Genomic DNA, 67495 nt, shown 5'->3' on the forward strand with positions numbered 1-67495 from the left:
TCCATCATTGTTACTATTATGTGCCTAGAAGTGTTTCTCCTGGGATCTTGCTTGTTGGGTGTTCGATAAGCTTTTGTGATGTAGTTAAGATGGTCGTTTTTGAGGTGGGGAAAATTTTCATTGACTATCTTGTTAAATAGGTGTTGCATTCCCTTGCTCTGGAATTCCTCACCTTCGTCCACTCCGATTATGCGAAGGTTAAATTTTTTAGCATTATCTGCTTGCTCTTGAATTTCCCTTTGGTTTAATTTGAGTGATTTTTCCATATCTGTCACTTTTTGGTCCAGTTGGTGTATTCTGTCTTCTGTATCTGACACTCTACCTTCCATTTCATTCACTCTGTTGACCGTGGCTTCTATTGTGGTTTGCATGGTGGAAATGGATCCCTTTATGGATTCAATGTTGGTTCTCAGAGTACTGATCTCACCTCTCAATGAGGTGATATCAGTATGCATTACCTCTAATTTGGCGTTTATCTCACTTCTTACTGAGGTTTGTGCAGCTTCTATTTTTGCATCCAATTTTTGTTTGATATCCTGTATATCTTTTGATAGTTCATCCTTGTGCTCTTTCAATTTCTGATCCATTTCTCGCTTTATTTCTTGAGTCATTGCCTCCAGCAACCCTTGGATGTAGTTTTTGTCTTCCATTCCTGCTTTGCTCCCACTGGGGCTCTCCCCTGCGTGGCTGCTGGCTTTTGAGGTGAGCTTGCTGTCCTGGGTAGTGGTAAACCTTGTGATTTTTCTCTGTGATTTTCGCATGGGGGTTCAGGAGACTGCTCTTCAATCTTGTTTTGGTGTGTCTGTCTTTGCTTGGTTGCTGATTCTCTATTGGTAGAGAGAGTCTGTGTCTGATCTGGATTCTGTTGGGAGCCAGCTGCTATTCACTTAGGATTCTCAGCTCTCTGCTGTAGCAATTCCCGCCTTTGGAAGGGTTGAGCAGCCTAGACTGCTTGTGTTTGCTCCTGCGGGTGCTCTTGGGAAGATCAGATGCTCTGGATGCACTCTCCCAAATACTGGAGTCTGCTATGGGCTCCTGATGTGTTTTTGTTTGTTTGTTTTGGGCTGGTTGTGGGCTTGAACTCTAGGTTTGGGTGCTGTCCCTCAGCTCTTCAGCTCAGGGCTGGCACCCTACCATTTGAGCCACAGCCCCACTTCTGACCCTTTTTGCTTTGTTCAGGCGCCGGTCCCCTGGCCTGGTTCCGGCCCCAGCCTGGAGCGCGCTCGTTAGGCCTGTGCTAATGTGTATACCACCTTGGTTATGCAGCCTGGAGGACACAGTTCAAATTTCTTCTACTGTTGGTAGTCTTGACCCAGGGGCACTGTTCCTGGCTTGAGCATTTAAGCTCCCTTCCCGGGGCGCTCTTGCTCTGGCCTGGCCAGCAGAGTGTGCTCCACCGGCTGGTGGGGCTCTCGAACAGTTCCCAGTTTTAGTGGGTCCTGTGGTCCGGGTGTTGGGGTAGGGAGTCTAGGTCAGGGTCTGGGGATTCCCTCCAGCTCTGGTCTCCCTTGATGGATTCCCTGTCCCCTGATGGGTACTCACCCTGTAGGTCGTCAGTTGTTGTTGCAGTCCGTCAGTTGTTGTTGCAGTCCGAGTTCAGTTGGGGTGGTTGCGGGCTGGGTTGGGCGGCCCCCCGCCGGGTTGTTGCGATCGCGATTGGGCGGGTGGTCTGCGGACAGGTCCCTTTGTGGCGCTGCTGGTGCCGGGCGGCTTTGGCGGGATGGAGCCTCTCCGCTCCGGTGGAGAGTGAGGGATGGGGTGGGATCCTCCTGGAGACTCCCGGCTGGTAGGTTTCTCTGTTCCTGGCGATCCGCTGTTCTGCAATCCGGTACCTGGTGATCTGCAAGCAGCCCCCTGTGTCTCTGTGGCTCCGGCAGCCCCTGCCGGGCCGGCTGGCCGGCGGCTTGGCGCACTGCCGCGCGGCCAGTAAAGGTTGGGGGAGGGGTCTTCGCTCTTCTCTGTTCTGAAATTCTTCTTTTCCTCTCTTTCTTTTTTTGTTATTTTCCACCTCTGGTTTTTCTCTGAGTGTTCGTCTTTTTGTTGTTGTCGGTCTCTTGGGGAGATTAAAGGTTGGAACTCGAACTCTCTTTTTGGTTGGAGAGAGCTGCGGCGTTTCCCTACTGCCCCGTCGCCATCTTGAGCTACTATCCCCTTCTCTTAATTCTTAAGATAACATTTGCTATAATGCTAATGTTATTACTATTTTAGTGTTGGGAAAAATTGTAATTAAAGGCACTAAGTGCATGGCCCAAAGACACACAGTGAGGAAGGAAATGAGTCAAAGTTTCCAAAAGTCTTTCAGCAATACACAAAAGGTAGGTAAATTCTTTCCATTCTCTTACACTCTCAATTCAATATTCATATTGTCCAAGAAATTATAGCATAGCAAATATTGCCCATGGTGATTGTTTTCTATCACATTTTGTCTTCAACACAGACTGTGTTGGTGACATTGGGTTATCATGCACAGAGCTGAGCTTCTAAATTGAGGTCCAAAGAGAGACAAATTTCTTCTGTCCCACAGTTCCAGTTTCCTTTTTTAAAAAGTACCAAAACTTTTAAATATCATCACTTACTATCTTTTAAGAATCCAAAAATGAAATAAATTCACATTTAATCAATCCAAAATGTTTTAAAAGTAGGAGATAATTAAACAGGCCCCCATGAAGTAAATTTTCTTCTACTTTTAAAATTATGCTGAAAGCCTTGTATTGGCTAGTCACACCTGTAATCCTATCTACTCGGGATAGCTACTCAGGAGACTGGGATCTGTGGATAACCATTGGAAGTCAATCAGGGCCAAAAAAAAAATTCATGAAATTATTTTTCAAAATTTTTATGAACTAGCAAAGACCCAGGAAAGAAAATGTAGCTCATATAGTACCTCACCAACCTAGAGAAGAAAGGCCTAGCAAGACCTTTAAGCCCTGATTTCAAACTCTGAGCATGCCAACACACATGCATGCACATGCGTTCACGCGCACACATTTTTTCCCTTCCCCTCCCCAAATTAGAGAAGTGTACATACAAGAGGCAGATGCACCAACTTCAAATACAGAGAAAACAAGGGTTATAGCATGGGGGAGGAATATACAAAGAAACCAAAATTCACATCACACATTATAAGTATGTTAGTAACAATAGCAAGAAACAAAAAACTACTTGTTTCCCTATCGTGGGGTTCAATTCCCTTAACATTATCATTTCTGTTCATATGCACATAGCTTTTGACCTTGTCTGCTTACCCCAGACATATATTCGTTATTGAAAATAAGGGAAACCATGGGACCTGTTTCTTTGGGCTTGGCTTACTTCACTTAATAAATTTTTTTCCAAGTCTTTCCATTTCCTAACAAATGGGGCAATGTCATTCTTTCTGATGGAGGCATAGAATTCCCTTGTGTATATACATCACATTTTCTTGATCCATTCATGTAGTGGGGACAGCTGGTTGGTTCCATATCTTAGCTATGGTAAATAATGCTGCAATAAACATAGTTGTGCTGGTAGTTTTAGTATGGTCTTGTTTGTGATCATTTAGTAAATCCCCAAAAGTGGGACTGCTGGGTCAAAGGGGAGCTTTATGTGGAATCTTTTGAGGAACCTCCATAATGCTTTCCAAAGTGGTTGAACAAGTTTACACTCCCACCAAGAATGTTGCATGGTTCCCTTGTGGCCACATCCCCTCCAGCATCTGTTGTTGTAAAAATATGGAACACACCACGAATTTGCATATCGTCCTTGCGCAAGTGCCATGGTACTCTTCTCTGTATTGTTCCAATGTTAGTGTACGTGTGGCTGAATTGAGCACAGAATATTTTTTATATCAAAAGTGCAATTGTGGGGACTGAGAAGGTGGCTCAGTGGTAGAGCGCTTGCCTTACATGCATGAGGCCCTGGGTTCGATTCCTCAGCACCACATAAGCAAAAAGAAAAAAGCTGCAAGTGGCGCTGTGGCTCAAGTGGTAGAATGCTAGCCTTGAGCTGAAGAGCTGAGGGACAGCGCCCAGGCCCAGAGTTCAGGCCCCACGAATGGACCCCCCCAAAAAAAGTGCAGTTGGATTTTATTAAACTAGACAATTCAACAAAAAGTAAGTTCAAAAGAATTGTCATGAAATTTTAGAACCATATATTTCTTACATAAGCACAAATTTAAGAATAAAGTCAAGATTGACATATCAAAAACAAAATAATTCCAGATATCTGTTGCTCAAGAAATGTGTAGGAGGGGGATTCAATTATTCTATACAAGGCACCTGTCATAATGAACACTGCACCAAGTGTTAAGGTTTGTTAAAAGTTTTAATGTTTTAAATATATTTAATTTTGGGAATTTGTTTACATATGCCAAAATTAGGACTGTTTGGCAGGTATAAAACTTTTCCATAAAGTATTTAAGATTTATGGTGGCAGACATATACTACTAAGTATGTACATTTCAGAGTTTCGAGAAACTTTATTAATGAGAAGTTGCAAAGTTTTTGTGTAAAGAAGCAGAATGAAGTGTTAACACTTTGTTAACTACACAGGCTGTTAAAACTTTAGGGCTTCCTCAGTTTATAAGTTAACGAGGAAAAATGATGATATAAGCCATAAACAAATAATGAGAAGAGCCATAAATAGTAATCTTAGTGGATAGCTTTAAAGACTACTCATATTCTATAAAACTCTTGTTGAACATCACAACCTCAGTCATTGTTAAATGTACAGGATTATGAGAAAATAGTAAAATCTAATATGTAGTACACTTCAAATAGTGAAAACAGTGATAATATTTTTGTTTTATATTTTATTAATTATTAACATTTAATTATTGTTTTCTTTATTTGTAGCATTGTTTTACTTGTTGAAATATAGTACAACTTTTTTGGGGGGGTCCGGTCGTGGGGCCTGGGCGCTGTCCCTCAGCTCTTCAGCTCAAGGCTAGCGCTCTACCATTTGAGCCACAGCACCACTTCCGGCTTTTTTCTTTTTCCTTATGTGGTGCTGAGGAATCTAACCCAGTCCCTTATGCATGCAAGGCAAGTGCTCTACCGCTGAGCCACCTTCCCAGCCCTAGTACAACTTTTTGTAAATCATCATTAGGAGGTACTTTGAGAAGGTTACTTGGATGGTCAAACCAATTTTTATAGGTGCATGTTAATTTACAAAGACGAAAATTAAGATCAAAATATTTATTTAAAAAATTATCAAATAGAGTCTGAGTCAGAAGTTTTGATAAATGTCCACACCTAAAATTTTATCCCTAGGCTGAAGCAGCGGTATTACAGAGTTAAGGCCAAAACAGTGATAGACTGTGGTTTGTTCTTTATTTTGATTTTGTTGGTCATGGGGCATGAACTCTGGGGCCTGGGTGTTGTCCCTCAGCTCAAGGCTAGCGCTACCACTTAAACCACTGCACCACTTCCATCTTTTTTTGCTTATGTGGTGCTGAGGAATCAAACCCTGGGGCTGATGCATGCAAGACAAGCACTCTACCACTGAGCCACCTTCCCAGAAACCGTGTTTTAAAAAATCATCTAAACAACATTTGCTTTCTGCTTTGGGTAATATAATGAGAGATATAAATATATTTTTATATTTTTGTGAATTGTACTTCTAAATTTATACTAACTTCAGCCACTTTATCCTTTTCAAAGTCATAAATATCTCTGAGAGTTTGCTTCAGTGAAGATTGTTTTTGCATTTATAATTTCTTCTGAGTTATTTTTATTTTTATCAAAATAACTTTATATTTCATGTTGATTTGTTATCATATATCAAATACCTTCAAATGTACACATAGAGTCTAAAGATAGCAGTATGAATATTCTCATACAGCTCTTGTTTGTCTGTTATGCACTTCTAGTATTGTGATATTTCTCTCTCTCTTTCACTCTCTCCCATTTCCTCTCTTTCTCTTTCATGCTCCATGTCTGGTACTTAGAATTTCGGCTGGTCTACTATTATCCTTCAGGATCCACTAGTTTTGTGGGAACATGATAGCGACCATCAGTTACCCTTGCATTCTTTAAGAGTTATAAGAGTGACTTGATATTATTCTTTGCCATAATAAATGGCAAAACAGCAGATCTAGGAATTCCTTTTCACTTTTACTATTATAAATTTTATCTCATAGGAATCATTGGGATGGATAAGATACTGTTAACCTGTGACCTAAAAGTTCTTTTTCTTTTACAAACAACCTTTTTCTTTTATTATCAGTTAGTAACTACATATAATGAAAACAAAGCTAGCCTATGGAAAGTGGACCAAAGTTGCTCACAGGGATGAAAAACAAAGGAATGTGGGAAGTGTGTACAAAGGATGCCCATCATAGAACACAGATCCTAGGAGCAATTTATCTTGTACACTTTGTGAGAAAGACAATGTGCTGTGAACTATAGATTAAATCACTGAACAACTGATATATATATGCACATATTTTTGTATATGTATATTTATTTATATATGCACACATATGTGTATATGCCCTTATATATGTACACATGTATGTTACTGTACACACAAATACACACGTACATGTACACATGTATACATGCACACATGGAGAAAGACACATAGATACAGTCAACACAAATTTCACTAGTTGTTGAATATGCCTCAAATGGAATGCTTGGAACAAAGTATGTTCAAGATGTATTTGTCTCTAAGCATTTTTTTTACCACTCTCTTATCTCTTAAAACTTGTTCATTTAGAGAGATTCCACTTGCAAAATGCAGTACAAGTGATAGCAAATCACTCAGAAAACTCAGTAAGTAAAGTTCATATGGTGTTTCCTTGCTCCCCACAGAATGCTTGCTCTTGTAGAAATTCCAACAATCAAAGTAGCAGGAGAATGCCCTGGTAAAGAATAAAGTTATAAGGCTTTAAATGGCATCCTTACTTGAGCTTTTTCCAAGGACTGGATTCTACACATACATTTAACCAACTCATGTGAAAAGTCTTATGTGAGAAATGCTGACTAAGGTCTTGCTGATTTCCTGGCCAAGAAAATAAGAAAAAAAGAAAATATTTTTAATGTTTTAAAGTTTGAGAATAATTTGTAACCTGTCAATAAATGTGTAGAACACAATTATACCAAGTAACAAAAAATGATGGTGTTTCATTTATGTGCTCTTGGCCTTGATGAGTGATTTTAGGTGTGCCTTCACAAGTAGAATCAGCATAAATCAAGCTAGCACTTCTTCATTTAAGATATAAGGAAAGGATGCAGGTTGACCCATTCTAACAATGAGGTGTACAAGTCAGTCTATCAAGGGGTGGGGGGTGAATGGGGAAGTTGGGGAGGAGTGAAGGAATGGTATGGTAGAGGAAAAACAAATGAGGGGGTAACAATGCTCAATAAGAAATATACTCATTACCTTACTTAGGTAACTGTAACTCCTCTGTACAGTATATTTACAATAAAAAATATATATTAAAAAGATACAAGGAAAACTTCTGTACTTATAGGAAGTTGTATTTATCACTCAATATCAGTAAGGTATTCGTTTTAGGACCAAAGGTATATGAAAACTTTGGATACTCAAATTCTCTACATAAACACAGTATATTATTTACTTTAGAATCTGCCCACAAGCTAGTGCAGAGTAATTGCTATGAAAATTTTTACTACATTCTAGGTTTGTAATGAAACATAAAAATATATGCACTATCAACAGATACAAATTTTTTCAGATAAATGTTGTTTGCAGTTTGTGGATGGAATTAGGAGAGCAATTTTGAAAAGCACAAATTTCATCACCAAGACCGGTCTGCAAATTTTAACAAGGAGCTAATACAGCATCATTGAATAGTATGGAACTCCAAGGAGAAATACTTGAATTGAGACATTATCAGAAAAGGTAACCACAGGGGCTGGGAAGGTGGCTCAGTGCTAGAGTGCTTGCCTTGCAATGCATGAGGCCCTGGGTTTGATTCCTCAGCACCACATAAGCAAAAAAAAAAAGCCAGAAGTGCCACTGTGGCTCAAGTGGTAAAGTGCTAGCCATGAGCTGCAGAGCTGAGGTACAGCGCCCAGGCCCAGAGTTCAGGCTCCACAACCGGACTCAAAAAAAAAAAGAAAGAAAGAAAGAAAGAGAGAGAGAGAGAGAGAGAGAGAGAGAAAGAAAGAAAGAAAGAAAGAAAGAAAGAAAGAAAGAAAGAAAGAAAGAAAGAAAGAAAGAAAGAAAGAAAGAAAGAAAGAAAGAAAGAAAGAAAGAAAGAAAGAAAGAAAGAAAGAAAATGTTACTACACAAGGACTTTTTAGAAATGCAGCTGCTAGATTTTCATGGAGAGCTTTCATAACACTTTGTGAAGCACAAATCAGAACCTCACTGAAGTGTAGATGGATTTCCCTCTCCTTCCTGTCATGGTTAGTCATTATCAATCAACATATAGCTAATCTTGAATTATCCTCTAATAACAAAATGTTGATGGAGTGTTTATATGCAGAAAACCTGGGAAGGCTAACTTTTTCCAATTAGGACATTCTGTATTCTATGACCCAGCAGAGAGTAAACTAGGTAAGCATCCATTTACAGCCTTCTGAATAATTCTGATTCTGCCCACATCAGTTATCTATCCATACCTGTGCCTGAGCGAGAGGATTTTAAAAGAATTTAGTGATTTACAATTTAAACTTAAATATGGAATGAAATTAGTTCCAATGCATTACATTAAGATATTTAGAAACAACTGGAAAACCTAAAGGTCTATTGTTGGGTCTTCGTGCGTCTTTGGATGGATGGGGTCTGAGGAGAGGTAAATGCGAAGTGAAGTGGGGCTGCTCGCCCCATTCCCCAGCACCCCATAGCCCAGTAGCCCAGGAGACAATCAGACTCAGCCGGGAGTCAAACCAAGCAGGAACTCGTTTATTAACAGGGAGCAACCCCTTTTTAAAGCAAAAGACTGCATGGGAGGAGAGGAAATGGAACCAACCAATTGCTGAAAGGCCACACCTTATCATGCACCTAAGCTTCCATGAGATGTTTACACACTGAACCTAAACAAATCCAGCTCTGCCCACTCAACTTCCTCTCAGGGCCATCTTTGCTATCCCCCACAGTCTATAAGATTTATTTTTATTGAAAGTGAAGGAATATTGGAATTTGGTTCTCTACAGTTTAAGAAATTTGCAGCAGATTTGATACTTATTTAATTTTGTATATTGAAAGGAACAAAAGCCTCAATAATATGTCAATACTATCCTCTTATTTATCTCTAAAGGTTTATGCTTCTGGTCTCTTAATATTAAAACTTCAAAAAATTATCTTTGGCAAGTTGTGCAAAGGGGTTTCAGTTCATCATGTCAGTGTTGAATAGAGTGTATGTGCATTTCAATGTTCAGTGCATCTGGATCATTGTCAAACTTTCCATTTTTCTTCCTTCCCTTATCCCAACCCCACCTATCCCTTCAAGTTTCCTACTTATATTCTCACATATGTACATTGAGTGTTATAACTGTATTAGTCCACCATTTCCCTCTCCATCCTTCTGCCCTACTTCCTGTAAGCCTAGATCCCCTTTTAAGACTTGTTTCAACTTCATGGTATTTTGTTAAATATCTCTACCTTTGGCATTTGGCTATGGGCTTGCCACATCCTCTCTTCCATGTTTGACCACATAAATGAGTATATTTCTCCACATTTCTAATCTCTGAATGGCTGACATAGGTCTATTTTACTATTCACCTTCTGTCCTAAATTTAGAATTGCACCTTCAAGGCCATCCTAGAGACCTTTACTCTTCTCTACAAACTGAAGATGGAAAGGAAATAATTTCCATGCTCTCAGCATTATGCTATCCATCATGAATTTTCATCACGTATCACTTCAGCAGACTATGTTTAGGGACAATCTTCAATTTCTGATGATAGGAGCACGAGTCAGTTTTAATTATGCAGATTCCACTATGTAGTGAGCCCTGTAGTCTTCTAAATTTTCAATAAATTTCGAGTAACTTTTTATTAATAATTTAAAAAGTTTTATTTCAGTATTTGAAATACTGCCCCAATTATTTTAAAAGTTTCACAATAAGCTAGACTGAACTTCCCCCCATTTTCCCCACTAGTTCAAGTTAAGTCTCCTTTGGCTTTATTGTTTGAGAGGCCAAAGGAAGAGGGTAAACAGAGAGATGATATTACTCAGATATCTTCTTCCTCTTCTGTTTCTGCTATTCTTGTTGAGAGGAAGACTGTAGCAGGGAACAAGAGTGATGCTTGACTTCACCATACAAGGGAGCATTCCTGGCATGTCAATGATTGTTTCTCAGAATAATTTAAACTGCTTACTCTTGCCTTCTCTGTAACAGTAACCTAACTATGGCTTCCTTGGTGTGGGAGGAAGCACACTAACAGGTTACTACCTGTAAACTGGTATTTTATATCTCAGCTTACTACCAAAAATATAAAGCTTTGGCTACATAAATGCAAAGGTACTGATTGTCCAACAATACCTTAGTGAGCAGTAGACAATTCTACCCAGCTACCCTCTCCTCTCATATCCTCCCTTTCACTCCCCTCCACTCATTTACCCATCCCTTCTTTCTTTGTCTCTCTCCTCCATATTAATCTCTATCTTCTCTCTTTTTCTTTTCCAGTAGCAAGTGATTTGGTTTATCAGACAACACATACACAATTGAACAAATATTTATTTCTCCTCTTTTTGTGATTATTTATTCTTAAGAAGTGAGTTCTAGCACAGCACCAGTGGCTTACACCTAGATACTCAGTAGGTTCAAATTTGACAATTGCAATTCCAAGCTATTTTAAGTAGATAAAGCTAAGAGATTCTTTTCTGCACTTCTGGTAAAAGGAAGACGTGAAGTTATAGCTCAGTTGGTATAGAGCAAACATTGAGAATAAAAGCCCAGATAGAGCTCAAGGCCAGGAGTTCAAACCCCAGTGCCAGCACAATATTAAAAAAAAAAAAAAACAAAAACTGAGTCCTTTGTCCTAGAAGGGATATTTCTCCAAAAATTCATACCCAGGGCAATTTTCAAGGCCCAAGACTATTTGTAAGGCTCTTTCACATCTTAAACCGATTCCTCTGCTTGATTCACATTATGGAAAATAGGAGTCACACTTCACATTTAAAGTATGTGCATTGCTGAACAGCTCTTCACATTTTTAATGTAAAGGAAGCATCACAGGAATTCACCTCACTTGGGTGAGTTAGGTTTGACTCACTGACAGACTTTTGCAAGTAAATGAGGGTCTGTTTGCATGTAAAGAAGTCTATACAGATGGTTTTCTAGGAGAGAGAACAAGGTAGCTGTTGTCCAAGTTTGAATCAGAGTAAGTTTATTCCTATGATATGGTAAAGAGAAGCTCATCTCATAGAACATTATGCAGACAGTAATTTCAAAAGGATTAAAAACCCATGTCTATGTTGTAAACAGCCAAGTTTTCACAAACAAAAAACAATTTCCTGAGCCATGAAAATATAAGTTAGAGCAAAGGGAACTATGTTAAATATAGTTAATGGCTAAGTGACATGTGTAAAAGAGTTCTGTAATCACAACTAAACTATAAATTTTTCATCATGTCCCTAACAAGAATCTCTAAGATAGGCCTGCCTAAATCTGTCATAGAGGACTGGGTTCATGCAATTATCAGTTTTGTTTAGGGTCCAATATCTTCTACAGTTGCTTGGGTTGCAAACCGCTCACACCACATGCAGTGTCTGGAAAAACGTGCTGTCTTGCTAGGCACCTAAGGGATTTTTGTGCCACTGTGAATATTTATCGTTTTTTAATTATACCTGTCAGTGTGAAGTCATTGCATGATAAGAATAATAGTACCCTTTGTTCCACTAACAAATCTCAGATATAAATATAGCAGGGAGCCTGTAGCTCATGCATATAATCCTAGCTACTAAGGAAGCTGACATCTGAGGGTCACAGTTCAATGCCAGCCCAGGCAGGAAATTCCAAAGATTCTTATCTCCAGTAAACCACCAGAAAACTGTAAATGGCACTATGTCTCAAGTGGTAGAGCTCTTGCCTTGAGCAGAAGAGCACAGGGACAGCACTCAAGCCCAGAGTTCAAGCCCCAAGACTGACCAAAAAAAAAAAAGTATGCATATATATATATGTATAAATGATGAGATGAATTACATTTAAATATAAGTCAATATTTATGGTACACATTTAAAATATAACTATATGATATATTTATAATATATACATATATTTATGTATAAGATCATATTGGCTTAGGGGTGTTTGTGTGTTTGTATGTGTGTTTGTTTGTGTGTGTGTGTGTGTGTGTGTGTGTGTGTGTGTGTGTGTGTGTGTGTGTGTGTATAAGTGTCCGGGATACCTACCCTCATCTCTGTGTTGCCTCATCCTCCCAGCAGGGAGTGCATCCAGGATCTTGACCCCAAGGAAGGTGGATGGGGGAAGGTACCTAAGGTCACATCCAGGGTGATGATCCAAATTCTGTCCTGCAACCTAAGCCTGGACAGATAAAAGAGAGGAGAGGTTTAGGGGAACATCAAGGGAAGCCCCTTACCTTTGGCTACAAGTACAGCAGAAAACTGTATCCATCTTTCTTAGTAGTCAGATAAAAGGTGTACACTGTTCATTTATTTTATGATTGTGTTAGTCTTAGGACCTGGATTCAGGGTCTGGGTGTTATCCCTGAGCTTCTTTTGTTCAAGGCTGAGGCTCTACCACTTGAGCCACAGCACATCTGGCTTGTGTGTGGATTTGGAGAGGGAGGTGATTTATGGGAGATAAGAATCTCCTGAACTTTCCTGCCCATCCTGGCTCTGAGTCATGACCATCAGACCTCAGCCTCCCAAAGAGCCAGGATGATGGATGGGAGCCATGAGCCTCTGACCACCACCATCCATTTATAATGCCTTAGGCCCAGGGCCAGGCCACCCACACTACACCTCCTTGTTGGGAGTAGGAAGCAGACATGAGTGGGTTTGATACTTCAACAGCTTACTTATCTTTGAGCATTGTTCTGGGTCACTCTGATGTGGCTTCCTTCTTATCCACAGCAATGACTTGGCTCTGTCACAAGAACAAATGTCCTCCGGGAGGTGTCAGGTCTTGGGTCTTTCCTCAGCATCCCACCCCTCTAACCAAAACTACACTCCTCAGCAAAAGGTATTAGACATGGAGTGTTTTCATTGTCTTATAGCCAGGCCCTGACCAGATAGGTGGGGGTATGGGTCAGAGTCCCGGGATTGTGCTGGGCAGAGGGACAAGGCAACATCTCCTCATCCACTTTCTTTCAACGGTGTAGCAGAGGGATGTGAGGAAGGACTCAAGGGATGGACAACGAATAACCATCACAATCTAGCCGGGGCACAGAGGGGCTTACCTCATGAAGCTGGTTCAACAGCCTGAGCGAAACAGCTCCTGACCCTCAGCCCACCTCCAGAATGAGAGGGACACCTTCGGTTCCAGCCACATGGGGATGCTGGGCCACCTCCTCCAGCACCTATTCAACCAGTCCCTGATAGAGAAAGAGAGAGAGAGAGAGAGAGAGAGAGGGAAAGAGGGGGGAGAGAGAAAGAGGGGGAGAGGAGAGGGAGAGAGGGGGGTGAGAGAGAGAGAGAGAAAGAGGAAGAGAGGGCCAGAATTACACTTAAGCCAGGTGCTGGTGGCTCAGGCCTATAATCCTAACTACACAGGAGGCTGAGATGTGAAGATCATGATTCACAGCTAGCCCAGGCAGGAATGTCTGTGAAACTCTTATACTCAAAGAACCAACAGAAAACCGGAAGTGATGCTGTGGCTCATGTGGTAGATCGCTAGCCTTGATCTAAGGAGCTCAGGCACAGCATCCAGGCCTCAAATTCAAGCCTCACACATGACAAAAGTGGAGCTCCCACCACAAGAAGTGGGCTGAATAACACTCACTGTCCTAGGAAGTATGGCAGAGAAGTCAGGCCGAGCTTCCTGTCAGCTGGAGGTCATGAGTAGGTCACCTGGCTTCTCAATGCCTTATTTTCCCCAGCTGCAAGACCGAATACAGTGAAGGATCCCTTCCTCATGGGGATAGGTTAATGATGAAAGACAGCCATGTTTTGTTTCATAATCCTATACCTGTTGCAGGATTAAGAACAGACCCCATCTGAGCCCTTTCTAGGTAACTTCCTGTCATATGCTCACAGAATTTTTGAGAACCATATCTGACAGCTGCTCCCTCTGTGCCTGGCCCAGCTCTAGAGAGCCCTCTGTATTAGTCCCTTCTTTCCTCACAACTGTCCCGTGAGGAGACTGAGGTCCAATGGTCGACATCCAACCCAGAGCTTCACCTGTGGTCAAGAATCGGCTGCCGTGGACTAAGAGATTTGGACAATCCATCTGAAATGATAACTGAGTGGGGCACTAAATGTCTACCACCCCCACCCCACACACACACAAACACACCTCCACCGTCCTTTGCAGGCAAAGATGTTTTACTTTCTTTCTTTTTGTTGGTTGTGGGGCTTGAACTCTGGGCCTGGGTGCTATCCCTGAGCTCTTCAGCTCAAGTCCAGCACTCTACTACTTGTGCCACAGCACCACTTTCAGTTTTCTAGTGCTTTATTGGAGAGAAGAGTCTGAGGGTCTTTCCTGCCCAAGCTGGCTTTGAACCGTGATCCTAAGATTCAGCTCCTGAGTACTTAGGATGACAGCCATGAGCCACTGGCACCCAGCCAAAGATGCTTTTCCATGCCTGTCATCCTATCCCCTCAGGAGACTGAGATCTGAGGACTGCAGTTGGATGCACCCTTGGCAGCAAAGTCATTGAGAACTCTTACCTCCAATTAAACACGCAAAAACGTTGCAAGTGGAGCTGTGGCTCAAATGGTAGAGTGCTAGCTTTGAGCATAAAAAAAGGGATGGGACACAGGCCCTAGTTTTAAGCTTTTTCTAGCATAGACGCACCTAAGAAAAGGAAGCAGGTGAGCACATGGGAGCTCAAAGCTCACACATAATACTCAAGACTCACAGAATAGACCCCATCCTGCTCTGATTCTCTAGATTCTATGTCCTAGATCATGGCACTCTTAGATGAGACTGACCATGCACCAAGTCAGGACATTCAAGTACAATCTCATACTGAGGATCCCATGACCTCATCAAGGACTCAAGATCTCTCACTGTCCTGCCTCGACACTGGGCAGTCAGGTGAGATCTAGTTATACAACTACAGGATACGGGAATGAAAGGATTTCTCAGCCAAGGGATGCAGACTGGAGGGCTCTAGGTCCCTCTCTCTCAGGGAGGAGAAAAGGTCCCATCCATCCCAAGAATGTTCCTGGGTTGTGAGTATTCTCAAAGAAACAACCCTGCTCCGAGCCCACTGCCTCTGGTTTTCCCACTAGCCTCGACCTTCAGTCGGCCCTCTCTGAATCCAAATCTGCCATCTAGATTAATGGCTGAGCAAGGAAAGAGATCCACCTTACCTCTGAGGATGGCAGTCACGGGGCCCTAGAGTCCCATAAAGGAAGTCTGAGGGCAACACGGGTCTGACTCTCGCACTCATTCCCTGGGTGTCCTGTTCCAGTGGCCCGCTTACCTCTGTCTCTGGTTGAGGAATGAACACTGCGGGTGTCATCTTCAGATTTAGCCAGCAAAAGTCCCAGTCCCCAAGGATGTACTGCACAGGCATCCTGCAGCGGATGACAGCCAAATTGTCAACGGTGAACCTAGAGTGCCAGGACTTTTCATAGGCATGTGGCTGGGTCGAAGGCTCTATCACTGATGGTCTAGGTTGTCAGGTGAGGTCATGGCTTCAATGGCCTGACACACTTCATCTGGGATCATCCTCCCTCTTCATCTTCCTGCTGATCCCTTGCCACCCCCCTCTTGACACTCCCTCACCCTATACCTCCTTAGCCCTTGGACAGTTTCTTCTTATCTGACCAGAAAATAAACTTGGTGAGCCAGGGGAGATTGAAACTCTGTGACCCACCCTGAGCCCTAGGGTCTACCCGAGGCTGTTTCTCTCTGCAGTCAGCAACCACTCAGATCTTGGATGTCATGAAGTTGCTGATGTCATGAACGGGTCAGTAGCTTGGTCCTACATACTAGCTTTAGGCTCAGAAACTATCCCCACAGATATTGTGAATGGTTGGCTCCCTTGATCCAGGGACTCCAAACCAAGGCTTGCATGCTCCCTTCTTCCTTCCTTTCCTCCTTTTCTCCCTCCATCCTTCACTCCTCTCTTTCTTTTTCCTTTCTTTGGTCACTCCTGGGCTTGAACTCAGAGCCTGGGTGCTGTCCCTGAGCCTTTGTATTCAAAGCCAACAGTCTACAGCTTGAGCCTACTTCTGGCATTTTCTTTTTGGTAGTTAGTTGGAGATAAGAGTCTTACAGGCTTTTCTGCCTGGGCCTTAAGCTTCAATCCTACTATTTCAGCCTCCTAAGTAGCTAGGATGACAGGTGTGAGGCACCAGCATCCAGCTCAAACCAAGATTTCTTCATGTGCTGTGGAACCAGAACTGGAACCTTTCATCGTGTATGACCCCCTCCCCTTCCCCCCCCCAGGACCTGGCAAACACTGTAACGGTTTGTTGGTGAATGAGCATCTGTCTATGACAATACTACAGAAATGTCCCATCCAATTCAGGTAAGCATCCTGGGTGGGGGTAAAGCCTGATGTAGCTCTCCAACAGTTCTCCCTCCTCCCTCTTCCCACCCTCTTGGTGCCACCGCACTTAACTGTTTTGGTTCTAAGGACGTGAGCCATGATGTACTCACTGTATTCTGGGGCCTCTGGGATGCCTATCTTCTCAAGGATCTCTGTCCAGCGGCTGACCAGCTCTGTGGCACTCAATTCCCCACTCAGCTGTGAACAAGGTTACCCTGAGGTGAAAGCCTGGCTCAAGAGGCCTCCTCTCCACTCCCTGGGGCCAGACAGGACAGTCCACCATATCCGGCCCCCAAGTTTCATGTTCCAGAGATAGGATCCCTGAGGCATCCCAGGTCTCTGAATTTCCCAGAGTCCAGTACAGGTCCTGGGAATTGTCTCTGCTCACAGCTAGTAGGCTGCAGATGGCGAAGTCACAATCTCTGCTCCCCACAACATCCTCAACTGTGGTGGTCACCCTAGAGAGAGCTGGAGAAGAATCAGCAGCTGCCGGAGAAAGGCAGTCAAGGCACGACGTTCATAGCAGGAGACCATCTGGCTTGGGAACTCTGCTTGTGCTGCTTTGAACGTCATTGTTTGGTAGCTGAAATGGTCCATCTAATTTGACCCAGAATCCCAAGCATTAGTTAGAAATTGCCAGCTTCAAGGAAAAACCCTGGAAAAGCTGGCATTTCACATGTCCCAATCAAACTTAAAGGGTTCCATAGTTAGTGGTCCCCTTTTCCTTCCAGACAGCCTACAGCAGGTTATAGAAAATGGCATTCAGAGAGCCCTAGCTAACTGTCATGTCCTGATCCCAAGTAGTCTCCAGCAGAAGGAACATACTTGCCTACCATTGCGCAGCTGGAAACAGCCCAAGAGGGACACAGCTTGGAGTCTGCAGGACTCCAGGGAGGACTGCCCACCAGTGCACTGCCCCTGGAGGGAATCCATGCCACCATTGGGGGCCTGGAGCCGCATGCCAAGATGCCCACGTACACCATCAATACCCTGGGTAAGATTCCCCTCTCATCCTCGGTCGTGGTGAACCATCTGCCATGTCACACTGATCATAACTTCCCAGACCCTCCTAGATTCACAGCCCCTGCCCTACTACCTCTCATCTCGTTCCCTATTTATGTTTGGCAGACTCCTTCCCAACCTTGAATTAGCTCCAACTATACACACCAAAGCAGACTGGCTGGCTGGAAGAGTGCCCCTGTGATCACAGTAGCCTCATGAGCCTTCTGGCTGAAGACAGAAGAGCAGGTGTCCACATTGGTCTGTGGTTCACACAGGCCTCCTAGGAGAGACCCACGCAGGCCCAGCAGTTACTGTGGGCTGCAGGAAAGGGGAAGAAAGAGGTGGAAAGGAACATCTACTGAAATCTTCCCTAAAGGAGCCATGAAATGGTGAAAGAGAAAACAAAAATTGTGGCTGGTCTCCTAGTGGGCATTAATGAAAAAAGAACAACAAATAAAATGCTTTTGCTCTTTTTAGACATGGTGACTTAAATATATTTTCATTGTTCTCATCCTCCTTGCTCTCCTAACAAACACACACACACACACACACACACACACACACACACAAACACAGACTCAGAGCAGTGCCTCTCCGGAGTTTGTTTCTCATCTGGGCAACGTACCAGCTTGAGTACAGGGGTTCCCTTGTCAGAACCAGGGGCAACCACCCAAGGGGAACAATGCTCTAATAATGTAGAACCACCCTGCCTCCCCATTTTTCCAGGGCCAGACTCTTCCCCTTGGGAACAACCAGCCTTGACTCCCCATTCACCAAAACCCTAGGCCAGGACGCTGGGTGAAGGAGTCCTGAGACATGTGGCTCCTCAGAGCCTGGACAGAAAACAAAGCAGGGGGTCATGGTGCCTCCAGAGAGGTGTCTGACCTGGGGTGGGGGCGTTGTTGGGGACTTTGATGGGGTTATAAAGGCCGTATACATAGTTGGACTCCCTACTTCCCTCCTACATACTTCTGGGCAACTTGGCAAATTCTTGGGGAGGACTAGGAGACCAGATGGACTGGGAGCACTAGCAGAAGCTGGCAGAGCTGGGAAATGTGATCACCCAGTCAGAACTGTGGACAGCTGGGGTTGGGGGTACAGGCTGGGTGTATGTCTGTCAGAAGGGGTGTGTATTTCTCCCAAATATCCATCTTCTATCTGACCCCAGCACCCTCACCTCTCTAGTGGGCTCTTCTGGGAATGTCCTCAGGTGAAAGGGTGACTGAGCACAGAAGACAAGGCCTCACACAGCAACGGGGTCTATCTTCTGCATCCAACACCCCCTGCCCAGCAAAAGGGAAAAGAACCGAGAAGGCAGGTGTGGAGGTGCAGCTCCCACCTCTGACTAAAGCCACAGGTTCCCACCAGGGAGAGGAAGGGTGCAGATGCATGGCTGTGTGGCTCCCACTGCTCCAGCCAGGGGCTCTGTGGTGTCCCTGGATGGGTGCTCCTCACCCATCCTTGCAGCTCCCATTTTCATGGGACACTGGATGCTAGGGATGGGGGTGGGATCCTCAGGTCGACACCCAGCTCCAACCCCCACCCCTGGGGTGCTTTTGTGGCAGAGCCAGGGCGGACTGTGGGGTGCTGGGGAGGTGCAGGCAGGACAGGAGAGGGGAGGCGAGAGGCTGATTTCTGGGTCTGCGGGGGTTGGGGGGAAGGGGTAGAGTGGTGGAGTCACAGGGTGCAGGAGTCACGTGAGGTGCTGGCCCGCAGGGCGGCCACTCACGTGTGCTGCTGGAAGAAGCTGTAGGCTGCGACTCTGGGTGCGCACCCTGAGTCTGAGGGCCCGGGGCCGGGACCAAGTCAGGGCCACAAGCCAGACAGGGGTGCGCCATCTCCACCAGGTGACTGCAAGAAGCTCCACCAGTCTGAGCCTGCAGCACGTTTGCAATGCAGCACTGCTGGGAAGGGGCGGGGGCGTCTGCTGGCGCGTGGTGGGGCAGCTCTCAGCCTCTGCTCCTTCTCCTCAGCCGCAGCCCCCTCAGTGGCCTTGTCCCCTGTGGCTGCTGCCTCTGCCTCAGCAGCTGCTGACTCTGCCTTGCTCCCCGAACCGGGACCTCAGACTCAGGGGCGCCATGGCTGCTGCAGGGGCTACGCGCGGCCATGGCCTGCCATGCAGGCTCCACATGCTCTATGCAACCAGCCAGGACCCACGCTATGATCGGAGCAGCCGCCAGCCACTGAAGCCATTTCCACTGGTGCTTGTGCTCATGCTCACTCTTCTCCCAGCTCTCTTTCTGCCCCATACTCATCTCCTGGACCACCCGGCCCCTGCTGTGCACATGCCCCAGCCCCCTTGGGCCCCTGGCCATTGCTGCCACCAAAGTGCGCTCCTGGGCCCTGCCCCCTCCTCCCCTGGGCCCCGCCCCCCAGCCCTGGCCACAATTGCAGCCCTGACTGGGCCCTGAGGCTTCTAGACCATGGCAATTGCAGCCTTACCTCAGCTCAGCACTACCCCCTACCCCCAGTACTTGCCCGGGGGATCGAATCTCCCCTCAGCCCCACTGCTGGAGGAGACTCTACTCCATCCCCCTCTACTCCACACACCAAGCAGGTGCATGGTGAAACTTGTGTGTGTATGTGTGTTTGTGCTTGTGTGTGTGTGAGTATTGGGGATAACTATCTCTCAAGGACTCAGAACATAGCACCCTTTGGGGTGACTCAGCACACAGCACACTTCCAAAAACAGCACAAAGCACCCTGTGTAAAGGACTCAGCACACAGTTCCCTTTGAGGACTCAACATGTAGTATGCTGGGTAGAGTACTCAGCACACAGCACCCTTTGAAGGGCTGTGTAAAGCCCTGTGTAAAACATCTAGTGCACAGCACCCTTTGAAAAACTCAGCACATAGAACAATTTTGAAGGACTCAGCACATACCACACTGTGGAAGCACTCAGCACACAGCACCATTTGAAGGACAGTACAGAGCATCCTGTGTAAAGGACTCGGCACACAGCACTCAAAAAACTCACCTCATCCCTCTCTTTGCAAGGGCTCAGCACATAGCAGGACCCTTTGGGATGCAGTAGCTCACCACACTTTTTGAAGGACTCAGCATACAGTACGTTGTGTAATGGACTCAGCACACAGCACCCTTTGAAAAACCCAGGACAGCCCACTCTTCTCAGGGACTCAGCATATAGAACCCTTTGGGATGACTCACCAAATCTTTTTGAGAACTCAGCACAAAACCCCCATGTGGGAAGGACCCAGCAAATAGTGCCCTGTGAAGGACTCAGCACATAGCTGTAAGTCACAAGTTCAGCTGTCATTAGAATTAGGGTGCTTTCTTCAGTATCCCCATTCTTCAGAAACACTTCACAAATCCTACTAGTTCACAGTTAGACAACCTGTGTTTTATGGGGGAAGGTCAGCTGGGGGTCTTGAACTCAAAGCTTGGGGGCCCTGTCCCTGAGCTCTTTGGTTCAATGCTAGAGCTCTACCACTTGGAGGCACAGCTCCAATTTTGTTTTTTTGGGGCTTGTTCTTTGACAGGTCTTATGGTGATAAGTAAGGCCAAGTTGGGGTATCTGTAGGCAAAGGCTCTTAGCTCAGCCTGGAGCTGACCTCTCCCTTTTTGTGTCCCGGGTAAGCCGGGCCTCCTGGAGCTCTCTTGGCCTAGGGTGGAACAGACCTGCTCTGGCATCAGCAATCAGGGTGAGCAAAAGTCAGCTTGGCCCTGGTCACTTCCTCAAATTGAACTCTAGAGAATGATGGCACGGGGCCACATGTTTCACATCTGGCCCCCAGGGTGCAGGAGTAGCCCACCATAGGGATAATATTTGAGAGTTGTGTTTACTCTTGCTTCCTTGGGGGCCCCCATCATGATTCAAAGCCACCCTGGACAGGAAAGTCCTTGAGACTCTTACCTACAATTAACCATCGAAAAGCAAGTGAAGCTGTGGCTCAAGTGGCACAGCACTAGCTTTGAGCAAGAAAACTCAGGGATAGAGCCTAGGCCCTGAGTTCACACACACACACACACACACACACAACACACACACACACACACACCATGTGCATGCAAAATCAGAGATTTCTACACTACAATCTTTTCCCCACTAAGCCTGGTGGCTGCTGGCCTAGGTGTTTGATGCATACACCACCACCTACTTCCTATTTATCTGAGGAATGGTCATATGGGTTTGGGAGGGGGGAGAATCATCCTAGCTGAGAATGTGGCTCAGTGGTAGAGTGGTCACTTAGCATGCCTGAAGCCCTTGGTTCTATTCCACACAGAAAAAGCTGGAAAGGGAGGTGGGGCTCAACTGGTAGAGTGCCAGTCTTGATCAAAAAGAGCTCAGGACAATGGCCAGGCCCTGAGTTCAAGCCCCAGGGCTGGAAGAACAAATCTTTGTTGAAGGCTTTTTATTTTGCTTTGAAAACAATTTATTCTTTGTGATAAGCATAACATGGGCCTCTTTCCTGGCCATTAGATATCTCTTGAGTTTGGGTCACCTCCTGGCAGCCTCTGCCTTACCCAACCCCCAGTTTAACCTTCCCATCACCCGGCTGATGGAGGCCTGAGAGAAACCCACCTGGCCACCTATTTCTGGTGGCTGCCAAGGCTTTTGAGAGTCAGTATGTCACATAGAGAGTCATCATCCGCATCAGTCTACAGGAGAAAGTGAGGGAACACTCCTCCCCTGAGCCTGGGAGCTGTGGGCGGATCTGGTTGTGCGGCATCTGGCACAGGACGTACTCCTTGAGGGAGTCCACTATGGGGTCAGGACGCTGACCTCTCCTCTGGCAGTTTACATGCTGTCTTCAAGTTGCAATTCTTCAAAACCTTTCTGCTCCTCCCTCATTTCACCCACCACAGGCCCTGAGGCGTCTGAAGCAGTGCTGGTGGTGGGGGGCTCAGCCTGTGCTGGCATCTGGAGACTGCTGTCTGTGCCTTCCCTTGGGAGGAGTGACAGCAGCTCCCACAGCACTCTCCTCTTCTCCAGCATCTCCTGGGACAGCAAGTGCATGCACTGGGCTTTCTCCCAACACAGCTCATTCAGGACCAACATCTGCTCTTTACACACCATGAGGGACTCCTCGATGATTTGGATGTGTGCCAACAGCTGGCTGCATCAATGGTGGAGCTCACCTGCTGGACTCTGGAAGTCCACCTCATCAGGCAGGTCATGGACGAAGCAGATTTTCTTCTCAGATGCCCATGTGTCCCACTTCCCATCCCCATGCATGCTGTGGTGGCAGCTCATGGGGCTGAGGGCCTGTGGCTCCAGCTCAGTCTGGCACTGAGCTGCTGGGTTGGCCAGGGGGTGCCTGCAGCTGGCACACACTCCTGTGGCAGGATTTTCCCTCTGTGGATCTCAGCCTCCGAGTGTTCTAACAGAGCCTAGTCCATCTACCAGGCAACATGGAATGTGGGCATGGCCACCATTCTTGTATCCCTTTGGTCAGAAAGAACCATGAACTAATGGTGTGGCCAGAATCCTGTGATGCAGGCAGAATGGGCAGAGCCAAGATGACAGTGGCTCCCCCAGCCCCTTTCCCAGGGAACTCTGTCCAATTTAGTTGGGGACAAGAGGGTGACATGCTTTAGCTGGATGGCTGCACAGATTGTTGTGTATGTCTGTTTGTTGCCAGTCCCAGACCTTGAACTCAGGATCTGGGCACAGTCCATGAGCTGCTTTTGCTCAAGGCTAGCCCTCTACCACTGGAGTCACACGGCTCTACTTCTGGCTTTGTTGGCACTGAAGTTGGACAGGGGTTTCAAGGACTTTCCTGCTTAGGGTGACTTTGACCATAGCCTTGTAGGTTTCAAGGAGGACCTGCTCTGCTGCTGCTGCTGCTGGCTGCCCTGCTCTGCGGCCTGGGCCCAGGAGGCTGGGGTGAGGCCTTGGTGGTTTCTAGTTCCCCCACCCTCTTTGGTGGTTTGTAGTTCTCCCCCCTTGGTGATTTCTAGTTCTCCCCCCTTGGTGATTTCTAGTTCTCCCCTTGGTGGTTTCTAGTTCTCTCCTCTTTGGTGGCTTCTAGTTCTCCCACCTTGGTGGTTTCTAGTTCCCCCCAGTTTGGTGGTTTCTAGTTGTCCCTCTTTGGTGGTTTCTAGTCCCACCCCCTTGGTGGTTTCTAGTTCCCTCTCTTTGGTGGTTTCTAGTTGCCCCTCCTTGGTGGTTTCTAGTTCTCTCCCCCTGGTTGGTGGTTTCTAGTTCTCTCCCCCAGTTTAGTGGTTTCTAGTTCTCTCCCCGTGGCTGGTGGTTTCTAGTTCCCCCCCCAGTTTGGTGGTTTCTAGTTCTCTCCCCCTGGTTGGTGGTTTCTAGTTCCCCCTCCTTGGTGGTTTCTAGTTCCCCCTCCTTGGTGGTTTCTAGTTCTCCCCCCTTGGTGGTTTCTAGTTCCCCCTCCTTGGTGGTTTCTAGTTCTCCTCCAGTTTGGTGGTTTCTAGTTCTCTCCCCGTGGCTGGTGGTTTCTAGTTCCCCCCCCAGTTTGGTGGTTTCTAGTTCTCTCCCCCTGGTTGGTGGTTTCTAGTTCCCCCTCCTTGGTGGTTTCTAGTTCCCCCTCCTTGGTGGTTTCTAGTTCTCCCCCCTTGGTGGTTTCTAGTTCCCCCTCCTTGGTGGTTTCTAGTTCTCCTCCAGTTTGGTGGTTTCTAGTTCTCTCCCCCTCGGTGGTTTCTAGTTTTCTCACCTTGGTGGTTTCTAGTTCCCTCCCAGTTTGGTCATTACTAGTTCTCTCCCCCTGTTTAGTGGTTTCTAGTTCTCCCCCAGTTTGGTGGTTTCTAGTTCCCCCCTCCTTGGTGGTTTTTCTCCCCCTTGGTGGTTTCTAGTTCCCCCACCTTGGTGGTTCTACTTCCCCCCCAGTTTGGTGGTTTCTAGTTCTCCCTCTTTGGTGGTTTCTAGTTCTCCCCCCCTTTTTGGTGGTTTCTAGTTCTCCCCTGTTTGGTGGTTTCTAGTTCTCTCCCCAGTTTGGTGGTTTGTAGTTCTCCCCTCTTTGGTGGTTTCTAGTGTCCCCCCCTCCTCTCCTGGTGGTTTCAGGTTCCCCCCCATCAGGGCCCGGGGCTGGGCTGGGGTTGTGGGGTGGGGAGGTGGCAGTGGATTTTCAGGTTGGGCCGGGTTGTTGGAGGCCGGAGCCTTGTCCTGTTGGCCTGTGTGTCTCTGTGTCTGTCTTTCTGTCTGTCTTCCGTCTCCTCTCGGTCTGTCTGTCTGTCTGTCTGTCCATCTGTCCATCTGTCAGTCTGCCTGTGTCCCTGTCTATCTGTTTGTCTCTGGGTCTGTCTGTCCATCTGTCCATCTGTCTGTCAGTCAGTCAGTCTGTCTGTGTCGGTCTGTCTCTCTCTGGGTTTGTCTGTCTGTCCATCTCCTCTTGGTCTGTCTATGTCTGTCTGCCTGCCTCTCGGTCTGTCTGTCTCCTCTCTGTCCATCTGTCTTCCTTTTTGTCTGTCTGTCCGTCTGCATCTCAGTCTGTCTGTCTGTGTCTCTGTCCATCTGCTTCTGTCGGTCTGTCCATCTCCTTTCAGTCTGTCTGTCTGTCTGTCTCCTCACAGTCTGTCTGTCTTCCTCTTGGTCTGTCTGTCCACCTAGATGTCCATCTGCTTCTCCTGTCTGTCTGTCCATCCGGTCTTGGTCATCCGTCCATCCCTTGTTTGTCTGTCTGTCCCTCAGTCTCTGCATCTGTCTGTCTCTGTCTGTCTGCAGGTCAGTCTGTGTCTGGGCCCCTGTCTGTCCATGTGTGTGTGTCCATGTTTCTGTCTGTCCATCTCCTCTCTGTCTGTCTCATTGTCTGTCTATCTGTCCATCTGTCTCTGGCTCTGTCTGTCTGTCTATCTGTCCATGTGTCATCCTCTTGGTCTGTCTGTCTGTCTGTCCATCTGCCTCTCAGTCTCTCTGTCTGGGTCTGTCTGTCCTGTGTCTGTCTGTCTGTCTCCTCTCTGTCCATCTGTCTTCCTCTCTGTCTGTCTGCCTCTTGGTCTGTCTGTCCACCTGGCTGTCCATCTGCTTCTTCTGTCTGTCCATCTGTCTGTCCTGTCTTGATCATCTGTCCATCCCTTGCCTGTCTGTCTGTCCGTGTGTCATCCTCTCGGTCTGTCTGTTCGTTTCTGTGTCTATCTGTCTCCCCATCCATACGTCTGTCCCCAACAACTGTCCTCTTTCCCCCTCAGGCCAGGCCGACTTTGACCTCGCCGACGCCCTGGATGACCCCGGTGAGTCCTGACCTCTCACCTTTCCCCCCCCATGGCTTCACCCTGGCCACTAGGCCTCACATGGGGCCTTGATCCAGCTGTGGGCCTGAATCCCATGTGACCCTTTGCCACCCCCTGAGGCCTTGGGATCAGGGGTTGGGGGGGGTCAGGGGAGGTCAGGGGTCACCACCCTCTCTCTCTTCGCCCACAGATCCCACCCCGAAGCCCATCTCGGATGAGTGGGGTCCTCCCACACACACACCAGGCCCACCCAGGGTGGGGAAACTGAGGCACGGCCCACTCCTGGCACATAGGGCTGTACCCGCAGCTGCCTGACCCGCCCAGGCCGTGACCTCCGGGTCGGGAAGGAGGTGAGCGGGGTCAGGGGGGGTCAGGGGGAGCCAGGGGTCAGGGGAAGGAGGGGGGTAAGGGGAGGGGAGAGGCCGGCCTCCATCCTCCCTCGCTCTCTTCCCGCAGACATCTACCTCCCGACGCCAGCCTCCACCCCAGCCCCAACCCCCGCCAGGCACAGGAGGTGAGGACATGGAAGGGGGGAGGCCCGGATGTGGAGGCTGGGGATGGAGAGGCCTGGATGTAGAGGCCCGGATGTAGGGAACCCAGTGTGGAGGCCCGGATTTATGGACCCGGATGTGGAGACCCCAGTGTGGAGATCTGGATGTAGAGACCCAGATGTGGAGACCCCAGTGTGGAGACCTGGATGTAGAGACCCGGATGTGGAGACCCCAGTGTGGAGACCTGGATGTAGAGACCGGATGTGGAGACCCCAGTGTGGATTCCTGGATGTAGAGACCCGGATGTAGGGACCCAGACATGGGATCACAGATGTAGGGACCTGGATGTGGGTACCCTGATGTAGGGACCCGGATGTAAGGACCCGGATGTGGAGGCTGAGCTCCCAGGGCTGCGTCTCTCCTCCCCCTCCACCCCAGGTGCTGGTGACGAACACGTGATCCACGGATACCCTCCAGGGTAAGTCCCGCCCCCTCAGCCGCCCCACTTCCGGTCCCCTCCTGATCTGGGCCCAGGCGTGTATTGGGACTTCCGGTCTGCATGAGAACTTCCGCTCCTGACAGTATGTGAACTTCTGGTCCAGAGTATCGGAACTTCCGGTCCTGATTGGGAACTTCCGGTCCCTAGTATATAACAACTTCCGGTCCCGACTGGGGACTTCCAGTCCCTAGTGTATAGGAACTTCCAGTCCTGACTATGGGGACTTCCGGTCCCTAGTGTGTAAGAACTTCCGGTCTTCACTGTGGAGACTTCCAGTCCCTAGTATATAACTTCTGGTCTTGACTATGGGGACTTCCGGTCCAAGTGTACAGGAACTTCTGGTCCTGATTGGAAGGACACTTCCGGTCCCTAGTGTATAGGAACTTCCCATCCTGATTGGAAGGGCACTTCCAGTCCCTAGTGTAGAGGAACTTCCCGTATCTAGTGTATAAGAACTTCTGGTATTGACTATGGGGACTTCCGGTTTTGACTGTGGAGATTTCCAGTCCCTAGTATATAGGAACTTCTGGTCCTGACTGGGGACTTCCGGTCCCTAGTATATAGAAACTTCCGGTCCTGATGGGAAGGGCATTTCCGGTCCCTAGTGTGTAGGAACTTCTGGTCTTGACTGTGGAGACTTCCAGTCCCTAGTATATAACAACTTCTGGTCTTGACTATGGGGACTTCCGGTCCCTAGTATACAAGAACTTCTGGTCTTGACTAGGGGCACTTCCTGTCCCTGTTCATGGACACTTATGTCACGCCATCTAATTGCAAGGGGCGTGGCCTGAAGTTGACAGGACACTTGATAATACAAGGGGCGTGGCCTGAAGATGACAGATAGGACACATGATTATACAACAAGGGGGCGTGGTCTGAAGGTGACAGACAGGACAAATGTCCACACAACAGCCAGGGGGCGGGACCTGGAGGAGACAGACAGCCCCTGTGGCCTTTCAACAGCCATTGGGCGGGGCCTGGAGGTGACAGAGAGCCTCTATGGCCTTCCAACAGCCAGAGGGCGGGACCTGGAAGAGACAGACAGCCCCTGTGGCCTTCCAACAGCCAGGAGGCGGGACCTGGAAGTGAAGGACAGCCCCTGAGCCCATACATTCACTAGTGGGCGGGACTTCTGGGTGATGGGCACCCACAGCATTCATAGAGCTAGCCACGAAGAGGCGTGGCTTCACACATATCGACTCTCCAGCTATTGGCTTGGCAGGGGGCGGGACCCAGGGATGATGGACAGCATGCCCTGCCTTTCAATATCACCCAAGGAAGAGGCGGGACCGGACCCCCAGCTTCCCTGGGCAGGGCCAAAGGATGGAGAGACAGGCGTGTCAGCCAATCAGAGCAGGGGCGTGGCTGGAGGAGTCCCCGGGGAAGCCAATGGGTCCCTCCCTCCAGAGAAGACCCGGATGTCGTGCAGGTGCAATGCATCCTAGGCCTAGGGAGACACAGACCTCCAACCTCGACTTATCCTACCGCCATAAGGAGCTATAGGCCCATCTGGGTCAATCCCTGGAGAGGTCATTGGGGTCCCCTGGGACAGGCACAGAAGGGGAAGAGGTCGCAGGCCTGGTCATCCACCCATCCATCCACCCAACCACCGACCCCCCTTAGAGTGGGCCAACATCCGGGTACCCCACTTCTCCAATCCCGCTGGGCCAATCTGAATCCGAGTTCAGGTAGTTAGGGGCAGGACTGTCGTGTGAGGTCCAATCAGCAGCGAGTTGGATTTGTGGGGGGGCTAAAGGGCATGTCTTACAGCTGGACCAATGACAAGTGAATTAGGAAAGTGAGGGCAGGGCTTTCATGGAATAGGCCAATCAGGTGTGAATCTAGGTGGTGGGATGTCCTAGAGGAGGGCAAGACCAAGCCTGTATCCTAGCAACCCACTGGAAATGGTCTGAAATGGAAGGTTGGATTAGTCCAATACCCTAGCAACCACCGGAAATGGCCTGAAATGGAAGGCGGGACTAGTCCAATACCCTAGCAACCACCGGAAATGACCTGAAATGGAAGGTGGGACCAGCCCTGTATTACGACCGGAAATGTTCTGAAATGGAAGGCGGGACCAGTCCTATACCCTAGCAATGACCAGAAGTGGCCTGAAATGGAAAGTGGGACTAGTCCTATACCTTAGCAATGACCGGAAATGACCTGAAGTGGAAGGTGGGAGTAGTCCTATACCCTAGCAATGACTGGAAATGACCTGAAATGGAAGGTGAGACTAGTCCTATACCCTAGCAACGACCAGAAGTGGCCTGAAATGGAAGGGGGGACCAGCCCTGTATCCTAGCATCAACCGGAAATGACCTGAAATGGAAGGCAGGACCAGTGCCCGGCTTCTGACCCCGGTGACCCCTGACCCTGCCGTGCGGTGCGGTGCTCATGAGGTTTTATTGTGTGAGAAGTTAGAGGACATAGGCCCGGATGTGAGAGGGCCCCGGATGGGAGGCTGGGAAAAGGCCCCGGATGGGAGGACCAAGGTGGAGGTCCAGGATGAGAGGCTCAGGATGTGAGAGTCCCCGGATGTGGGAATCCCTGGGTCTGAGAATCCCCAGATGTGAGACTCTCTGAATGTGAAAATCCCCGGATGTAAGAGTTCCCCAGATGTGAGAATCCCCGCATGTGAAAGTCTCTGGATGTAAAAGTCCCTGGATGTGACAATCCCCGGATGTAGGAATCTCTACATGTGGGAATCCCCGGATGTGAGAATCCCCGGCTGTGGGAATCCCCAGATGTGAGAATCCCTGGATGCGAGAATCCCCAGATGTGGGAATCCCCGGGTGTGAGATTTCCCCAGATGTGGGAATTCCCTGGTCTGAGAATCCCCGGATGTGGGAATCCCCGGATATGAGAATCCCTGGATGTGGGAATCTCTGGATGGGAGAATCTCTGGATGTGAGAATTTCCGGATGTGAGACTCCCCGGATGTGAGAATCTCTGGATGTGAGAGTCTGTATGTAGGAATCCCCAGATGTGAGAGTCTCTGGATGTGAGAATCCTCGGATGTAAAAGTCCCCGGATGTGAGAGTCTCTGGTTGTGAGAATCCCCGGGTGTAAAAGTCCCCGGATGTAGGATTCCCCAGATGTGTAAATACATCCCCGGGAATCCCCGGATGTGTCACCAGAAGTGAGAATCCCCGGATGTGAGAATCCCCGGATGTAGGAATCCCCGGATGTAGGAATCCCTGGATGTGAGAGTCTGTATGTGGGAATCCCCGGATGTGGGAATTTCTGTATTTGAGTATACCCAGATGTTTAATACCCGGATGTGAGTCCCCGGATGTGAGAGGCGCAGGCCAGGATCTGCCATAGCCCCAGGGAAGTTGGTGGTTGGGGGTCGGGTCGGGGTCAGAGGTCGGGGATCAGGTGGTCGCAGGCACAGAGCGGTCCGGGCGAGCAGCAGGGCTGCAGGCGCGGGCTCCAGGTGTTGTGTGCAGGGGCGAGGGGCGGGGCCGCGAGGGGGCGGCGCATGCGCAGCATCCGGGCCACCGCGGCCTCCACGCGCCTGCGCGTCGCCATCGGGCCCTGCAGCGGGCGAGTCTCCCCTGGGTCCGCCGTCAGGTCAAAGAGCAGTGGCCGCCGGTGGCGGGTCATTCGCCGCCCCGAGCAGGCGCAGGCAGGGAAACCGAGGCAGGTGCCCGAGCCCGGCGGGTCGAAGCGTGGAGTGGCGAAGTGCAGCTTCCACACCGTGTGGCCTGCGGGGGGTGGGGGAGTAACATCCGGGGCCTCACATCCGGGGATTCCCATCCGGGAATTCACATCCAGGACATCACATCCAGGGATTCGCATCCGGGCATTCACATGCAAGACCTTACATCCAGGGATTCCCATTCAGGACTTCACATCTGGGTATTCACATCCGGGGATTCCCATCTAGGACCTCACATCCGGGGATTCACATGCAGGACCTCACATCCGGGAATTCACATCCGGAACCTCACATCCAGAACCTTACATCTGGGGCTTCACATCCGGGGATTCACATCCGGGGGGGGCCACATCCGGGCATTCACATGTGGGACCTCACATCCGGGGACTCACATCCGGGGATTCTCATCTGGGACCTCACATCCAGGGATTCCCATTTGGGACCTCACATCCGGGGCCTCACATCCAGGGATTCTCATCCAGTACCTCACATCCGGGAATTCCCATCGGGGACTTCACATCCGGGACCTTACATCCGGGGATTCCCATCTCATGCCTTCCATCCAGGTCCTCACATCCCAGGATTCCCACATCCAGGGATTCCCACATCCGGGTCTCCCACCCCCAGGCCTTGCATCCGGGTCCCTGCGCGCATGCATGCAGCTCCCTCCCCCGCCCCAGGGCCCAACTGAGGTCGAGGCACTCACTTGGGCGGTCGAACCAGCGCACGGCGTGCAGCCGGGCCTCGCAGTAGTGCAGCAGGAAGTCGTGGCCTGCGGCCAGCGCCGTCCCCAGCAGCGCGGGCATCAGGTCCCGGCCGTCCACCTCCCTGCGGGACCCGGATGTGCAGGCTTCTGGGCACTCAGAGACCCGGATGTGCAGGCCAGAGCCCCCAGAAACCCGGATGTGCAGGCCAGAGATCCCAGAGACCTGGATGTCAAGGCTTGAGCCTTTAGAGACCCGGATGTGCAGGCTTCTGAGCCCTCAGAGACCTGGATGTGCAGGCTTCTGAGGCCTTCAAGACCCGGATGTCCAGGCTCCTGAACACTCAGAGACCCGGATGTGCAGTCTTCTGAGCGCTCAGAGGCCCGGATGTGCAGGCCAGAAATCCCAGAGACCCAGATGTCCAGGTTTCTGAGCCCCCAGAGACCCGGATGTGCAGGTCTAAGACCCAGGCCTCTGGTCTTAGAGACCTGGATGTGCAGGCCTGAGGCCTCAGAGACCCAGATATCCAAGCTTCTGAGCGCTCAGAGACCCGGATGTGCAGGCCTGAGATCCCAGAGTCCCGGATGTGCAGGCCTGAGCCCTCAGAGACCTGGATGTCCAGGCCTGAGACCTGGGCCTAGGTACTCAGAGACCTGGATGTGCAGCCCTGATGCCTTAGAGACCCGGATATGAAGGCCTGAGTCCTCAGAGAACCAGATGTCCAGGCTTCTGAGTGCTCAGAGGTCCAGATTTGCAGGCCTGAGCCCTTAGTTACCCGGATGTAAAGGCTTCTGAGCCCCCAGAGACCCGATGTCAAGGCCTGAGCCCTCAAAGACCCAGATGTGCAGGCTTCTGAGCAACCAGAGACCCGGATGTGCAGGCCTCAGCCTCCCCCCCCTCGGGATCCCCGAGGCCCCGGATGACCCCCCTTCTCCTCCACCCCGTGGGGACCCAGGCAGGCGAACTCCTACCTGTCCGCTGGAACCCAGCCCCCGGCCAGGCGCACCACGGTGGGGAACAGGTCCATGAGGCTGGTGGGCTCAGGCACCAGGCGCCCTGCGGGCAGGGTCCCGGGCCAGCGCACCAGCCCAGGGACCCGGATGCCGCCCTCCCAGCCGCCCATGCCTTTGCCACCTGCATGGGGGGGCGGAGGGCAAAGGTCAAGGGGCGGGGTCGGGCTGCGTGGGAGGCCCCGCCCACCCTGCCTCAGTTTCCCCCTCGCCTCGGTGCACGCCGTTGGAACCCCCGAGGCGGGCGCCCCCAGCCCGGGCCTCCAGTGAGGCACCGTGGTCCGACGTGAAGTAGACGAGGGTGCGGCGCCCCAGCCCCGCACCGTCCAGCGCTGCCAGCAGTCGCCCTGCGGGGGGGGGGGTGGAGGGGAAATGGGTCCGTGCCTCAGTTTACCCCCAGCATCCACAGTGCCTCAGTTTACCCAACATGCATCATGACTCAGTTTACAAATTTCCATCGTGCTTCAGTTTATCCTCAATGCCCAGTGACTTAGTTTACCCAACAGGCACCCACCGTGCCTCAGTTTACCCCCAACGCTCACCGGGCCTCAGTTTACCCAAATGCACTGTGCCTCAGTTTACCCCCAACATGCACTGTGCCTCAGTTTACCCAAATGCACTTTGCCTCAGTTTACCCAAGTGCACCGTGCCTCAGTTTACCCTAAACATGCACCGTGCCTCAGTTTACCCCTATATTTGGGCCTCAGTTTACCCAAGTGCACCGTGCCTGTTTACCCAAATGCACCGTGCCTCAGTTTACCCCAACCCGCTGACCCCGTCCCCGTGCCTCAGTTTACTCCCATCCCGGTGCCTCAGTTTACTCAACCCACTCACCTCGTCCCCGTGCCTCAGTTTACCCAACATGCACCATGTCTCAGTTTACCCAACATGCCCAGTGACTCAGTTTACCCAACATGCACCATGCCTCAGTTTACCCAAATACACCGTGCCTCAGTTTACCCCAATACCCAGTGACTCAGTTTACCCAACATGCACCGTGCCTCAGTTTACCCCTATACTCGGGCCTCAGTTTACCCACATCCACCGTACCTCAGTTTACCCAAATGCACCGTGCCTCAGTTCACCCTGAACATGCACCGTGCTTCAGTTTACCCAACATGCACCGTGCCTCAGTTTACCCAAGTGCACCGTGCCTCAGTTTACCCCCAACATGCCCAGTGACTCAGTTTACCCAAATGCACCATGCCTCAGTTTACCCAAACCCCATGCCTCAGTTTATCCCCAACACACTGACCCCGTCCCCGTGCCTCAGTTTACCCAAATGCACCGTGCCTCAGTTTACCCCAACCCATTGACCCCGTTCCCATGCCTCAGTTTCCCCCATCCCGCTCACCCCATCTCTGTGCCTCAGTTTCCCCCAACCCACTCACCCCACCCCTGTGCCTCAGTTTCCCCATCCCGCTCACCCCGTCCCCATGCCTCAGTTTCCCTATCCTGCTCACCCCACCCCCGTGCCTCTGTTTCCCCCATCCCACGCACCATGCCTCAGTTCCTGCCCCCCCGCACTCACCCACCATCCAGTCAAGCTCCTCCACGTTGTCGCCGTAGGCGCCGTGCGCGCTGCGGCCCCGGAAGGCAGGTGAGGTGACCAGCGGGACGTGGACGTGGAGGAAGGAGACGAGGAGGAGGAAGGGGCGGGCCTGGTGCCTGCGGATCCACGTCAGACCCCGCCCCCACCATCAATAACCTCACTGATAACCGACCTGATCAGGTATTGCCAATAATCGATCAGATGATCGATAATTGATCCTGATCTGATCAGATATTACCAATAATCGATCCTGATCTGATCGATAATACCAATAATCGATCATGATCTGATCGATAATACCAATAATCAATAGTGATCTGATCAAAAATACCAAAATCGTGATCCGATCAGTTATTACCAATAATCAAACAGATCTGATCAGTTATTACCAATAATCAAACATCTGATCGATATGACCAATAATAGAACATGAGCTGATCAGATATTACTAATAATCGAACAGGATCTGATCAATAATACCAATATTCGATTGTGATGTGATCGATAATACCAATAATCGAACATCATCTGATCGATAATACCAATAATTGAACATGAGCTGATCAGTTATTACCAATAATCGAACATCATCTGATCAGTTATTACCAATAATCGATCATGATCTGATCAATACTACCAATAATCGATCATGGTCTGATCTGAGGTTTACCAGATGTCTCTACAGATCTACTAGATGGAACATCCGGGGACCTGAGGTCTACCAGATGTCTATAGAGATCTACTGGATGTACATCCAGGGATCTAAGGTCTACCAGTTGACTATAGAGATCTAGTAGATGGAATTGGTCCCCCTCCCCGACCCCAGGCTGACCTGTGGATGAAGGCCTCAGCCTCCCGCAAGAAGAGCCCCGCGCTGGCCTCAAACCTCAGAGGCTGCTGGACGACCTGGTGATCCCTCATCAGGAAGCAGTCAGCATGGACGATGAAGATACCCAGGAGGCGGGAGGTGCAGGCCAGGAGCAAGGCCCCACATCCGGGGCCCAGCACCCAGGGCACCCAGCGCAGGCCCAGCAGGCCCGTGACCTTCCCAGCGGCCAGGCAGAGCAGGGAAAGCAGCAGCAGCTGAGCCCCCAGGTCCAGGGGCCCTTGCAGACGCGCTCGCTTCTCCGAGGGCTCCGCTTGCAGGCAGTCCCCCATCAGGGTGAAGGGGACCCCGAAGAAGGAGTCAAACCCGTGGTTCAGGGGGTGGTGGCAGTGGTCAGTGGGGGACTCACAGTTGAGGCCCAGGTGCCATTTGCCTGGAGGGGAAGAGATGGATGGATGAGTGAATGGATGGGTGGATGGATGGGTGGATGGATGGGTGGGTGGATGGTTGGGTGGGTGGATGGGTGGGTGGATGGATGGATGGATGGATGAATAGGGGAATGGGTGGGTGGATGGATGGATGGATGGATGAATAGGTGGATGGGTGGATGGATGGATAGATGAGTGGATGGATGGATGGATGGGTGGATGGGTGGATGGATGGATGGATGGATGGATGGGTGGATGGATGGATGGATGGATGGATGGGCGGATGGATGGATGGATGGGTGGATGGATGGGGGATGGGTGGATAGATGGATGGGTGGATGGATGACTTCTTTCTTACCTATGAGGCCGGTGGCATATCCCTGCTCCTGCAGGATCTTGGCGAAGGTGATCTCGGAGGTGGGCAGCCCGCCCGACACGGCTGCCCACTGCAGCACGCGCGCCCCGTTGGTGGTCACCATGCCTTCCAAGAGAGAGGAGAAGGACCCTAGGTCAGTGATGATGGCGTCCCGGGTCAGGAGGGAGTATCTAGCACCTTCAGGGGGAAGGCCTGCTGTGTCTGGGATAGCCTGGGACCTGCGCACCCGGGGTGGAAAGGACCCCAGCCCTGTGAGCCCCCGGGGGAAACCAATATGGCATCACTTCCGGTTTCCTGGCGTTTCAGGGGGGAAGTCCCAGAGTCTCAGGAATTTGAACCTGAGATCCTCAGAGTAGCCCTCCCCTCCCTCTGATGGACCTCAGTGCCCTAGATGTTGAGCCTCAGTTCCCTGGATGTTGGACCTCAGGTCCCCGGATGTTTGATGTTAGTATCCCGGATGTTGGCCCTCAGATCCCCGGATGATGGAGTTCAGTGCCCTGTATGGTGGATATCAGGACCCCAGATGTTGGACTTCAGTTACCCAAATGTTGTAGCTCAGTTCCCTGGATGTTGGATCTTACAACCCCGGATATTGGAGCTCAGATTCGAGTATGTTGGCCCTCAGATCCCCAGATGTTGGAGCTCTGTTCCCTGGATGTTGGGGCTTAGGTTCCCGGATGTTGGATCTTAGTACCCCGGATGGTGGATGTCAGGTCCTCGGATGTTGGAGTTCAGTTCCCAGAATGTTAGGCCTCAGATCCCCGGATGTTGGATCTTAGTACAATGGATGTTAGAGATAAGGTCCCCAGATGTTAGAGTTCAGTGCCCCGGATGTTGGTGCTCAGATCCCCGGATGTTGGATCTTAGTAACTGGATGTCAGAGATGAAGTCCCTGGATGTTAGAGCTCAGTGCCCTGGATGTTGGTGCTCAGTTCCCCGGATGTTAGGCTTTAGATCCCCGATGTTGGGTCTCAGATCCCCAGATGTTGGATATCAGGTCCATGGATGTTGGATCTTAGTACCCCCGGATGTTGGCTCTCAGATCCCCGGATGTCCCGCCCCCACCTCCCCCCCACCGCCCCCTCCATTCCCCAAATGTCCCACCCCCCCATACCGACCCAGGCGCACAGGGTAGCGTCCCGTCAGGAAGGCCGCACGGCTCGGGCTGCAGACGGACGCTGCCTCCAGGTGCTGGGTCAGCCGCACGCCGTCCCGGGCCAGGCCGTCCAGGTGCGGGGTGCTGTGGGGGGAGAGGAAAACTGAGTCACAGCCTAGAACATACGGGGACCTGGGGTCTAACATCCGGGGATCTAATGCACAACATCCCAGGAGCTGAACTCCAACATCCAGGGCCCTGAGATCCCACATCCGGGGATCTAAGATCCAACATCCGGGGACTTGAGATCCCACATCCGGGATACTAAGATCCAACATCTGGGGACCTGAGGTCCAACATCCTGGGATCTAAGGTCCAACATCTGGGGCCCTGAGATCCCACATCCAGGGTACTAAGATCTATATCTGTGGACTGGACTCCTACATCCGGGGATCTAAGGCCCAACATCCGGGGACCTGAGGGCCTACATCCGGACAACTAAGATCCAACCTCTGGGACCTGAGCTCAAACATCTGGGTACCTGGTCTCCAACATCTGGGACACTAAGATCCAACATCCAGGGATCTGATATCCAACATCCGGGGGCCTGATCTCCAACATCTGGGGTACTAACATCTAACATCTGGGAACCTGATTTCCCACATCTGGGTTATACTAAGATTTAACATCCGAGGACCTGATCTCCAACATCCGGGGCACTAACATCCCACATCCAGGGATCTGATATCCAACATCCGGGGACCTGATCTTCAACATTCAGGGAACTGAGATCTAACATCCTGGGAATTGAACTCCAACATCCGGGGACCTAACATCCAACATCCGGGGACCTGAGGTCCACTAGATGTCTATACAGTTCTCCTGGTGGAACATCCGGGGAACTGAGCTCTAACATCTGGGGTACTAACATGTAACATCCGGGGACCTGATATCCAACATCCAGGGCAGTAAGATTCAACATCCGGGGACCTGATCTCCAACATCGGGGACCTGATCTCCAACATCCGGAGCACTAACATCTAACATCCGGGAACCTGATTTCCCACATCCGGGGCATTAAGATCTAACATCCGTGGACCTGTCCTTCAACATCCAGGGCACTAACATCCCACATCCGAGGATCTGATATCCAACATCCGGGGTACTAACATCTAACATCGGGGACCTGATATCCAACATCCAGGACACTAAGATCTAACATCCAGGCACCTGGGCTCCTACATCCAGAGGAATAAGATCCAACATCCGGGGCACTGAGCTACAACATCCAGGGTACTAATAGCTAACATCCGGGGACCTGAGCTCCCACATTCGGAGCACTAACCTCCAACATCTGGGGACCTGAGCTCCTACATCTGGGGCACTGAAGTCCAATATCTGGGGACATAATCTCCCACATCCGGGGTACTAAGATTTAACATCCAGGGACCTGATATCCAACATCCAGGGCACTAACATCCAACATCCGGGGACCTAGTCTCCAACATCCGGGGTACTAACATCCAACATCCAGGGAACTGAAGTCCAACATCCGGGAACCTGATTTCCCACATCCGGGGTATTAAGATTTAACATCCGGGGACCTGATATCCAACATCCGGGGCATTAAGATCCAACATCCGGGGACCTGGTCTCCAACATCCGGGGACCTGGTCTTCAAATCCGGGGTACTAACATGTAACATCCGGGGACCTGATATCCAACATCCGGGGCACTAAGATCCAACATCCAGGGATTTGATATCCAACATCCACGATACTAACATCCAACATCCGGGGAACTGAGTTACTAGATGTCTATACAGTTCTCCTGGTGGAACATCCAGGGATCTGAGCTCCCACATCCGGGTAACTAAGGCCCTACATCCGGGCCTCCCCCTCTGCTCACCGCAGGCTGCGGTTCCCGAAGCTGCCCAGGTCGCCCAGGCCCAGGTCGTCGGCCAAGAGCAGCAGGAAGTTGGGGCGCGAGGGGGCGGGGCCTGCGCAGGGGACAGGGGGGAGGAGGAGGAGGAGGAAGGCGAGGGGTGGGGCTGCGCAGCTGCTGTGCGACCTGAGGAGGAGAGAGAGGAGGAGGAGGGGTGGATGGGTGGATGGATGGGTGGATGGATGGATGGATAGGTGGATGGGTGGATGGATGGATGGATGGGTGAATGGATGGGTGGATGGATGGATGGTTGGATGGATAGGTGGATGGGTGGATGGATGGATGGATGGATGGGTGGATGGATGGATGGTTGGATGGATGAGTGGATGGGTGGATGAGTGGATGGATGGATGGGTGGATGGGTAGATGGATGGATGGGTGGATGGGTGGATGGATGGATGGGTGGGTGGATGGATGGATGGGTGGATGGATGGATGGGTGGGTGGGTGTATGTATGGATGGGTGGGTGGATGGATGAATGGATGGATGGGTGGATGGGTGGATGGGTGGGTGGATGGATGGATGGATGGATGAATAGGTGGATGGGTGGATGGATGGATGGATGGATGGGTGGATGGATGGGTGGATGAATAGGTGGATGGGTGGATGGATGGATGGATGGGTGGGTGGATGGATGGTTGGGTGGATGGGTGGGTGGATGGATGGGTGGATGGATGGGTGGATGGATGGATGGGTGGATGGGAGGAGGGATGGGAGGACTCCCCCTCCCTCCAGGCCCTCTCCTGACCAACATGGCGCCCAGGATCGCATCCTTCCCATGATGCTCCCCGTTTCCTGGAAGAGAAGGCCGGAAGCAGGAAGTGGGGAAGAGCTGAGGAACATCCGGCCACCCCAGGGCCAGGCTGCTGTTGCCCCCACCAGTACATCAGCCCCTCACCTTGTCTTTCCAGGCTTGTGGCAGGGCCCTGCAACCCCCACCCCAGGGCATGGTGGGACATCCGGGGGGGCTCCAAAAAGCAATCGAAGCCCCCCCACCCCGGGTCCCCACACCTCTCCCCGTGTTCCCCAGAGGACGAACTCACATCCACAGTTCTCTGCCATCAGCGCCTGGGCCTGCTGCTCTCCCTGCCAGCCAGGAAGCTCGCAGGGGTCAAATGTCCACGTCACTCCAGCAGCCAGAACTCCACAACCCCCCTCCAAAATAAAAGTCCCCTTGTTCCTTGGAAAGGAACAGGATGTGGTGCTGAAGGGGAAGGCAGGGAAGAAAGGGAAAAGCCTGGAGTTTCTGGGCTGGGCGCCAAGAAATTGCCAGGCCTGGCAGAGGCAGGAGGAAGGGGAGGAGGGAAACCTCGAGAACTACATGGAGGGCTGCAATAAGAGTCAGGACCGTCAGGGAGCGTGGCCTGTGCCCAGGGGGCGTGGCCTGTGCTCAGTAGGGCGTGCCAGAGCTCAGGAGGGTGTGGCCTGGGCTGGGGAGGAAGTGAGGGACTCAGGAGGGCTTGGCCTGCGCTGGGGGGCGGAAGTGAGGAAGAATTCCATCCAGAAGCAGCATGGCTGCTTTATTGCCTCCGAGTCTGGGAAAGGACCCCAACGGCCAAAGCGCAGCTGGAGCCCGGGGCCAAGGTGTGGAGTGCCCGCTCCGCCCACATCTGGGTTCCACCTCTCTCAACCCCTCACATCTGGGTCCCAACCCTCACATCCGGGTCCAAACCCCTCACATCCGGGTCCTGGCGCCTGCCAGTGGACCTGGAGTTAAGTAACATCCTGGTACTCGCCTCCACATCTGGGTTCCCGTACCTGGAGATCCCTAACATCTGGGTACCGACCCCACATACGGGTTCACGGACCTGGAGGTCCCTAACATCTGGGTACTCACCCCACATCCAGGTTCATGGACCTGGAGGTCCCTAACATCTGGGTACTCACCCCACATCCAGGTTCATGGACCTGGAGGTCCCTAACATCTGGGTAGTTCCCATTCCACATCTTGGTCCTGGACCCTCAGTGGATGTGGAGGGACCTGACATCCGGGATCCCCACACCACATCTGGGTCCTAGACCCTGTCAGTGGAAGGAGAGGAGCATGACATCCGGGACTCCACACGCCACAGCCAGGCCTGTGGATGTGATATCCGGGTCCTGCCCAGCACATATCTGGGTCCCTGCCACAGTCCACATCCAGGTTAATGGACGTGGACTTACATAACATCCGGGTTCCCCATGCAACATCCGGGTCCTGGCCCCTCAGTGGACCTGGAGATAGGTGACATCCGGGTCCCCCAGTCCACATCCGGGTCCTGGCCCCTCAGTGGACCTGGAGATAAGTGACATCTGGGTCCCTGACGCCACATCCGGGAGAGTGGACACGGAGGAGGGTGACATCCGGGTCCCCCAGTCCACATCCGGGTCCTGGCCCTTCAGTGGACCTGGAGATAAGTGACATCCGGGTTCCCCAGGCCACATCTGGGTCAGTGGACACAAATGAGGGAGACATCCGGGTCCCTCCCAGTCCACATCCGTGTACTGGCCCCTCAGTGGACATGAAGGAAGGTGACATCCGGGTCCCTCCTAGTCCACATCCGGATCCTGACCCATCAGTGCATCTGGAGGAAAGTGACATCCGGTTTCTCCATGCCACATCCGGGTCAGTGGACATGGAAAAAAGTGACATCCGGGTCCCTTCTAGTCCACATCCGGGTCCTGGCCCCTCAGTGGACCCGGAGATAGGTGACATCCGGGTTTCTCCCAGTTCACATCTGGGTCCTGGCACCTCAGTGGACCCAGAGATAGGTGACATCTGGGTCTTTCCCAGTCCACATCCGGGTCCCTCCCAGTCCACATCCGGGTCCTAGCCTCTCCGTGGCCTCTGGTCGGACTGCAGCTTCTGTACAGCACATGCAGGTTTGGAGCCCCACATCCGGTCATCTTCCGGCTGGGGCCCAGGAGTCTTGCTGGAGCCGGACATCCGGGTCTCACGCACTTTCCCGGCAACCGAACCCAGCGGCCTAAAGGCAGGAATGAAGCCCCACATCCGGGTCTTCTCGGTCTGTTGCCTGGCAACCGAACACAGAGGCCTAGACGCTGCGGTGGAGCCCAATGTCCTGGTATCTTCACTTGGTTGCCCGGCAACCGAACGCCGCGGCCTACCGGCGGGAATGAAGCCCCACATCAGGGTCTCCTCAGTCCGTTGCCCTGCCATGGCACCCAGCGGCCTAGTGGCGGGAATGAAGCTGAACATCCGGGTCTCTGGCACACGGGGGTCGTGTCTGGGCGGCGCCCCGGGGTGGGCGTGGCAGACGTAGGCGCCGCGGTCGCGCTCGGAGGCGGCGCGCACCTCCAGGCTGCCGTCGGCGCCCAACGTGAAGCGGCCATGCCTCTGCGGCCCACGCAGCACCAGCCCCCCGGGCAGGCGCCAGGACACCGGAAGCGTGGAGGTGGGGCAGCGCAGCCGGAAGCTGCCGCCCAGCACCACACGCAGCGCCGCCCCCGGCGCCGCCCCAGGGGGTGGAGTCAGCGCCTCAGAGGGCAGAGTCGGTGCGTCAGGGGGTGCAGTCAGCGCCCAAGATGGCGGGGCAGGCGGGCCAGGGGGCGGAGCTGCCTCAGAGGGCGGAGCCAGCGCACCAGGGGGCGGAGTCAGCGCCCAAGATGGCGGGGCAGGTGCGTGATGGGGCGGAGCCGGCGCAACAGGGGGCAGAGTCAACGCCTCAGAGGGCGGAGCCGACGCCGCAGGGGGGAGAGCCCGCACCCACCATGGCGGCAGCCGCACCCACATCCGGGCTTCGCCCGCTGGGTTGCGCGCCACGCACACCACGGCATCGCTGCCACCGCTGTGCAGCGCACGCACATCCGGGATTTCCAACGTCCCGTGCGCATCCACGCTGATCCCTCCCCCCGTGCGACTGCGATACGGGACTGGAAGTACCAGCCCACCCGGAAGTTCCCACAGCAGGCGGGGCTCGGGGACGCCATCCGCCTGGCAGCGCACGCGCAGACGCACCACGGGGGAGACCCGGATGTCGTCGTTCACGTCGTCATGGACGTCAGGCGTGACCCGGATGCGCGGCGCCCGCAGCTGCACGTGTAGGCGCACAGTGGCGCGCCAGCCCCGCCCCGCCACGCACGTGTACGTGCCTGCGTCGGCCCGCCGCACCCCGCGCAGGCGCAGACGCCCGTCCGGCAGCACCCGGAAGTGGGCGTCCTCCGGGCCGGAAGTGAAGGCCATGGGGCGCAAGGCCGGCGTCAGCCACGTCACCGCGCGCGACCCTCGCGTCACTGGGCACGTGAGGGTCACTGGGGCGCCGTAGGGGACGGAGAGCTCAGGGGGCAGCAGGGTGGAAGTGGGAGAGGAAGAGGAAGCCGGAAGTGAAGCAGGAAGTGAAGGGGAACCAGGAAGTGAAGAGTAACCAGGAAGTGAAGAGGAAGAGGAAACAGAAAATGAAGAGGAAGAAGGAAGAGGCTGAAAGGAAGAGGAAGAAGAGGAAGAAGGAAAGGAAGAGGAAGAAGAAACATGAGAGGAAGCAGGAAGAGATGGAGAAGAGGAAGAAGAAGGAAAGGAAGAGGAAGCAGGAAAAGAATGTGAAGAAGAGGAAGAAGGAAGAGACTGAGAAGAGGAAGAGGAAGGAAAGGAAGAGGAAGCAGGAAAAGAATGTGAAGAAGAGGAAGAGGAAGGAAAGGAAGAAGAGGAAGAAGGAAGAGACTGAGAAGAGGAAGAGGAAGGAAAGGAAGAAGAAGAAGAAGGAAGAGATTGAGAGGAAGAGAACAGGAAGGGATGAGAGGAAGAAGGAAAGGAAGAGGAAGAAGGAAAAGAAGAAGAGGAAGCAGAGGAAAAGGAAGAAGATGAAGGATGGTGAGAGGAAGAGGAAGGAAGAGATGGAGAGGAAGAGGAAGAAGGAAAGGAAGAGGAAACAGGAAATGAAGAGGAAGAGGAAGACGGAAGTGACTGAGAGGAAGAGGAAGAACCCGCCCCAGGCCCCGCCCCCCCAGCTGTGGTCACACATCCGAGGTCTAACCCAGGCCCCAGGTCCCAGTTCCCCACACTCCCATCAGGCCTCGCGACCCGAACATCCGGGTCTCCCAGGACACCGGATGGGACCTGGAGGCGGTGGTAGGCAGTGCAGTCCTCCCTGGGGTCGGCGTCCTGGGTCACGGGGGTCACGGGGGTCACGGGAAGCCCGGGTTGCAGATAGGAGGCACCTGGCCCAGCCATCAACTCCACGCGCAGCCGTGCATGCGCGTCGCCCGCCGCGTTGCGCGCCACGCACACGTACTCCCCCGCATCACGTGACGTCACCGGACGCACGGAGAGCGTGCCGTTGGAAAAGGCGCGGACCCGGATGTCAGAGCTGGGGAGGGGAGGGGAAGGGAGGGCAGGAAGGAAGGAAGGAAGGAAGGAAGGAAGGAAGGAAGGAAGGAAGGAAGGAAGGAAGGAAGGAAGGAGGGAAGGAAGGAGGGAAGGGTAAAGGAAGGATTGGAGGGAAGGAAGGAGAGAATGTAGGGAAGGAAGGAGGGAAGGAAGGATTGGAGGGAAGGATTGGAAGGATTGCTCGGAAGGAAAGATGGAAGGATTGGAGGGAAGTAAGGAAGGATTGGAGGGAAGGAAGGAAGGAAGGATTGGAAGGAAGGAAGGAAGGATTGGAGGGAGGGAAGGAAGGAAGGATTGGAGGGAGGGAAGGAAGGATTGGAGGGAAGGAAGGATGGAAGGATTGGAGGGAAGGAACGAAGGATTGGAGGGAAGGAAGGATAGAAGGATTGGAGGGAAGGAGGGAATGTAGGGAAGGGAGGTTGGAGGGAAGGATTGGAAGGAAGGATTGGAGGGAAGGAAGGAAAGCTTGGAGGGAAGGAAGGAAGGATCGGAGGGAAGGAAGGAAGAAGGGAAGGAGGGAAGGAAGGAATAAGGGAAGGAAGGAAGAAAGGAGGGAAGGAAGGAAGGAAGGAGGGAAGGAAGTAATAGGAGGAAAGACCATAAGGAAGGGAAGACAAATTTGAAGCCAATGTTAGTTATTCGCACATGTGACATATGCATCCAATACTCATCTTGTATCGATCCCTGACCGATCATCTATCAATGATCGATCACTAGGGTTCTACCTTGCGATCTGGCAAGCCAGGACCTATCAATTACCTATTCACTGCTAATGGATCTACCATCCCCACCTCATCTCTATCAATATTTAATGGATAATCGATTTGTTATCTATGGTCTACTGTGTCTACATCATCTGTCTAATCCATCCTCTATCAATTAACTATCTATCAAGGGGTATCATCTTTATCCCAACTATGGGTGGATAGATGGATGGGTGGATGGATGGATGGATGGATGGGTGGATGGATGAGTGGATGGATGGGTGGATGGATGGATGGGTGGATGGATGGGTGGATGGATGGATGGGTGGATGGATGGGTAGATGGATGGATCGATGGGTGGATCGATGGATGGGTGGGTGGATGAATGGGTGGGTGGATGGATGAGTGGATGGGTGGACGGATGGAGGGATGGATGGATGGATGGGTGGATGGATGGATGAGTGGATGGGTGGATGGATGGATGGATGGAGGGATGGATGGATGGGTGGATGGGTGGGTAGATGGAGGGATGAATGGATGGGTGGATGGATGGATGGATGGGTGGGTGGATGGATGGATGGAAGGGTGGATGGGTGGATGGATGGATGGGTAGATGAATGGATGGATGGGTGGGTGGATGGATGGGTGGGTGGGTGGATGGATGGATGGGTGGATGGATGGATGGGTGGATGGATGAGTGGATGGATGGATGTATGGATGGGTAGATGAACGGGTGAATGGATGGATGGATGCCCCCCACTTCCCACACTCACCTGCTCCCAGCATCCACCAGGTGCCCGTCTGGCAGCCTCCAGAACACGCGTGGGGCGGGATCCCCGCGCGCGTGGCAGTGCAGCGTGAGGTCAGCGCCGTGGGGCACGCGCGTGGCGAGCGGGCCTCGGGGTCGGACGCTGGGGGGGAGACGCGCGGGCGCGGGCGTGACTTCGACGTGCACAGTGCGTCTCGCGCTGCTCAGCGCGTTGGCGGCCACGCACTCGTACTCACCGGCATGGCGCGGGGCCTGCAGGCGGCGCAGCACCAGCGTGCCATTGGGGAGGACGTAGACGTCACTGAGTCGAGGGTGCGTGTGCGCATGCACGGGTCTCGCGTGGGTCCCGTCAGGCAGACGCCAGTGCAGGGCCACAGGGGGCCAGGCCTGGGCTGTGCAGGGCAGGTGCAGGGTGAGGCCCGCGTGGGCCGACACGAACTCCGTGGGCGCCTCGCGCAGCACGGGGGGAGCGGGGGAGGCGTGCATGACATTTCCACGTGTGTCAGAGCCACGCATGCGCGCTTCATGTGTATCAGGTGAGTGTGGAAGGGATGTGATCGTGTCCCTTTCACGAGTGATATTTACACGTGTGACCATCGTGTGAGTTTCAGATCCACGCGTGACATTTCCAAGCGTGTCCATCGTGCCAGAGTCAGATCCACTCGTGTCCGTTCCACGCGTGTCGGGCGCCGCCGGGGTCAGCTCCACGCCTGGGGATGGACAGACGGACGGAGGGAGGGGCAGAGGGACAGGGTGTTGGATAAGAGTCCCTGTGCTGGTCGGAGACAGTGCTCTGTCCCTCTGTCTGTCTGTCCGTCCGGCTGTCCATCTCCGTCCGTCTATCCATCTGTCTGTCAGTCTGTCTATGTCTGTCTGTCTGTCCCTCTGTCTGTCTGTCTCTGTCAGTCTGTCTGTTCGTCTACTTGTCCGTCCATCTGTCCATCTGTCTGTCCGTCCGTTTCTCTGTCCATCTCTCTGTCTGTCTGTCTATCCATCTGTCTGTCAGTCTATGTCTGTCTGTCCCTCTGTCTGTCTGTCTCTGTCAGTCTGTCTGTTCGTCTGTCTACTTGTCCGTCCGTCAGTCCATCTGTCTGTCCATCCGTTTCTCTGTCCATCTGTCTGTCCCTCTGTCTCTCTGTCCCTCTGTCTGTCCATCTGTCTGTCCCTCTGTCCCTCTGTCTGTCCATCTGTCTATCCATCCATCAGTCCATCCGTCTATCTGTCCATGTGTCTGTGTCGCTCCGTCCACCCATGTATCTGTCTGTCCATTCATCTGTCCATCCATCTATCTACTGTCTTACTGTCTACCTATCTGTGTATCCTTCCTTCCGTCCATCTCTCTCTCTCTCTCTCTCTGTCTATGGCTCTGTTTGTCTATCTGTCCATTGCTCTGTCTATCTATGATTCTGTCTATTTGTCCACTGGTCCATCCATCTAGCTATCTGTCCATCTGTCTGTCCACCTGTCTCTCTATCTATCTGTCTGCCTGTCTGTCTGGTGTCTGTCTACCTATCTGTCTATACATCCATCGGTCCGTCCGTCTGTCTACCCACCCACCTGTCCATGTTATCTCTTTCAATCCATCCATCCATCCACCCGTCTGTCTATCCATCCATCTGTCCATCTGTCTCTCTGACTGTGTATACCTCTGTCTGTCTATCTGTCCATTGGTCCATCTATCCATCTGTTCATCTGTCCATCTGTTCGTCTCTCCATCCATTCTTCTGTCTATCTGTCTCTATGGCTCTGTCTATCCGTCCATTGGTCTGTCTGTCTGTCTGTCTATCTATCTGTCTGTCTGTCTGTCTGTCTGTCTACCTATCCATCCATCCAACCATGTATGTTTCTATCTGTCTGTCTGTCTATCCGTCCATCTGTCCATGTATCTCTCTGTCTGTCTGTCTGTCTCTCTATGGCTCTGTCTGTCCATCCTTCCATTGGTCGGTCTGTCTGTCTGTCTCTTTCTATCTATCTGTCCATGTCTCTGGTATCTGTCTGTCTACGGCTCTGTCTATCGTCCATCAGTCTATCTGTCTGTTTATCCGTCCATCAGTCCATGTATCTCTCTGTCTGTCTGTCTCTCTATGGCTCTGTCTATCTGTCCATTGGTTTATCTGTCTGTCTGTCTACCTATCTATCTGTCCATCTGTCCTTCTATCTATCTACTATCTGTCTACCTGTCTATCCGTCCTTCTGTCCGTCCATCTGTCTACTTGTCTCTGTATCCATCTGTCTGTCTGGTGTCTGTCTACCTATCTGTCTATACATCCATCAGTCTGTCTGTCTGTCTACCCATCCATCTGTCCATCTATCTCTTTGTCTATGGCTCTGTCTGTCTATCTGTCCATTGGTCTGTCTATCTATCCATCCAGCTGTCTGTCTGTCTACCTATCTATCCATCCATCCAACCATGTATGTTTCCATGTCTGTCTGTCTCTCCATTCATCTGTCCATGTATCTCTCTGTCTGTCTGTCTATGGCTCTGTCTATCCGTCCATTTGTTTATCTATCTATCTATCAGTCTATCTGTCTATCTATCTGTCCATCTGTCTGTCTACTGTCTGTCTACCTGTCTATCCGTCCTTCTGTCCATCTGTCTGTCTGTCTCTCTATGGCTCTGTCTATCCGTCCATTCATCCGTCTATCCACCTATCTGTCTGTCTGTCTGTCTATCCATCCGTCCCTCTATCTATCTGTCTGCTCTATGTCTGTCTGTCTGTCTGTCTGTGCGTGTGTGTTTGTCTCCCCAGTCATCCTGTGCCCCACACAGCCAGGAACACAGACAACAGACAGACAGACAGAGTAAAGGACTTCGCCCCTCCCCTCCCCATGCCCTCTGACCTGTCCATGCCCTCTGCCCTCCCAGTGACCCGACCTCCCTGTGACCTCTCCATGACCTCTGACTACTCTGTGACCTCTGACCTCCTGTGACTCCTGGCTTCCCCATGACCTCTGACCTCCCAGTGACCCTCCCGAGACCTCCCCGTGAACTCTCCATGACCCCTGAGTTCCCCATGACCTTTGACCTCCCATCCTCTTCTCACCTGCCCATGGCCTCTCACCTCCCCGTGACCTCTCCATGACCTCTGACCTCTCTGCAACCGCTGACCCTACTGTGACCCCTGGCTTCCCTGTGACCTCTGACCCCCAGTGACCCCTAACCTCCCCATGACCTCTGACCGTATTGTATCCTCCCTGTGACCTCTTACCTCCACCTCCTATCTGGCTCCCCTCAGTCCCCCGCCCCCACGCCAAGAGCCTGCAGGAGACAGATGGGTAAACTGAGGCTCACCCGTGTCCAGCTCGTTCCAGACGCCACGGGGCGGGGTCACGGCGGGCGGGGCCGGGGGTCGCGGGTCAAAGGTCCCCGGGTCACCATCGGGGGAAGCCGCAGGATGGGAAGGGAGGACATCCGGGGCACGGCCATGCAGGGTCGTGACCACGGGGTCACGGGGGTTCACCGTGGGGCCCGGCCGGGCGCGGTGAGCTTTGTGCTGTCGCCCCTGCCTGCGGCCGCCGCCAGGCCTCCTGGGAGCCGGAAGTAAGGAGGCCGGAAGTGAGGAGGACGGAAGTGCAGAGGTCGGAGCAGTGGATGCTCGAGGGGTGGAGGCCGGAAGTGGGGATGTCCGTGTCGAAACCGGAAGTGGAGAGGTCCATGGGGAGACCGGAAGTGTGGAAGTCAGAAGTGGGGATCTCCGAGTGGTAACCGGAAGTGGGGTGGTCTGACTGGAGACCGGAAGTGGGGAGGTCTGTGGGGAAACCGGAGGTGTGGAAGTCGGAAGTGGGGATCTCTCAGTCGAAAACGGAAGTGGGTAGGCCGAAGTAGTGGAGGCCGGAAGTGGGGATTTCTGAGTGGAAACCGGAAGTGGGGAAACAGGAAGTGGGGTGGTCCGAATGGAGACCGGAAGTGGGGATCTCCGCGTGGAGACCGGAAGTGTAGATCTGCGAGTGGAGCCCAGAAGTGGGGATGTTCGAGACAAAACCGGAAGTGTGGAAGCCGGAAGTGGGGTGGTCCCAGTGGAGACCGGAAGTAGGAATTTTCGAGTGGAAACTGGAAGTGTGGAAGCAGGAAGTGCGGGGGTCCGAGTGGAGACTGGAAGTGGGGAGGTCCGTGGGGAGAGCGGAAGTGGGTAGGCGGAAGTAGTGAAGACAGGAAGTGGTGATGTTCGAGTGGAAACCGGCAGTGTGGAGACCAGAAGTGGGGTGGTCTGAGTGGAGACCGGAAGTGGTGAGGTCCGAGTGGAGACCAGAAGTGGGTCGGCGGAAGACACAGAGACCGGAAGTGGGGATATTTGTGTCGAAACCGGAAGTGTGGACGCCGGAAGCGGGGAGGTCTCCGTGGAGACCGGAAGCAGGGCGGGCGGGGCCCGGAAGTCGCCTGTGGCGCGGCCGCGAACATGCGCCAGGATGCGCGCCCAGTGCTCGGGCTGGATGTGCTCGGCAGCCACTGGTGGGCGCGGGCGGCGTGGCAAGGCGGGCTCGAACCCGCGGCCGGCGGGGGCAGCACGCGGGATGGGAGGGAGATGAGGAGGCGGCGGACGCCGCTGCTGCCCGCGCCCGGGGCCGCCCGCAGGACGCCGACGCCACAGCCATGCTTCCCCGGTGCCCGGGCCCAAGCTTGGCACACCAACAATGACGTCAGCACCGCGCGTCGCCCCTGCAGCCGCTTCCGCAGCGGCACCCGCCATCTTGGAATCCGCCATTTTTGAATCAGCCATCTTGGCCTCCACCATCTTGGAATCTGCCATCTTAATTCCCTCCATCTTGGATTCCTCCATCTTGGATTCCGCCATGTTGGTTCCCTCCATCTTTGATTCCACCACCTTGTTTTCGGCCATCTTTATTCCTTCCATCTTGTTTTCCGCCATCTTGATTCCTTCCATCTTGGATTCTGCCATGTTGCTTTCCCTGATCTTGTTTCCCTCCATTTTGGATTCCGCCATCTTGGCGTCCACCATCTTGGAATCCGCCATGTTGGTGTCGGCCATGTTGGATTCCACCATGTTTTCGGCCATCTTGGTTCCCTCCATCTTGGATTCCTCCATCTTGTTTCTCCCCATGTTTGATTCCGCCATCTTGGCATCTGCCATCTTCGTTTCGTCCATCTTGGCTTCCGCCATCTTAGTTCCCTCCATCTTGGATTCTGCAATCTTGGCTTCCGCCATTTTGTTTCCTTCCATCTTGGATTCCGCCATCTTGGTTCCCTCCATCTTGGTGTCCACCATCTTGTTTTTGGCCATCTTGGAATCCGCCATGTTGGCGTCGGGCATGTTAGATTCCGTCATGTTTTCGGCCATCTTGCTTCCCTCCATTTTGGATTCCACCATCTTGGTGTCCACCATCTTGGAATCCACCATCTTAATTCCCTCCATCTTGTTTTCCACCATCTTGTTGCCTTTCGTCTTTGATTCTGCCATCTTGTTTTTGGCCATCTTGCTTTCCGCCATCTTGGATTCTTCCATCTTTGATTCCGCCATCTTGTCTCCCGCCATCTTGCCCCCCGCCGCCCCACCCACGCTGACGTCGGCGTCCCAGCGCGCCAGCCCCAGCGCGTTGGCGGCCACGCACACATAGCGCCCGGCGTGCCGTGGGCCCAGCGTGGGAAGCGTCAGCGTCCCGTCCGCCCCAACCCCGACCCCGTCCGTCCCCAGCTCCGTCCCCGCCCAGGCCCAGCGCCCGCCCGGCAGAAGCCAGCCCACGCGCGCCGCCGGCTCCGCCTCCGCCCGACAGCCCAGCCGCAGCGCGACGCCCGCAGGCAGTTCCAGATCCGTGGCCGCTGGCGCCCGAGACGCCACCACGAACACGCGCTGTGCCCGGCCCGCCATGGCGGACTCAAAGCCACCGTAGGCCGCAGGGCCCGGGGCTGCAGACGGGGTGTAGGCCGCAGGGGCTGTGGCTTCAGAAGGGGCGGAGGCCGTGGGGGCTGTGGCTTCAAAGCTGATGTAGGCCGCGGGGTCCGTGGCTTCAGACAGGGTGTAGGCTGCGGGGCTTGTGGCTTTCTCCTCAGTGTCGGCCTCAGATCCTATGGCTTTTTCCTCAGCGAAGGCCTCGGATTCTATGGCTTTATTTGCACCATAGGCCTCGGATTCTATGGCTTCATTCACAGCGTAGGCTTTTTCTTCACCATAGGTCTCAGATTTCGTGGCTTTTTCCTCAGTGTAGGCCTCGGATTTCATGGCTTCATCTGAGCCATAGGCACTGGATCCTTTGGCTTTCTCCTCAGTGTAGGCCTCAGATCCTGTGGCTTCATTCACACCATAGGCCTCGGATTCCATGGCTTCCTCCTCCGCGTAGGCCCCGGACCCCGTGGCTCCGTCCCCGCCATAGGCCACGCGCCGTGCCTTGGTTTCCCCGCGGCGCCCCACGCGGGCCTCGCAGCGGTACCAGCCAGCGTCGGCCTGGCGCATCCTGTGGATCTCCAGTGTTGTCCCCCCATCATGGCCGCCATCCTCATCGCCCCGGAGGATGGAGCCGTCGGGCCGCGTCCAGGCCATGCGTGGTGTTTCCGAGCCCTGCGCCGCACAGCGCAGCCGCAGCGTCTGCCCCGGGGTCACCACGTGCACGTCATCAGGGTCATCACGGGGGTCGAGGGTCACCCAGGGTGCGTCCTCCGGGTCCTCGGGGCCACGCACGCACGCCGTCCACGTCAGACGCATGCGTGGCCCACGCAGCCCAGCCCAGCGCAGCGTCAGCTCGGGCTGCAGCAGCCAGGCTGGCCGCGCCCACAGCCGGGCCACCACACCTGGAAGTGACGTTGGCGACGATGACGACGCGCCAGGGCCGTGCACCAGGCGGTAGGCCTTGCCCACATCCAGGTCATGGACATCCGGGAAACTGGCCTCAGGGTGGGCGTGGCCTCCATCCTGGTCATACCTGGGGCCTACATCCGGGTCTCTGTCCTCAGAGTGGGCGGGGCCCTCATCTGGGTCATTGACATCAGGGTCTCTGTCCTCAGGGTGGGCAGGGCCCTCATCCATGTCATGGACATCCAGGTCTCTAGCCTCAGGGTGGGCGTGGCCTCCATCCTGGTCTCTGTCCTCAGGGTGGGCGGGGCCCTCATCTGGGTCATTGATATCCGGGTCTCTGTCCTGAGGGTGGGCGGGGCCTACGTCCTGATCATACTCATGGCCTACATCCGGGTGTCTGGCATGCTTGTAGGCGGGGCCTACATCCGGGTGTCTGTCCTGCTGGTGGGAGGGGCCTACATCCGGGTCTTGGGCTTGATACATATAGCCTACATCCGGGTATTTGTCCTGCAGATGGGTGTGGCCTACAACCGGGTCTCTGTCCTGAGCGTGGGCAGGGCCTACATCAGGGTCTCTGGCTCCCTGGTGGACATGGCCTATATCAGGGTTCCTGGTTCGATGGTGGGCATGGCCTACATCCGAGTCTGCGGCCTGATACATATGGTCCACATCCGGGTCTCCGCCCTGACGGTGGGCATGGCCTACATCTGGGTCCCTGTCCTGATACAGCTCATCCCCATCAGCGTCTCCACCCGAGGGTTGGGCGTGGCCTTCCCCGGATCCATCTCCCGGGTCCCTATCTGCGTGGGCGTGGCCCGGCGCCTCCGGGTCCCAGCGCAGCATCAGCGCGACATCATCAGTGTCGTCATCGCCTCCCAGCAGGCGGCGGGCATGTGCGAGGTGGGCAGGGTCGGCGTAGCAGGCGAGGGCGGCGCTGAGCGTCAGGCGCACGTGCACAGGGACATCGGGGGCGGGGCCGGGCCGCACGTCGAGGTCGCGCACGCTGGGCGCGCGCCGCAGGCGGCAGGTAAGGCCGGCGGCGCGGCCACGGGCGTCTGTCAGCCTCAGCCGCACCTCGCCCACCTCCTCCCTGTCCTCCACTTCCTCTTCCTCCGCCTCCACTTCCGCTTCCAGCGGCTCCTCGCCGTCTGCCGGGCTGGTGAGGATGCGCGGCGGGCGACAACGCATGCGTGGAGGCAGGCGACGCAGGTGCAAGCCGTGGCGGGCGGCGGGGCTGGCGCAGGCCGCGCACGCCTGTTCCTTCCCACAGCGCAGCACGCCTGCAGGGGGGGATGGGAGAAGGGCGGGGCTGACATGGGACACGCCCCCCTGGGGAGCCTCGGCCACGCTCCCGTCGCGCCTGACTGGCTGGAGCTCGGCCACGCCCCTCCTGGGGGTTCTCAGCCACGCCCCCGCCTCGCCTGACTGGCTGGACCTCGGCCACGCCCCCCCGTGGAGCCTTAGCCTTACCCTCACCCTGCCTGAGTGGCTAAAGCTGGGCCATACCCTCCCTGTGGAGCCTCAGCAACGTCCCTGCCCCTCCTAAGTGGCTAGACCTTGGCCACGCCCCCTGCAGCTCCTCACTAATGCCCAGCCACGCCCAGCCACGCTGCTGCCGTTTTTTACTGGCTGGAGCTAGGCCACGCCCCCCTGGGCGCCTCGGCCACGCCTCCGCCCCGCGTGACTGGGGGAACTCGGCTACTCACTTACGCCCAGCCACGCCCCCATCCTTTCTCACTGGCTGTAGTTCGGCCACGCCCCCTCTCTGCATCGCCTCAGCCCCGCCCGGCCCTCTCATTGGCCTGCGCTTGACCACGCCCCCTCTGCTCACCTCGGCCCCGCCCCTCCAGGTCCTCCATCCAGCGCGCACGGCAACCGCAGGCCCAGGGGTTACCCTGCAGGTGCAGCGCGCGCAGCGCGGGTGCCTGGGCCAGGGTGCCGGCGGGCAGCGCAGCCAGGTGGTTCCCAGCCAGGTGCAGCACGCGCAGCGTGCAGGCCGGGACCCCGCGCACGCGCAGCGTGGCCAACGCCTCGGGCGCCAGCGCCGCCAGCTGGTTCCCGTCCAGACGCAGCAGCCGCAGCGACGCCAGCCCCAGCAGTGCCCGCGGGGGCACCGACTCCAGCCGGTTGTGGTCCAGGTACAGCCGGGACAGGCGCCGCAGGCCCCGCAGGGAGCCCGTGCGCAGTGCCCGAAGCTGGTTGTAGCTCAGCTTCAGCACCTGTGGGGGTGAAAGGGGGCGTTTCTGGGATCCGAAGGGCAACTTCGGGGTCACTTCCGCCCCACTTCCGGTCTCACTTCCACCCTACTTCCGTACCACTTCCTGTCACACTTCTGCTCCACGTCCGGCTTACTTCTCCCGACTTCTGCCTCTACTTCCTCCCACTTCCGAGTATATTTCCTCACTTCTTCCGGTCCCACTTCTGCCCCATTCTCACTTCCTCCCTACTTCCAACTCACTTCCGCCCCAGTTCCGGGTCACTTCCTCCCCACTTCCGGCTGACTTCCGCCTCTACTTCCTCCAAGTTCCTCCGCACTTCCGGCCAGTTACGGCCCTACTTTCTGTCACTTCCAGATCCAGATCCTCACCACTTCTGCCCCACTTCCAGCTCACTTCCACCTCACTTCAGCCCCGACTTCCTCCCACTTCCTGCCCATTTCCTTCCTTATTTCTGCCCCACTTCCGGTCCTATCCATGGTCCTATTTCCACTTTCTTCCCCACTTCCAACTATATGTCATTCCCCACTTCTGGGTCACTTCTACCCCCACTTCCTCCCCACTTCCTTCCCTATTTTCACTCCACTTCCGGATCCATATCCTCACCACTTCCGCCCCACTTCCGCCTTCCGCCCCTACTTCGTCCTGCTTCCTCCCCACTTCCTTCCCTATTTCCACCCCACTTCTCACTTCCGGAACCATATCCTAACCACTTCCGCCCCTAGTTCCTCCCACTTCCGGCTTATTTTCACCCCTACTTCCTCACACTTCCTCCCTACTTCCCGATTTCCACCCCACTTCCGGCCCTACTTCCACTTCCAGATCCATATCCTCACTACTTCCGACCCACTTCCGCTCCACTTCCTTCCCTATTTCCACTCAACATCTGGCTACACTTCCAGCCCTACTTCTTCCCAGGTCCTTATCCATTTCCGTCTCACTTCCGCCTCCCTTCTGCCCCCGACTTCCTCCCATGTCCGTCTCTACTTCCTCCATTGATTCCCTACTTCCTCCCCACTTCCTTTGCTATTTGATCCCCATTTCTGCCTGTCTTCCTCCGCATTTCTCCCCTCCTTCCTCCCTACTCTTTTCCCACTTCCTTCTTCCTCCAACTTCCTTCCCACTTCCGGCCCTACTTCCTCCCACTTCCGTATCTATTTCCTCAAACTTCCGCCCCACTTCTTCCCCTACTTTGTCCCACTTCACTGCATATTTCTGCCCCACTTCCTACCAAACTTCCTTCCACTTCCTTCCAATTCCGCCCCACTTCCGCCCGCTCCCTGCGCACCTGCAGTGCGCCCAGGTCGCTCAGGGCGCCCTCGGCGATGTCTGCGATCTCGTTTCCGTGCAGCAGCAGCAGCTGAAGTCTCGCAAGACCGGGGAAGGAAGCGTGCGTCAGGACCCGGATGTGGTTGAACCTAATTCAACAGGCGAGAGGACAGGAAGAGGAAATCAGGAAAACAGCCTGAAAACCAGCGCTGGGAGGGCAGGACTTTTGTTTCCGGGTCAGGGTCAAGAATAATGAATCATTACTCATCATCATCTTCCTTCCTGCCTTCCTTCCTTTCCTCCCTTGCTTCCTTCCTTCCTTCCCTCCCTCCTTCCTTCCTTCCCTCCCTCCTTCCCTCCTTCCTTCCTTCCCTCTTTCCTTCCCTCCTTCCTTCCTTCCTTCCTTCTCTACCTCCTTCCTTCCTTCCATCCTTCCCTCCTTCCTTCCTTCCTTCCCTCCCTCCCTCCTTCCTTCCCTCCTTCCTTCCTTCTTTCCTTCCCTCCTTCCTTCCTTCCTTCCATCCTTCCTTCCTTCCCTCCATCCTCCTTCCTTCCCTCCTTCCCTCCTTCCTTCCCTCCTTCCTTCCTTCCTTCCTTCTTTCCTTCCTTCCTTACTCTTCCTTCCCTTCCTTCCCCCCTTTCCCCTCCCCAGGCCTCACCCCAGGTTCACGCGCTCCATCTTGGGGTCCAGCATGTGGGGCACGGCCCTGAGGCTGCGGAAGGTGCAGTGGAGTTCGGTGGGGACGTAGCAGGCGCAGGTCCTGGGGCAGCGGGTGGCGGGGGCTGGGTGGGGGCCGCACAGGAGCAGCAGCAGCAGCAGCAGCGAGGCCCAGCGGTGGGGGCCCCCCATCCTGGGGCTGGGATGGAGGGGGGGAGGCTGGGGATGGAGGCCCAGGGGTGGAGGCCCAGGGAAATGGAGGCTGGAAGTTGGAGGCCCAGGGAAGGAGGCCTAGGGATTAGAGGCCAGGGTGGAGGCTGGGGATGGAGGTCCAACGGGGTGGAGGCCAGGGGTGGAGGCTGAGGAAGGAGACTGGAAGTTGGAGGCCCAGGGGGTGGAGGCCCAGGGATGGAGGCCTAGGGGAAGTGGAGGCCCAGGGATGGGGGCCTAGGGGTTAGAGGCCAGGTATGGAGGCTGGGGATGGAGGTCCAGGAAGGTGGAGGACAGAGGTAGAGGCTGAGGATGGAGACAGGAAGTTGGAGGCCAGAGAAGGAGGCCCAGGGATGGAGGCCTAATTGGGTGGAGGCTGGGGATGGAGACTGGAAGTTGGAGGCCCAGGGAAGGAGGCCCAAGAGGGTGGAGGCTAGGGACAGGGGCCCAGGGGGGTAGAGGAAAGTAGGCCAAATGGGGTGGAGGCTGGGGATGGAGGCCAGGAGTGGAGGCCCAAGGGGGTGGAGGCCCAAGGATGGAGGCCAGGGATGGAGGCTGGAAGTTGGAGGCCCGGGGATGGAGGTTCAAGGATGTGAGGCGACCTGTGGGGGTCAGGGAGACAATGGGGAGGAAGAGGAAGGAGAATGGGAAGAGGAAGGAGATGTATCAGAAGAACAGGAAGAGGAAGAAGGACATGGACACGAGGAAGAGGAAGGGGAAGAGGAAGAGGAGATGGAAGAGGAAGAGGAGATGGAAGAGGAGATGGAAGAGGAAGAGGAGATGGAAGAGGAGACCGAAGAGGAGATAGAAGAGGAGACGGAAGAGGAGACAGAAGAGGAGATGGAAAAGGAAGAGGAGACGGGAGATGGAAGAGGAGATAGAAGAGGAAGAGGAGATGGAAGAGGAGACGGAAGAGGAAGAGGAGAGGAAGAGGAGATGGAAGAAGAAGAGGAGATGGAAGAGGAGACGGAAGAGGAGACGGAAGAGGAGACGGAAGAGGAGACGGAAGAGGAGACAGAAGAGGAGATGGAAGAGGAGACGGGAGAGGAAGAGGAGACGGAAGAGGAGACGGAAGAGGAGACGGAAGAGGAGACGGAAGAGGAGACAGAAGAGGAGATGGAAGAGGAGACGGGAGAGGAAGAGGAGACGGAAGAGGAGACGGAAGAGGAGACGGAAGAGGAGACGGAAGAGGAGACAGAAGAGGAGATGGAAGAGGAGACGGAAGAGGAGACGGTAGAGGAGATGGAAGAGGAGACGGGAGAGGAAGAGGAGATGAAAGAGGAGACGGAAGAGGAGATGGAAGAGGAGACGGAAGAGGAGACGGAGGAGGAGACGGAAGAGGAGATGGAAGAGGAAAAGGAGATGGAAGAGGAGATGGAAGAGAAGATGGAAGAGAAGATGGAAGACGAGACAGAAGAGGAAGAGGAGACAGAAGAGGAGATGGAAGAGGAGATGGAAGAGGAAGAGGAGACGGAAGGGGAGATGGAAGAGGAGACGGAAGAGGAGATGGAAGAGGAGATGGAAGAGGAAAAGGAGATGGAAGAGGAAGAGGAGACAGAAGGGGAGACGGAAGAGGAAGAGGAGACGGAAGAGGAAGAGGAGATGGAAGAGGAAGAAGAGAGGAAGAGGAGATGGAAGAGGAGATGGAAGAGGAAGAAGAGAGGAAGAGGAGATGGAAGAGGAGACGGAAGAGGAAGAGGAGAGGAAGAGGAGATGGAAGAGGAAGAGGAGATGGAAGAGGAGACGGAAGAGGAAGAGGAGAGGAAGAGGAGATGGAAGAGGAAAAGGAGATGGAAGAGGAGACAGAAGAGGAGACCTAAGAGGAAGAGGAGATGGAAGAGGAAGAGGAGACAGAAGAGAAGATGGAAGAGGAGACGGAAGAGGAAGAGAAGAGGGAAGAGGAGACGGAAGAGGAGATGGAAGAGGAAGAGGAAATGGAAGAAGAAGAGGAGATGGAAGAGAAGATGGAAGAGGAGATGGAAGAGGAGGAGGAGACAGAAGAGGAAGAAGGAAAACACCAACTAACAGGAATACGATCAGGAAGTCTAGAGACACAAGGAAAAAGAGACCGGGAAGGCCTGCTCTGTCTGTCGCTGTCCATCTGTCTCTCCTTGTCTATCTCTCTGTCTTTAGCTTTCTGTCTGTCTTTGTCTGTGTCTGTCTGTCTCCCTGTCTGTCTGTCTCTGTGTTGACATCTGTCTGTCTCTTATCTGTCTGTCTGTCTGCCTCTCTCTCTCTGTCTGTTATCTGTCCATTGGTCTCATGTCTGTCTGTCTGGTCTGTCTCTCCCTGTCTGTCTCTGTGTCTGTCTGTCTGTGTCTGTCTCTTATGTCTGTCTCCTTCTGTCTGTCTCTTATCTCTGTCTGTCTGTATCTGTCTGTCTGTGTCCCTGTCTGTCTGTCTGTGTCTCTGTCTCTGTGTCTGTCTGTCTGTCTCTCTTATCTCTGTCTGTCTGTCTGTCTCTGTCTGTGTCTCTCTGTCTCTGTCTGTTATCTGTCCATTGGTCTCATGTCTCTCTGTCTGTCTGTTCTGTCTCTCCCTGTCTGTCTCTGTGTCTCCATCTGTCTGTACATCTCCGTCTGTCTGTCTGAGTCTCTCTATCTCTGTCTCTTGTCTGTCCATCGATCTTGTCTATCTGTCTGTTCCATCACTGTCTGTGTTGACGTCTGTCTGTCTGTTATCTCTGTCTCTCCCTGTGTCTGTCTACCAGTCTCATGTCTGTCTGACTCTGTCCATCTGTCTCTTGTCTCTGTCTCTGTCCGACTCTCTTCCTGTCCGTCTGTGTGTGTACATCTGTCTGTCTGGATCTCTTCTGTCTCAGTCTGTCTCTGTATGTCTTTTGTTTGTCTGTCCATCTGTCTCTGTCTGTCTGTCTTGGTGTCTCTTCTGTCTCAGTCTGTCTGTCCCCGTCTGTCTTCCTGTCTCTGTCCGTCTGTCTGTGTCTCTTCCTGTCTGTCTCTCCGTGTCTGTCCATCTCCCTTCCTGCCTGTCTCTGTGTCTGTCTGTCCATCTGTCTCCTCTGTCTGCCCATCTGTCTGTCTATGCCTGCGTCTGTCTGTCTGAGTCTGTTTCTTCTCTGTCTCTGTGTCTACATGTCTGTCTCTTCTGTCTGTCTGTCTGTCCCTGTCTCTGTCTGTCTGTCCCTGTGTCCGTCTGTCTCTCCCTGTCACTGTCTCTACATCTGTCTGTGTCCTCTGTCTGTCTGTCTGTCTCTGTCTTCCTGGCTCCATCTGTCTGTCTCTTTCCATCTGTCACTTGTCTTTGTGTCTGTCTGTCTGTCTCGTCTTTGTCTGTCTGTCTCTGTGCATCTGTCTCTCCCTGTCTGTCTCTGTGTGTACATCTGTCTGTCTGTCCCTGTCTGTCTCTTCTGTCTCTTCTCTTTGTCTGTCTGTCTCTCTGTGTCTGTCTGTGCCGGTTTCTCTCACGTCCATCTCTGTCTGTCTGTGCCTGTGTCCGTCCTTCTCTTCCTGTCTCTGTGTCTATGTCTGTCTATCTGTCCTGGCTGAGTTTGTCTGTCTGTGACTGTGTCTGTCTGTCTTTGTCTCTTCTGTCTCTGTCCATCTGTCTCTTGTCTCTATGTCTGTCTGTCTATGCCTGTGACTGTCTCTATCCATTTCTCTTCCTGTGTGTCTCTGTGTGTACATCTGTCTGTCTGTCTGTGTGGGTCTCTTCTGTCTCAGTCTGTGTCTGTCTGTCTGTCTCTGTGTCTACATCTGTGTCCTCTGTCTGTCTGTCTGTCTGTTTCTGTCTGTCTCTGTCTTCCTGGATCATCTGTCTGTCTCTTCTGCCTCTCTCCATCTGTCACTGTGTCTGTCTCTGTCTCATGTCTGTCTCTGTGTTGACGACTGTCTGTCTGTCTGTATCTGACTCTTCTCTCTGTCGGTCTGTCTGCCCCTGTGTCTATCTGTTCTGTGTCTGTACATCTGTCTCTCTGTCTCTGTGTCTGCCTGTGTCTGTCTGTCTCCCTGTCTGTCTGTCTCTTATCTCTGTCTGTCTGTTTCTGTTCTGTCTCTGTCTGTCTCTTGTGTCTGTCTGTCTATTCTGTCTCTGTCTCTTCCTGTCTGTCTGTCCGTCTACCTCTGTCGGTCTCTCCCTGTCTCCATCTGTCTGTCTGTTCTGTCTGTCCGTCTATCTCTCCCTGTCTGTGTCTGTGTCTCCGTCTCTCTGTCTCTCATCTCTGTGTCTGTCTCTTGTCTGTCCATCAGTCTCATGTCTGTCAGTCTGTGTCTGTTCTCTCTGTCCACCTGTCTCCGTGTCTCCATCTGTCTGTCTGTCTCATGTCTTTGTCTCTGTGTATATGTCTGTCTGTCTGTGTCTCTTCTGTCTCTTGTCTGTCCATTGGCCCTCATGTCTCTGTCTCTCTGTGTCTGTCTGTCTCTTCTCAGTCTGTCTCTCTGTGCCTGTGTCGGTTTCTTCTGTCTCAGTCTGTCTGTCTGTCCCCGTCTGTCTTCCTGTCTGTGTCTGTTTGTCTCTTTTCTCTTCTGTCTGTACCTGTCTGTCTTTTGTCTCTGTCTGTCTGTGTGACTCTTGTCTCTGTCCATCTGTCACTTGTCTCTGTCTGTGTCTGTTTGTCCATCTGTCTCCTCTGTGTCTGCCCATCTGTCTGTCTGTGCCTGCGTCTGTCTATCTGAGTCTGTTTGTTCTCTATCTCTGTGTCTACATGTCTGTCTCTGACTGTCTATCTCTTCCTGTCTGTCTCTGTGTCTACATCTGTCTGTGTCCTCTGTCTGTCTGTCTGTCTGAGTCTGTTTCTTCTCTATCTCTGTGTCTACATGTCTGTCTCTGTCTGTCTGTCTCTTCCTGTCTGTCTCTGTGTCTACATCTGTCTGTGTCCTCTGTCTGTCTGTCTGTCTCATCTGTCTCTCTCCATCTGTCACTTGTCTCTCTGTCTGTCTGTCTGTCCGTCTCTCTGTGCCTGTCTGTCTGTCTGTTCTCTTTGTCTGTCTGTCTCGGTACATCTGTCTCTCCCTGTATGTCTCTTTGTGTACATCTGTTTGTCTGTCTGTCTTTTGTCTCTTCTCTTTGTCTGTCTGTCTCTCTGTCTGTCTGTACCTGTGTCTGTCTGTCTCTTCCTGTCTCTGTCTCTCTATCTGTCCTGGCTCAGTTTGTCTGTCTGTGCCTGTCTGTCTCTTCTGATTCTGTCTAACTGTCTCCGTCTGTCTGTCAGTCCTGTCTGTGTCTCTGGCTCATGTCTGTCTGTGTCTCTCTGTCTGTGTCTCTTCTGTCTCTGTCCATCTGTCTGTCTCTGTGTCTTTGTCTGTGTGTGTTCTGTGTGTCTCCGTCTGTCTGTACATCTTCATCTGTCTGTGTGTCTCTCTCTGTCTCATGTCTGTGTCTGTCTATCCGTCTCTGTAACTACATCTGTCTGTCTCTTCTGTTGTCTGTCTGTCTGTTCTATCTCTGTCTCTTCCTGTATGTCTCTGTATTCACATGTCTGTCTCTTGTGTCTGTCTGTCCGTCTGTGCCTGCTTCTGTCACATCCACCTCTGTCTGTCTGTCTGTTCTGTCTGTGTCTGTCTTCCTGTCTCTGTCCATCTGTCTTTTCTCTGTCTCTGTCTCTCTGTCTCTCTGTCTGTGTCTGTCTGTCTCTATCCATCTGTCTCTCCCTATCTGTCTGTCTGTCTGTCCGTCTATCTCTGTTGGTCTCCCCCTGTCTCCATGTCTCCCTCTGTCTGTCTCTGTCTGTCTGCCTCTCTGTCTCTGTCTGTTATCTGTCCATTGGTCTCTCTGCCTGTCTGTCTGTCTCTGTCTTCTTGGTTCCGTCTCTTCTGCCTCTCTCCATCTGTCACTTGTCTCTCTCTCTGTCTGTGTCTGTCTGTCTGTCTCCGTCTCATGTCTGTCTGTATGTTGACGTCTGTCTGTCTCAGTCTGTGTCTGACTCTTCTGTCAGTCAGTCTGCCCCTGTGTCTATCTGTTCTGTGTCTGTCCATCTGTCTCTCTCTGTCTCTGAGTCTGTCTGTCTCTTATCTCTGTCTCTGTCTGTGTCTGTTCTGTCTCTTGTGTCTGTCTGTCTGTCCTGTCTCTGTCTCTTCCTGTCAGTCTCTGTGTTCACATCTGTATCTCAGTCTGTCTGTCTGTCTACCTCTGTCGGTCTCTCCCTGTCTCCATCTGTCTGTCTGTCGGTCTGTTCTGTCTCTGTCCATTTGTCTCTGTCTGTGTCCGTGTCTCCATCTGCCTCTGTCTCTTATCTCTGTGTCTGTCTCTTGTCTCTGTCTGTCTGTCTCTCTGTGCTTGTGTCTATCTCTGTCTGTTGCTGTCTCTCCATGTCTGTCCATCTCCCTTCCTGTCTGTCTCTGTGTCTACAGCTGTCTGTCTGTTTCTTGTCTCTGTCTGTCTGTCTCTTCTACCTCTCTCCATCTGTCACTTCTCTCTGTCTTTTCTGTCTGTCTGTCTCTCTGTGTCTGTCTGTGCCAGTTTCTCTCATGTCCATCTCTGTCTGTCTATCTGTTCTGTCTCTGTCTTTGCCTGTGTCTGTCTGTCTCTTCCTGTCTCTGTGTCTCTATCTGTCCTGGCTCAGTTTGTCTGTCTGTGCCTGTCTGTCTCTTCTGTTTCTATCCATCTGTCTTTCCCTGTCTGTCTGTCTGTGTCTCTGTCTGTCTGTGTCTCTGTCTGTGTGTCTCCATCTGTCTGTCTGTCCTGTCTCTGTCTCTCCCTGTCTGTCTGCACATCTTCGTCTGTCTGTGTGTGTCTCTCTCTGTCTGTCCATCTCTGTGTCTATATCTGTCTGTGTGTCTCTTCTGTCTGTCTGTTCTGTCTCTGTGTCTTCCTGTCTGCCTCTGTTCAGATCTGTCTCTTGTGTCTGTCCATTTACCTCTGTCAGTCTCTCCCTGTCTCCATGTCTACATCTGTCTGTCTCATATTTGTCTGTCTGTGTCTGTCTGTCTGTCTGTCTCTATCTTCCTGTCTCTGTCTGTCTCTTCTGCCTTTCTCCATCTGTCACTTGTCTCTGTCTGTCTGTGTCTGTCTGCCCGTCTCTCTGTGCCTCTGTATGTCTGTCTCTATGTCTATCTGTCTCGGTGCATCTGTCTCTCCCTGTCTGTCCCTGTCTGTCTGTCTCTTCTTTGTCTGTCTGTCTGTCTCTCTGTGTCTGTCTGTGCCAGTTTCTCTCACGTCCATCTCTGTCTGTCTGTCTCTGTCTCTGTTTGTGCCTGTGTCCATTTGTCTCTTCCTGTCTCTGTGTCTCTGTCTATCTGTCCTGGCTCAGTTTGACTGTCTGTGCCTGTCTGTCTCTTCTGTCTCTGTCTCTCTCTCTCTGTCTCTGTGTCTCTGTCTGTCTGTCTGTCTGTCTGTGTGTCTGTCTGTCCTGTCTCTGTTTCTCCCTGTCTGTCTGCACATCTTGGTCTGTCTGTCTGTCTGTGTCTCTCTCTGTGTGTGTGTCATGTCTGTGTCTGTCTGTCCATCTGTGTGTCTACATCTGTCTGTGTGTCTCTTCTGTCTGTCTGTCTGTCTGTCTCTGTCATTGTCCATCCCCCCTCCCCCCTCCCCAGGACTAAGTACTAAGTACTCAGCACCCCATTTCCCCCTGGCTTCCTATCACCCATCACCCTCCTCCTCCTCCTCCTCCTCTTCCTCCCTCCTCCATCAGCCCCCCCTCCCCGGGACGCGAACCCGGGGCCGGAGCTCCTCACCTACCTTTCCGGGTTGGGGGGTTCACTGGAGATCCGGGTCTCTCGGTTGGTCCTGGGGGGGTGGGCGGGGAGAGGGGGTGGAGGTGGCTTTGAACCACGATCCTCCAGATCTCAGTCTCCTGAGCAACAAGGAAGGCTTGGGGAAGAATACGCCAACGACCGTCACCACCACAGTAACAAGAACAACAACAACAATAACCATTGTGACAATAATAATAACTATAATAACAATAACAATGACAATAATAACCATAATACCCATAATAGTAATAACCATGACAACAATAACAACTATAATAACAATAACAATGACAATAATAACAACAATAACAATAATAACCATAATACCCATAATAGTAATAACCATGGCAACAATAATAACTATAATAATAATGACAACAACAATAACAATAATAACCATCATGACAACAATAGCAGTAACCATAATAATAACCATCACCATAGTAACAATAACAACAATAACAATCATAACAATAACCCAAACATCATGACAACAATAACAATAATAATAACCACAATACCCATAATAGTAATAACCATGACAATAATGACAATAATGATGATCATAACCATCATATTAACAATAACAGTAACAACCATGATAGTAAAAACAACAATGTCAATAACAGTAATAATAATAACTATGATGAGAATAATAGTAATAACAATGAGGAGGAAGAAAAGGAGGAGGAGGAGGAAGAAGAGGAGGAAAAGGAGGAGGAAGAGAATGGGTTGGACCAGCCACAGGGGGCGTGGCTTCGTGGATGGATGGATGGGTGGATGAATGGATGGATGGGTGGATGGATGGGTGGATGGATGGATGGGTGAATGGATGGGTGGATGGATGGGTGGATGGATAGTTGGGAGATGGATGGATGGGTGGATGGATGGATGGATGGATGGATGGGTGGATGGATGGTTGGGCGATGGATGGATGGATAGGTGGGTGGGTGGGTGGATGGATGGATGGATAGATGGATGGATGGGCGGATGGATGTATGGATGGATGGGTGGATGGATGGGTGGATGGGTGGGTGGATGGGTGGATGGGTGGATGGATGGGTGGATGGGTGGGTGGATGGGTGGGTGGATGGGTGGATGGGTGGATGGATGGATGGATGGATGGATGGGTGGATGGGCAGATGGATGGATGGATGGGTGGGTGGGTGGATGGATGGGTGGATGGGTGGATGGGTGGATGGGTGGGTGGATGGGTGGATGGGTGGGTGGATGGATGGATGGGTGGATGGATGGGTGGGTGGATGGATGGATGGATGGATGGGTGCATGGATGGATGGATGGATGGGTGGATGGGTGGATGGATGGGTAGATGGATGGATGGGTGGAAGGATGGGTAGATGGATGGATGGGTGGAAGGATGGATGGATGGGGAGGAAGAAGAGGAGGAGGAAGAGAGGAAGAGAAGAAGGAAGAAGAGAAAGAGGAGGAGGACAGGAGAAAGAGGAGGAGGAGGAAGAGGAGGACCCTGACACCCTGCACCCCTAAGGTGGGTTTTCCGTTACCTCTGGGCCCTGGGACCCTGGTTCCCCTGATTCCTGTAACCTGTGACCCCTGCACCCTCTGAACTCTGCACCCTAGGACCTTTGCTCCCTGGGCTTTTCCCCTCTGAACTTGGGGGAACCTAGGACCCAGCACCCCCGTGACAGATGCCCTCCCTCACCCCCCAGATTGGTGACCTCTGATCCCTGCACCCCTGAACTTCCCATTCCCCCTCTTCATGACCCCCTCACCCCTGAACTTTGCACCCCAGGACCTTGGCTCCCTGATCTTGGCCATGTCCCAGGTGTCCCCCCTCCCCTGACCTCTGTCTCCCCCCTCCTTGACCTTTGAACTCCTTTGCTGGCTGCACCCCAGGACCTTTGCTCTCTGGGCCTTTGACCCCCTCTTCCCAGGAATCCTTGTGCTTTACCCCCAATGAACTTTGGGGTCCTGGGTACCCCAGGATTGACCATGTTTCCCCCTGCATCTCCCTGACCCCTGACCTCTCCTCCTTGACCCCCCCAGAACCCCCAAATCCCTCCACCTCCCCCTTTCCCCTCCTCCCAGGATCCCCTGTACCCCAAGATCCCCTCACCCCCCTCCACCCCTCGTCCGGGCCCCCTCACCTGGTCTGTCTGTCTGTCTGTCTGTCTCTCTGTCCTGTGTCTCCAGACAGCACAGCACAGCTTGCGGGCTCCTCTTTTATCCGCCCAGGCCCAGATATCCCCGCCCCGCCACGCTGTGGCCTGAGCCTCAGCTCCGCCCCACACAGCCTGGGCTGAGGGGGGGCGTCAGTGGGAAAAGGAGGGAGGGGAAGCAGGGAAGAAAAAGAGGGGGGTGGGGGTCAGGGAGAGGGGGATGGGGAGACCCTGAATCCCCCCCACCAGGCCAGGCGGGGAAGGGGGGGATGCTGGGGAGGGGGAGGGAGAAACGGCCGAAGAGAAAGTTCTGGAAGAAAAGAGAGAGGAGGAGGAGGAGGAGGAGGGGAGAGGAAGGGGAAAAGGCCGGACCTGTGGGGTGGGGGGGGGCACAGAGCTGAGAAAGAGGGGGTGTGGGGGGGCGGGGGAGGAGGGGGGGACAGACAGACAGACAGAGAGGAAACGCAGCCAGAAAGACAGAGGAATGGAGTCAGAGACAGACACAGAGAGACAGAGAGACACAAACAGACAGAGAGACACAAACAGACCGACAGACACACAGACAGACACACAGATAGACAGAGAGAGACAGAGACAGACACACAGACAGGCAGATAAACAGGGACAGACACACAGACAGACAGAGAAGGAAAAATAGACACAGAGAGACAGACAGAGAGATACAGACATACAAGTATAGACAGACAGACAGAGACAGAGAGACAGACAGAGACAGACAGAGAGACAGACAGACACAGAGAGAGATGAACAGAGACAGACAGACTCAGAGAGACAGGGACAGACAGGCAGAGAGAATGAAAGATGGACAGACAGAGACAGAGAGACAAAACACAGACAGAAACAGATAAACAGAGAGAGACAGAGACGCAGAGACACAGAGAGACACACAGACAGAGATGGAGAGACAGACACAAATACAGAGAAACACAAGAGACAGACAGACACACAGAGAGGCAGATGAACAGGGACAGACACAGACAGAGAGAGAAAAATAGGCAGACAGACACAGACAGACAGACAGAGATACAGACAGATAAATATAGAGACAGACAGACAGAGACACACAGACAGAGAGATACAGACAGATAAATATAGAGACAGACAGACAGAGACAGAGAGAAAGACAGACAGACACAGAGACAGAGAGAGAGAGATGAACAGAGACAGACATGGACAGAGAGACAGACACAGAGACAGACAGACACAGATAGACAGAGACAAACAGATACAGAGACAGACAGACACAGAGAATGACAGATGGACAGACAGAGACAGAGACAAACAGACAGAGAGAGATAGATGAACACAGACAGACAGACTCACAGACATAGACAGACGGATGGACACAGAGAGACAGAGACAAATACAGAGAAACACAAGAGACAGACAGACACACAGAGAGGTAGATGAACATGGACAGACACACAGACAGAAACAGAAAAATAGACACAGAGCGATAGGCAGAGAG

General features: G+C 52.8%; 2 protein-coding genes and 1 non-coding gene across 15 annotated transcripts; all 3 read right to left on the minus strand.

Moving 5' to 3' along the window:
• Nucleotides 1–3704: 3704 nt before the first annotated feature.
• On the minus strand, nt 3705–3811 carry LOC122126445. The gene has a single exon (XR_006150931.1). It is a non-coding gene; the product is annotated as a U6 spliceosomal RNA (small nuclear RNA).
• Nucleotides 3812–30081: 26270 nt separating this feature from the next.
• Nucleotides 30082–41114, minus strand: LOC122126425 (arylsulfatase L-like). 13 transcript variants are annotated; one of them, XM_042701031.1, is made up of 12 exons: nt 40488–41114; nt 39368–39528; nt 39073–39119; nt 38289–38450; nt 36403–36524; nt 35267–35389; nt 34487–34913; nt 33634–33770; nt 32315–32449; nt 32064–32226; nt 31095–31216; nt 30082–30434 (listed from the first exon to the last, which is right to left on the minus strand). In XM_042701031.1, exons 3-12 carry the CDS (start codon nt 39102–39104, stop codon nt 30088–30090), a joined length of 1770 nt encoding a protein of 589 aa, XP_042556965.1. In that variant the 5' UTR covers nt 39105–39119; nt 39368–39528; nt 40488–41114; the 3' UTR covers nt 30082–30087. The 13 variants fall into 13 exon arrangements, with proteins under 13 accessions (XP_042556965.1, XP_042556964.1, XP_042556967.1 ...); XM_042701030.1 differs by lacking the exon at nt 40488–41114 and adding an exon at nt 40328–40339 and having other exon boundaries at nt 39368–39949; XM_042701033.1 differs by lacking the exons at nt 31095–31216; nt 40488–41114 and having other exon boundaries at nt 33638–33770; nt 39368–40479.
• A 1458-nt stretch (nt 41115–42572) lies between these two features.
• LOC122126430 lies at nt 42573–56147 on the minus strand. The gene is made up of 7 exons (XM_042701045.1): nt 56011–56147; nt 55371–55500; nt 53698–54085; nt 48413–53146; nt 45125–45830; nt 43217–43627; nt 42573–42600 (listed from the first exon to the last, which is right to left on the minus strand). Exons 1-7 carry the CDS (start codon nt 56043–56045, stop codon nt 42573–42575), a joined length of 6432 nt encoding a protein of 2143 aa, XP_042556979.1. The 5' UTR covers nt 56046–56147.
• Nucleotides 56148–67495: the final 11348 nt, after the last annotated feature.

Source organism: Dipodomys spectabilis, unplaced genomic scaffold (assembly GCF_019054845.1).
Source record: "Dipodomys spectabilis isolate Male_0828 unplaced genomic scaffold, ASM1905484v1 ptg000278l, whole genome shotgun sequence".
NCBI classification, from domain to species: Eukaryota; Metazoa; Chordata; class Mammalia; order Rodentia; family Heteromyidae; genus Dipodomys; species Dipodomys spectabilis.

What these genes read in the sequence shown, in the direction of transcription:
- LOC122126425 (XM_042701031.1), bottom strand. Translation starts at nt 39,104, where the DNA reads ATGGGAAGGATGCGATCCTGGGCGCCATGTTG. An exon ending in ACGCTACCCTGTGCGCCTGG is followed by an intron (nt 35,390 to 36,402) that starts GTCGGTATGGGG and finishes CTCTCTTGGAAG; the next exon opens with GCATGGTGACCACCAACGGG. An exon ending in ATATGCCACCGGCCTCATAG is followed by an intron (nt 34,914 to 35,266) that starts GTAAGAAAGAAG and finishes CTTCCCCTCCAG; the next exon opens with GCAAATGGCACCTGGGCCTC.
- LOC122126430 (XM_042701045.1), bottom strand. Translation starts at nt 56,045, where the DNA reads ATGCTGGACCCCAAGATGGAGCGCGTGAACCTGGG. An exon ending in ATGGAGCGCGTGAACCTGGG is followed by an intron (nt 55,501 to 56,010) that starts GTGAGGCCTGGG and finishes CTGTTGAATTAG; the next exon opens with GTTCAACCACATCCGGGTCC. An exon ending in CTGGTGGATGCTGGGAGCAG is followed by an intron (nt 43,628 to 45,124) that starts GTGAGTGTGGGA and finishes TCCCCTCCCCAG; the next exon opens with CTCTGACATCCGGGTCCGCG.